Source organism: Arachis stenosperma, chromosome 2 (genome assembly GCF_014773155.1).
Source record: "Arachis stenosperma cultivar V10309 chromosome 2, arast.V10309.gnm1.PFL2, whole genome shotgun sequence".
NCBI classification, from domain to species: Eukaryota; Viridiplantae; Streptophyta; class Magnoliopsida; order Fabales; family Fabaceae; genus Arachis; species Arachis stenosperma.
Window position 1 is genome coordinate 118,976,938 of NC_080378.1, and position 72,089 is coordinate 119,049,026.

The 72,089-nt window shown below is 31.1% G+C and overlaps 5 protein-coding genes and 3 long non-coding RNA genes across 8 annotated transcripts in view; 4 read left to right on the top strand and 4 right to left on the bottom strand.

Annotated features, from left to right (window-relative positions):
- Positions 1-1,887: 1,887 nt before the first annotated feature.
- LOC130960656 (uncharacterized) lies at positions 1,888-2,247 on the bottom strand. The gene is made up of 3 exons (XR_009079188.1): positions 2,216-2,247; positions 2,046-2,140; positions 1,888-1,963 (listed from the first exon to the last, which is right to left on the bottom strand). It is a non-coding gene; the product is annotated as an uncharacterized LOC130960656 (long non-coding RNA).
- A 456-nt stretch (positions 2,248-2,703) lies between these two features.
- Positions 2,704-4,151, top strand: LOC130963609 (protein NRT1/ PTR FAMILY 8.3-like). The gene is made up of 3 exons (XM_057889711.1): positions 2,704-2,997; positions 3,118-3,623; positions 3,767-4,151. The coding sequence occupies exons 1-3, from the start codon at positions 2,704-2,706 to the stop codon at positions 4,149-4,151; spliced, it is 1,185 nt and encodes a 394-aa protein (XP_057745694.1).
- Positions 4,152-4,745: 594 nt separating this feature from the next.
- Positions 4,746-7,453, bottom strand: LOC130962242 (APETALA2-like protein 1). The gene is made up of 7 exons (XM_057888399.1): positions 7,023-7,453; positions 6,804-6,907; positions 6,598-6,719; positions 6,309-6,422; positions 5,681-5,842; positions 5,414-5,591; positions 4,746-5,137 (listed from the first exon to the last, which is right to left on the bottom strand). The coding sequence occupies exons 1-6, from the start codon at positions 7,151-7,153 to the stop codon at positions 5,547-5,549; spliced, it is 678 nt and encodes a 225-aa protein (XP_057744382.1). The 5' UTR covers positions 7,154-7,453; the 3' UTR covers positions 4,746-5,137; positions 5,414-5,546.
- A 14,546-nt stretch (positions 7,454-21,999) lies between these two features.
- On the bottom strand, positions 22,000-23,064 carry LOC130963610 (uncharacterized). The gene is made up of 2 exons (XM_057889712.1): positions 22,523-23,064; positions 22,000-22,432 (listed from the first exon to the last, which is right to left on the bottom strand). Exons 1-2 carry the CDS (start codon positions 23,062-23,064, stop codon positions 22,000-22,002), a joined length of 975 nt encoding a protein of 324 aa, XP_057745695.1.
- A 333-nt stretch (positions 23,065-23,397) lies between these two features.
- LOC130963611 (uncharacterized) lies at positions 23,398-23,847 on the bottom strand. The gene has a single exon (XM_057889713.1). The coding sequence runs from the start codon at positions 23,845-23,847 to the stop codon at positions 23,398-23,400; it is 450 nt and encodes a 149-aa protein (XP_057745696.1).
- A 20,019-nt stretch (positions 23,848-43,866) lies between these two features.
- On the top strand, positions 43,867-57,381 carry LOC130961098 (protein virilizer homolog). The gene is made up of 28 exons (XM_057886778.1): positions 43,867-44,156; positions 44,373-44,461; positions 44,902-45,025; positions 46,145-46,798; positions 46,932-47,300; positions 47,407-47,511; positions 47,678-47,860; positions 48,009-48,150; positions 48,273-48,454; positions 48,583-48,668; positions 48,750-48,798; positions 49,221-49,287; positions 49,405-49,883; positions 49,959-50,058; positions 50,318-50,451; positions 51,217-51,284; positions 51,364-51,580; positions 51,934-52,149; positions 52,279-52,434; positions 52,551-52,604; positions 52,742-52,953; positions 53,033-53,102; positions 53,280-53,602; positions 54,138-54,321; positions 54,416-55,783; positions 55,899-56,678; positions 56,821-56,892; positions 57,102-57,381. Exons 1-28 carry the CDS (start codon positions 44,082-44,084, stop codon positions 57,120-57,122), a joined length of 6,579 nt encoding a protein of 2,192 aa, XP_057742761.1. The 5' UTR covers positions 43,867-44,081; the 3' UTR covers positions 57,123-57,381.
- Positions 57,382-61,089: 3,708 nt separating this feature from the next.
- Positions 61,090-63,949, top strand: LOC130961101 (uncharacterized). Its single transcript, XR_009079357.1, has 4 exons — positions 61,090-61,467; positions 61,730-61,807; positions 62,860-62,941; positions 63,794-63,949. It is a non-coding gene; the product is annotated as an uncharacterized LOC130961101 (long non-coding RNA).
- A 1,819-nt stretch (positions 63,950-65,768) lies between these two features.
- The window catches only part of LOC130961100 (uncharacterized), a 6,804-nt gene continuing 483 nt past the window's right edge, over positions 65,769-72,089 (top strand). Inside the window, exons 1-2 of the long non-coding RNA XR_009079356.1 lie at positions 65,769-66,248; positions 69,123-72,053. This is a non-coding gene — a long non-coding RNA (uncharacterized LOC130961100). The remainder of the gene's footprint in view (positions 66,249-69,122; positions 72,054-72,089) is intronic.

Here is a 72,089-nt window from a genome sequence, read left to right on the forward strand (position 1 = left end):
TTCAGTCCTGCTCCTTAATTATTTTGATAAGAAATTTAAGCTCTTGATTACATTCTCTTGTTATTCTTGTTATATGATTACTTGAAGAAATATATGTAATAATTTATTATCTGATCTTAATTTTATCTTGGTAAATAATTTATTAGCATGATGTTTATTGAAGATCCTAAAAACGAGATACATTTTAATACCATTAAAATAATATTGATTTATTAAATGCGGCAAATTAATGTGCTAAATTAGTATGCTAGTAATGAAAATGAGTTGAAAGATTAACGCGAATAAACATTAAATTTAAGTTAATTAAAATTTTATGAGTCAATTTAAATTCGATCTTAAACTTAGGAATCTAAATTAAGTATTAATTTAGACAATTTATTTTTTATCGTATAAAATTCCACAAAAAGTATATTATATTTTAACTATTAAATAAGTGTTTAGATTTTATTTTAAAGGAAATCTATAAAGATAAATTCCATTTAATTCTTCCCATACCAATACAAAAGGATAAAAACTTGTGTCTAATGATAAAAGGGATACAAATTTTGTGTTAAAATAGCAGAAAAAGAAGAAGAAAAGAGACATTGATATAAGCTGAGTTGATGGTGATTGGTTGAAAATTAAGTGTGACATAAGTAAGGTTAAAATTAGTAATTTTAAATGTTTGAATTTATTTTTAAATTTTTGTTAATTTTGTTAACAAATTTTTTTACGAGTATGAAATCATTTTATTTTTTAGAATAAATTTCCAGTATTTTGAATCTTTATGGATAAACATGATGCTTCATTATTTGTGTCAAATTAATTTGATTGCTTTATAGATTCATAGATAAACCAAGGTAAAAAAATTTTTTTTAAATGAATAGGCAAGGTGTATGTGTGGATATTCTTTTTAGATTTATATAGATAAGGATCAAGGTAATTTTAACTTATTAGTTACTGTCAATAAAACCGTCTACCTATATGGTAGGCACATCAACGAAATAGATCATCCTACTTCAAATAGGTTTAAAATATAATATTTTTTAAATTGATTTTATTTAAAATGAATTAAAAATAAATTACTATATTTAAAATTAATAATATAAAATTTTACAAATTGATAGAATAATTTAGACAATTACAATTACATTAAAAATTTAAGATTTTCATATTCAAAGTTTGAAAAAAAAAAAATTTAACTTATTAGGTACTGCCCAATAAAGCGCCTACTTATATGGTAGGCACATCAACCAAATAGAATGCCCTACTTAAAAGAGGAGTATTAAGTGCTAGTAACTTTTGTAATAAGTAAGGGAGTCCAAATAGGGCAGACAGAGATGGAGTGGTTCAATTTTGCCAACCGCATCCATTGCTTTCTTAAGCCAATGCAAGCATGTACTGTCACGGTCTAAATGTTTCATTTTATACATTCAAATGTAAATAAAATCTTATGTTTCTTCTTTAATTTCATATTACAACTCACTTTAGTTTTAATATATGAAGACAAATAATACATACAAAAAAGAGTTAATTAGATGCTATCATAGTTAATTTGAACTGCCATATCATGATACATTGCAGTAAAATTTATCACAATTTTTGCATTCATGGCTAATACCTATTAGAACTTGGTATTGGTGGCAAAGACCATTGAACTATAATTCAAGAATCACAAGTTATAATTTTGATTAACAGACCTGGCATCATTGATGATGACCTTAAGTCTCGGATCATGGAATGCTTCCCTGTTTGCCACTACGTATGATTTGCAGAAGTCTACCACCTCCTGATCAGTAAATAAAAAGCTTTGAAGAAATGAATTTTGATAATATAGCTCCATGGGATGTATATTATCCAACTTAGGAGACATTAATTTACCTCATCTATATCACGCATTATAACTTTGTCAATGGTATTATGCCTGAGCAATTCCCTTGCAGTGGATCCCTCTCCTCCCCCCATAATAAAAACATTCTTTGGGCTGAATGAATAAAAGTTCTAGGTAAATCACATGGGATTGGGAATGAAATTAGATTCTTAAAGAGCATATAGGAGGGAGTTACTTAGGATGGTGAAGGAGTGGTGGATGAACAAGACATTCATGGTAGATGAATTCATCTGTCTCAGCACTTTGAAGCTTCCCATCAATTACCAATGCCTGTAACAGCCACATAAACTTAGTTTCCTCCTCATAAAGGTAGATTTAATTCTTTTGTATAAAGAAGATGCTTACCTTTCCAAAGGGCTTAGTGTCCAATAGTGCAATGTCAATGTATTGGCTAGTTCCTGTATGCAATATACTACAACCGATCCAAAGAAGAAAATGAAATTACTCTTACATTAGTGTGTCTTCATAATAAAAGCAAATAAGATAATTGAAATATAGCTACACTTTGCTATGTCTTATTTTCATTATGTACTGTTTGTATATGTATGTATGTCTGCCTTTTTCATAGCCATAGGCAAAGGGAGCTTATCATTTTTTAGGATCACTTTACTTTTCCTAGCATGAGAAGCTGCAATCACCAAAGATTGTTCCACTTGTTCTATTTTTGTCTCATTTGGACTCAAAGAAGTTCTTACTTCTCTCAAGTCTCACCATATTGTCTCTGGCTTTATTATTTTCGTGAATCTTCTAAAGTTAATAAGAAAAAGTTATAATAGTAAATCTTCTAGGTGATCATTTATGAAAACTTGTGTTGCTCTCACTGTTTTACATACATGGTGCTTTTTTATACTTATTTTTTCCATGTACCAACCACATTTATCTTTGTATATGGTTCTATAATTTATGCAGATACTTTCCTCTGCGAACGGTTGGCCTATTATGGAATTGCCAGTAATCTTGTCACCTATCTAGCAACTAGACTTCATGAAGGGCCTGTTTCTGCAGCAAGGAATGTTACCACCTTTCAGGGAACATGCTACCTTACACCTCTGCTAGGATCCTTCCTTGCTGATGCATACTGGGGAAAATATTGGACAATCGTTGTGTTCTATGGAATTCATCTCATTGTAAACTCAACTAAGCCTTATTATCATGGCCTAATATCATTGCCTATATGTGTCATTATATTATTTTTTTCTTTAGTTGGTTGATGATTGAGGTTTTTGTTTTTTTTTTTTTTTTTACAGGGAATCTGCACATTGACCCTTTCAGCAATCTTTTCAGCTCAAAGTGCTGTATTCTTCCTTGGAATCTATTTGCTTGCAGTAGGGACGGGTGGGATCAAGCCATGTATATGGCCCTTTGGAGCAGACCAGTTTGATGATACAGATCTTAAGGAAAGAGCAAGTAAAGCATTATTCTTCAATTGGAACTACTTCACTGGCAACATTGGTGCACTCATAGCAACTACCATATTGGTATGGACCGAAGAAAATATAGGATGGGGACTTGGATATGGGATTGCAGCGTCGTTTATTGGTATTGGAATGATAGTGTTCTTTCATGGTACACGTACCTACCGGTTTCTTAGGCCAGGGGGAAGTCCTATTACAAGAATCTGCCAAGTGGTTGTTGCTTCTTTACATAAGAGGAAATTGGAGGTACCTCAAGATACCTCTTTCCTCTATGAAACTGTGGCAGAAAATTCATCTGTTGAAGGAAGTCTTAAACTCGTGCAAACCAATGGATTGAGGCATGTCGAAGCTTCAAATATCCTTTATTTAACACTGAATTGAACTGTTCTTGTGTTCATCTGAATAATCATTGATAGTACTACTTATGCCTCTTTGAAATTGTGTTACATCCTACAGTGCTAAGCTTTGCTTTTGTCTTCAGGTGCCTTGACAAAGCTGCAGTGAAATCAGATATAGAAAAAGGGAGTGAGGAAATAACTAATCCTTGGAGGCTTTGCACCGTGACACAGGTGGAAGAGCTGAAGATTCTAATCCGCATGATTCCAATCTGGGCAACAGGAATCATCTTCAGTTCTGTCTATGCTCAAATGTCCTCGCTGTTCATTGAACAAGGGAAAATGATGGACAGGACTATTGGTTCTTTCACAATTCCCGCGGCATCTCTTTCAACTTTTAATATAGTTGGTGTCATCATTTGGGTTCTCATCTATGATAGAGTGATTGTTAAAGTTGCAAGACACTTCACTGGCAATGCAAGAGGCTTCACGGTGTTGCAGAGAATGGGAATTGGCTTTACACTGGCTTGATAGTATACAAGGTATTGTCCCCAAGAATGTCCTCGTCTTTACAAAATAAAGTTACAATACCATTATACTCATATTTCAAGTCTCATATTACTAGGATCCTTGTGTACTTAAGTTTATTATATTTAGTTCAAAGGCAGTGTATGCATTGATGTCCTCGTTGTTTATGCTAACTAAATAGTATGCACAAATGATTAAGATCAACCTCCTGAAAGATAACTGCGCGCGCAAGTTTAATTCATTAAGATTGATGCCATTTATGAATGCTATGATTTCTTCTCAAATTTTATACTATGAATTGCCACACGTGACTTGTGTGAAAGCTATAATAATAAATTTCTGCATTCCATTCTTCAATATTTCAGTTTAAAAAAGCTATATTAATAGTCGGAAGGGGAAAGAAGGAATTATGAAGTTGGAGGGAGATTGAAGGTCACATAACTCGATCATTAGGTAGAGATTGAAAAGGAAAAGAAAATATATATCTTCCACCTTCATTCAAATTATTATACCACCAGCAAACTAGATAATAAATTAAAAGCATATGTTTATGATGATTACCATACAATAATATACATAATAAAACATGTTCCACTCTTTCTACAGAAACTAATAACATTCTACATCACAATTATAGATCAATTAAGACAGAATAATGGACTGTAGTTACCATACCATGTACACAAGCCAACAATCAGAAAAGGACAGATACTTTCCACTATCTCAGGCTTCCAAAAGAGAGAAAACAAAGTACCGAGGACAAAATTATGATGGTGGTGGATACTACCATGGGTTGAATTCAACGGATTTATTATCAACCTCATCAGTGTCTGAGCTATCTATGAGTGTATTTACCATTGTATTCACAGATTTCCAAGTCACCCCAAGGAGTGGTTGCCACTTCTTCAGTTATATCAAACCACTTTGTTTTGAAGGTTTCCCCTTTGGCCTCCCTTATTTTCTTTTCAACACGCTGCCTCTCCTCCAACCTGTAAGGTAACAGACACAACCTTATTACACATGCAATGTAAGGTGAAACTCAAAACATGTTTTTATGGTCTTGTATAGCCTCAGTGGGGGACAGATCACAGATCACAGATCACAGATTACAGATTACGATAACATAAATTTTTGGTCTTGTCTTGGTACAATTACCTCATGCAAAACTATATATCAGTCAATATTGAGTATTGGTTGTAGGATGGTGATGGTTTACTATATTTCTGAAACAGAATGCAAGGGGAGTGAAAGAAATGGTAAGGGACCTGCTCTTTTCAGCACCAGATTTGGTTATGTTACCCATCTCAAGTGCACATCTATCTGGGCGTAAACAGGAGTCCGATGGCAAGAGTTTTCTTGGAGCTGTGTCGAAACTGTTTAATTTGTGCGCAAAATATGTTAATCAAATTTGTCATCCTTTGGAACATCAGCAACATGCCACACCTGTGCAGTCAGCATGCTTAGCTTGGAGAATTTGAGCTTTCACCATTTAGCTTATCAGCAAAATAAAAAGCATAATGTATGAAATCAACCGGAAAGATGGCGCTCGATGGAAATGTAGCTGAGATGGAGAATCCTGATGATGCTGCAACAGAGAAAGGAGGCACTAGGGTAGCAGTGATTTGGTTGTGCATTTGCCATGGCCAACCGGGGAGTCCTTTGGAATGATCTATGCTGATCCTATCAGCTCTCTCCTGCCATATATTTCAACATTCCTTTGAAGCCAGGATACAAAGATTTTTGCCACATATAATAAAGCATGCCATCATGGAATTGATTACACTAGAGAGTTCAATTTCAATGGATGCAGAGTGTTGCAACGTCTGAACCTTCTTGGATATTTTGCGAAAATATAATGTTGCTGAGCTCTTTATTATTCATCATTTTGTTTATGACTGAACACCAAATAATATTTTCAGGCACTTTTCCTTTAACAAAATTGAAATACGAAAATTAAATGATATAAACACACACAGATACAATTCCCTTTATATCCAACAAGATCCATTGGCCAAAATTTCACAAAATTCATTATTTATACCTGAACATAAAAATCAACTTCTAACTTTAGGTATCATTCAAACGCATTAATGTGAAGTACTTGAAGGAAATGTGCAATCAACTCCAATTCTAAAACGAGATATCAGATAGCAAATTTACCTGATTGGGAAAGAAACTAGGATTCACGCCATTCCATGGAGAAGGATGCTCTTCAGTTGCAACCAGCCTTTCTGAAGATGGATTACCAATTACCGAATTAACATTGGTTTCCACCTGCAAACGAAGAGAACCCGACATGTTATGATCACTAGGTAGGACAAAGACGTGAAGAATTAATAGAACTATACAACAAACCTTCAAAAAGAGAAAACCATATTTGAATGAAGGCTTGTGAAAGCATAATTTTGAATGAACCTTAAAAAAATGTAGATTTGATGTTCAACTATACCATTGTTCTTCCAGCATGCATGCTGTAAGGGACCCAGGGGAACTGGAGTTGCCCCCTGTTTTCTTTCAGACCATGTCCTGGAGTTGCTATGGCCAAATTAAGTTCAAGATTAGGAATGCCAGCTGTAGTAAACAAACACAAATTCAATTTTACAGTGACATTAGTCACTTGTACATTAAGAGGAGCAAAATAGATCATTGTTATACCTTCATTGATGGCTGAAGATTTCATCTCTCCTTCATATGTACTTGGCTCAAAGTTAGTCACTGCTTCCCTTCCATTGCATTTGATAGCAGCCTTGTCATAAGCCCTGAATTCCAGAAAATCAAAAGGGATACACGTGTTGGATTGGAGCCCTAGTGAGCTTGAAAATTCAGGGTAATAAATTCAGTGCAGGTAGAATGCAATTCACGTATCACTAGGACCTTGCAGCTTCTACTTCGCTGTCGAAAGCCCAAGATATATATACCTGCATCATGAAAAGCATCGCAATCTCCATAACCGAAACGCCTTTTACCAATCGTTTCTTTAACATGCATACTACAATCTCATACATGTTTCTCCAAAAACGTAAAAAACGTAAAGACCCATTGATTACTAGGCTGCAGAAGAAACCAACTCTCTTTGCAGCCAGCTACGTACTTGAATTCCCAACGTCTAATCCTACAAGCACTATTGATCACAACTTCAATTAATATGAAAAAATGAAAAATAACATGTCCTCACTTTTTGCCAAGGAATTGTCCCATTCGAGCAAATAAAAGAAAACAAGAGAAGATCTGAGCGATTACCATTTGATTTGGATTTGAACTAATATTAGGTGGCAGAATTGAGAGTGAGAGAGACGGTATTTGAGAGTCTCGATGAAGAACTTTTTATTTTTTTTTGTCAGATGCAATTTTTTTTGGTATGAACATGATCAGAGATTAGGGTTCATGATGGAGTAATAAAGTATTAATAAGATTGAAATAATTTTTGTTAGTGTTCATGAATAACTAAGTGTATTTTTGTTTTATTTGTTAAATTATTTAAAATTTTAAATTATAAGATTAAGAGCTTGTTTGGATGAGCTTTTAAGAAAAGATTTTTGTTGAGTTATCTTTTTTTAAAAGATTTTATAGAAAAGTAAAAGTAATTTTATATTTGGATATCTATGTAAAGATGTCTTTTTATCTATCAATTATGTTTGGGTATAACAATATAAAAGTATTTTTTTGTTTATTTATTACATGAAAAATATTTTTTTTTAAGAAAAAAAGATGTAAATTACATCTTCTCAAAAAAGATCTTTTTTTGATTTTATTAGTGTTTTTACTTTTACTACTAGAAATTTACCAAACACGTTAAAAAATAAAAAAAGATCTTTTTTTATTAAAAAAAATCTTTTTTTAACAAAATAATAGCGACTAAACATGCACTAAAGCTAGTTACATTTTAAATTTTGATTAATTTAAATGGATAATTTTTGTCTAATATAAAAAAAATATTTAGATCTTTTTATAAAATTAAATAAAAATATTTTTTTATTTTTACTAAATTATAAGGATATTTTAGTAAAAATATTGATATAATATATATTTTTTACAAAAAAATCAACTGCTGACGGAAATAATATAATCTATATGATATTTTGTTATTTGTCCACGTTTTTATTATATCGATATGTATAAATTTACCATCGTATCGAAGCAAACACCTATCTTAAATTAATAATATAAAATTTTACAAATTGATAGTATAATTTAATTTTATAATTTTATCTTTTATTTATTATATAATTTTTATAACTAATATCTTTATCTTTTTTATTAATCTTTTTATATTTAAAACTCGTTTTGACAGGTGAGCCACCTTGCTTAAATCATTAACCTAACGTTTGATCCATCATCTTCCAATGGGTTCGATGGATTTAGCTCTGGAATTGTTGGAATTAATTTTCCAAAGGGTATGTTTAGATGATGCCATGAATTGTCGTGCCACATGCCGTTCTTGGCGAAAGGCCGCTGACGCCATATTTTCATCTCAGCTTCCATTGATGCTCTCTCTTTCAACAACGTGCTGTGGAAGCTTTGGAAGCTTATCCGCCCCATGGAATAACCATGATTCCACCGTGCTCACTGAAAAATGGCCGCAAGAAATCGACCGCACCTATAATAGGGTTTACTCGGTGCAAGGTTGGTTGGTGTTCAATTTATTTCATTATGAGCCGGTTAAGGGCCAAACTTTCTCTAAGCTTTCATTCTACAACCCGTTTTCTCGAGCCAGATTCAAGCTTCCAAAACTGTTCTTGTTTTCTGGAGGGCCGTGTTATTATCAACTTCGTGTTGCATTCAATTCTGCACCACTGGGGTCTGAGGAGTTCGTTGTTGTTTTCTTGTTTGTGTTTAGCTATCAAGAAAAAGTGTACAACTCAATCGGACCAGAAGATACGAAGCAAAGGCTAGCTTTTATCAAATTCAAGCAAGGATCATGTATTGAATCCATTGAAAGCGATGAAATCTTTTATGATATTCAAGTTCATGATGATAACAAACTGTATGGTCTTACCTTCAAACATCAATCAAGCGTTGTGTTCGTATTTACCCTGGGAGATAATCATCGTGATGATCCTGTCGTTGAACGATTGGTTATGCTAAATACCATACAAGATATAGATGCTGTTGGCAGATTTATTTTTTATCATGCATCCTTCAAACGAAGTCATCAGATGGTAATGGACACTAGCACTGGGGAGCTGTTGCTAGTTCGTCATTTGCGAAGTAAATGTTGCGGGTCACCAGTTCGTACAGAAGGGTTTAGTGTTTTTAAGTTGGACAAAAGCAATCTTAAATGATGTGAGATTTTTGATATTAGTGATCGTTTCTTGTTCTGGGATTACACCAAGTTGAGTCTTGTGTGTGCTAAGGAACTCAGACTTGCAGAACGGTTTAAGAGGACCAACTGCATATTTTTCTGCCATGCAAATACTCCCTGCTTCAAGCCGCCTTATCCATTTAATAATGGATTTAAAGAACATGATATAGGAGTTTTCTTTTTGACTGATAGAACCATTAGCCATTTTTCAATTAGTTCTTCTTTACCGATTTCATGTTGGAACATGTGGTTGAGTCCTGCTCCTTAATTATTTTGATAAGAATTCTAGGTGATATTTATTTTATAATTCAATAGTCCATTATACACATTCTACACTTTAACCATTGACTGCCTAGCACTACCATTTTTGTTATTATATTACGTGAAGAAATATATGTCATAATTTGTTATCTCATCTTAATTTTAATTTGGTAAAAAATTTATTAGCATGACATTTAATTGATCTGGGAAATAGAAGATCAATGATTAAAATTAAAAAAAATATTTACTGTCTAAAAAAATATTTTGATAAACTTTTTTGATGTAAGACGCATTTTTTTTATTGAAAATCCTCATTTTTAATGCCATGAAAACAATGTCGGTTTATCAAATATGATAAATTAATGTGTTAAATTAGCATGCTGTGATAATAAAAATTCAAGTTGAATACATTAGGCTTGTTTGAGATGAAGTGGCGGGTAATAATGAAGTTTGATGTAATAAGAATTAGGGAGAGTGATACTGCGGGATGAGAATATGTTGAGTCGAAGGTGTTGGGAATAAGGAGTATGACCACAATTCAATCAATCATGTGTCAAATAATTTGTTATTGTTATTATATTAAAATGTTAATATAATAAGGTCCTTGATTAAATTTAGAGATTTATCATTGTGATAGTGATCATAATATTGAGAGATAAATCTTTTATAATTTAATCTAAATTGTTCTTGGTCATAGGATTATTAAAAAGGGCATTAATAATCCGGAAAGATCAATATATATATAATGGTCTTCATTGGATGAAGATTAATAGATCTCATTTATTAAATTATATATATAGATGGTGCATATAGGGATATGACCATTGAACTGACTCACTTTGAGAATTCCTAATGGTTACAATTACCGCATATTTGTCAATAGGATATTCTCAAGATGAACATAGTAATAGAGTTTCCTTTGACCTGCGACTGTCATAGTAATTAACAATGTATTTATTATACTTTGATTCCGGACACCTAATACCCTAGGGTGCTAGTTGAATGGATATTGGGTATGATTTAAATACTTGTAGAATTAATGATTAGTCAATAAGGAATCCGTCAACTCTCGGTAAAGAGTTTGAGCTCTATGATTATAATGACTGAGATGAATAAAACCTTGGCCAAGGGGATTGAATGAATGAAGAAATGAGTTTCTTAGGTCATTCACAGTTCATTATAATAATGGTAACAAGTTAGAGTTTGACAATTAAACCATACTCTAAGGGTTAACCAAGAGCTGGAAAGATGGAAGGAATTATACTTTGTTCTTCTGAGGTTCTTAGTAAAAATATATTACTTCATACTATCGGGTCGTTGAGGAGTGTTGCTAGACGCCAACCTTGATTAGTAAATTTAGTATGACTAATTTACTACCCGCTTAGTATTGAACCTATGGGGTCACACACTAACGAGTGTTCTAATATTTGCTATAGAATTATTTAATTATTATTTTGATTTGATCAAATAAATAATTATATTAATTCAAATGGAATATTATTATATTTTTTTGCTAGCACCAAAAATATAATAATAGTATGATAATTGAGAATATTAAATGAGATTTGAGAATAATTAGTTATTCTATTTCTAAATTTGAATTATAAAGTTGGACGAGATCCTAACTGATTCTGTTTCAAATTGAGTTATGATATGATTCATAAATTTGAAAGATTCAAATTAAAATAGTAAGATATGATTCAAATTTGAATTGAGATTCAAATTTGAATTGAGATTCAAATTTAAAATCAACAACAAATCTCATACTATATATAGGTATGCCAAGAGTAGAGGTAAACATGAGAAAGACAGAGAGAATAACAAGGGTTGTTATTCCTTTACCTCTACGCACATAAATGTATGTGAGCCTAATTCTTAGAGAAGAATTTTATGGTGTGCAAAGAGTTGCAAGAGGTTTCTCAATTTAGATCAGATGTCCATTGGTCAAGAGGTTGACAACAAATGTTGGTCTCGGTGTGGATACGCATAGCGCCTTCGTACCATCGAAGGAGAAAAGGATTTTTACTAGCGTACTCAGGTATTTAAATCTGATCTACTACTATATTATATGATAGGAATAAAGTTTACACACAAAATAGATCTTTAAGGATTACCTTCTTTTCTTCCGCTGCGTGTTATGAACACATGGTAATCCTTCAGAAGGGTGCGGAATGAGAATATGTTGAGTCGAAGGGTGCCTCAGCGAAGTTTTGGTTGTGGGTTGAAGGGGTCTTACTAAAAATAATTTCAATTTTGCTTTGTGTGGTGTATGGAGTTCAAGTTATGTCAGCCTTTATGGGAGACTTCAACAAGATTGTGCAGGTGAAGGGGAGAAAGGATGCTGTCATATTAACAGAGTTTTAGTAAGAATTGAATAAAAGAAGATATGCAATTAGTGGACTTTTGCTTAGAGATCTTGCAATTGGATTGACAGAGTTTTAGTAGGATTAGAGTGGTTGAAGATGTTTCTACGAGTACAAAATTAGGAGTACAAAATCAAGAGTACACTAAAAGAAGGAGGAGCACAAAAAATGATTGATGAGTTTTTTTTGCAATTTTTTTTAAACTTTTTTATTTGCTTTTTGTTGTTCTTGCTCCGCTTATTGTGTTGAGCTTTCTTGTTCAACAAAAAGACTAACGCGAATAACGATTATAAATGTAAACATCAATCTTAAGTTAATTAAAATTTTATGAGTCAATTTGAATTTCACTTTAAACTTGAGAATCTAAATTAAATATTAACTTAAAAATTTTATTTTTGCTCGGCACAAAGTATCATAAAACTATATTTTATTTTTACTATTCAAGTAATATTTGCTAAGACAAAGCCGGTTTAATTTTTTACATACAAATACAAAAGGATAAAAATTTGTGTCCATTGACAAAAAGGATACAAATTTATTGTTTTTATTTTTTTCATAAAATTCTAAAAATAAAGCATTCACAATGAAAACAAAAAATAAAAATACAACTAAATCCAAGACAACTCTTTATTCTTATTATTCTTGTTATCATGACAATTTATGGTTTGATCTTAATTTTGACATAGCATAATGTTTATTTATCTTGATTTATTCTTGCATCTATATAGGCAACTAATATGAACAGGTTAGCCATCAACCATACTATATGTAAATACACAAGTTAACTTTTTACCTAACTTTAAATTTTTGTTCATTTGACCATGTATATTTGATTAAATACACAAGTTGTTTACATTCCTCCAAAAATTCACCGTACAACCTTAGCTTCCATAGCTTATTTGATTAAATCTTGGAACATTTTTTACAAATGATCCTTCTTCAAACTTCTATCACTTATAAGAAGTCACAATTTGATCATCTTATGTCTAAATTAATTTTAATTTTTTTCACACTAGTATGATAGTTCACTTGTTACCATAAATTAAAGATAATACAATTTTCAATTTAGGTACTTCTTTCTAGCATATTTCAATCATTATTGTGGTAAGGACAATGTGATGTGCGAAACAAACTTGAAAAAGAAAAAATAGGACAGTGTCATTGTTCTTGTGTAAACAAGATGTTTGATTAATTGTGTCAAGTTAATTTGATTGTTTAATAGATTCATAGATAAACTAATGTGAAAGATAATTTTTAAATGAATAGGCAAGGTGTATGTGTGGATATTTTTTTTAGATTCAAATAGTTAAGTATGAAGGTAATTTTAAATGATAATATAATATAAAATCAATTTGGATTGGTTGATTGGTTCAACTCACTAGTCCACTTAAACAAATATTAGAGGTTCGAATTCTACCTGCTGCATGCAGCAATTCACCCACTCTTAAATGCAGTTCAGATCTGCATGCCCATTAATAGAGATAACTACTGTTTACTTATAAAAATGAACTAAATTTATGTGTTTTTCTATAACCTATCAAGTAAGAGTGTTCATCAAAACAACATAAGTGAACAAAAGGCTAGCTTTTATCAAATTCAAACAAAGGTTTATGATTGAATCCATTGAAACTATTGAAATCTTTTATGATATTGCAGTTCATGATGATAATAATAAAATGTATGATTTATCTTCAAACATAAAACAAGTGTTGTGTTTGTATCGATCAACGATTAGTTATAGTCAAATAAGACTGTTGTTGAAATATTTATTCTTAATGATTGTTGTTGAAATATTTATTCTTAATGATTCATCTTTCAAATAAGAACCATTAAAACGAGATGTATTTGAATACCATTAAAATAACATCATTTGATCAAATGTGATAAATTAGGGTGTCAAATTAAGTATGTTATTAATAAAGATGAATTTAAAAACTAATATGAATTATAATTATAACTTTAGAAATCAATTTTGAGTCAATTGAAATTTTATGAATAAAAATTTAAATTCAACATCAAATTTTAGAATCTAAATTAAGGATTAACTTGAATAAACTATTTTGCTCATACAAAATCTCACAAAGGTATGTTACATCTTGACCATTCAAATAGTATTTATGGTGTGTTTAAAAAAAAAACAGAAAAAGACAACTCATTTAATTATTCACAAACAAATACAAAAGGATAAAAACTTGTGTCCAATCTCCAATGAAATAAGGGATACAAATTTTGTGATAGAGGTGTTTGTTCATTGTGAGGAAGAAACAAGTTCAGAAGACTTTGTCAGTTTTTTTTCTATTCACACTCTTCAAATGTATTGAAAGTAGAGGTAATTATTGTATTTTACATATGTTCTTGCTGTTATTAATAATATCCAATTTCTGATTTTTCTGATTATTTGAAGATTTAATATCTAATAATTTTTTGGTTATCTCTGCTGTTCATAATGTTGTTATTTTTTGTTTCCTCCTGTATGGTATTTTCATTATGCAATTTTTATATTTTCAATTTATTACTCAAACTAATATAGGATAGTGGAAATTATTGTTATTTTTTTATAATAAATTTATTTTTTAATTAATTAGTTCCAGTTGGCTATACTTTTAATTAGTTTGCTAGCAAAACTTTACAAATAAATATAAGAAAACATAATAGTTCCCAATATTGTGTTTCTTGAGAAGCTACATATATGCTGGTTTTGTAGAAGTTTCCATAATACATGCATTAAAAAATTCTACAACCCTATAAATTTTTTGAAATAAGGATACTAAAGCAGTTACAATTAGACTAAAGTTTTAAAATTTTCATATTCAAAATTGGTGTTGCTTATGATGCCCAAAAGGTATTGTCTAATTACTAAAATAGATAAATAATTAATTTTAAATTCAAAAGTATAAAAGTTAAAAAAGTTTAAATATTTTAATGTCACTATAAAAAGTAATTTAGGCAAAAGTTAAACACCAAACAAAAAGCACCATAGAATTGCCCTTCAAAATTTGAGCAATTTTGTTTGGATTTGCCTCTTCTGAAGTTGTTCATTTACTTTGAAGAGAAAAGTAAATGAATAAATGGTTCTGCTCATCTTAAATAAATAAATTTATTAAAAAAATTAAAAGTAGCCTTTTGAATAGAATTCCTTAAAAATCGTGCGAGTAGCAGCTTCCAAGACATTTTTTCTTTTTATTTCATCTTCTTTCTATTTTATTTAGTTTTTTCTTTCTTTTTTTTCAACAAAAAAAATATTTTTTGTTCTATTTTTTCACAATATTTAATTCTCTCTTGTCTTTTTCATTATCATGTTCTTCCATGATATTGTTATTGTTTTGGTTATCTTCTTTTTTATTTTTGTCTTTTATAACTTACATTTAAAGTTTTGTCATGAAAGAGATTAATGGTGATCACTAGTAATTTTTCATCTTTTTTGAATTTTGAATAATTTTTTAAAAAATCTGATAAAAAAATAAAATTAATTAATTTAAATTGGATTAAGAAATGTTTTTTTTATTTTTTATTTTAATCTAAAAAAATACTTATGTAAATGTACTAAATCTTTTTTAGATAAATGTACTCAATTTTTTTGTTTATACTTGAAATAAGAATCTAATTGAGAACAAACTAAAGAGTGTTTTTTTTTTTTTTGATTAAAACTAAAGAGTGTTTAGAATAACTAATGATGTGATGTTGATTTAATAGATCTCTAATAAATTTATATTAATATACATTAAATTAATTTATTTATATTTTTATGTATTTTTATGTGTTTATGATACTTGTTTTATGTCTAATGTTGTAATTTAAATTTAAATGTACGACTGGTTAAAAAAAATATATTATCATCAAAATAGATAAATAATAAAAAATATAAACAAAACAATCATCTCAAATTTCTTAAAGTCATTCGTTATAAATTCAAAAAAAAATTACAAAGTTTAAATAAATAGCTTTTCATTCTATCATTTAGTTATCTAAATTTGGTATTGTAACTTCACTCCATTTGGTGCTATAAATGGATTCCATGATTGAAATGGCAAAATAGCTTGATTTTCAATATTTGAAGTGAAAATTTCAACCTGCAATATAAATACTATTATAAGAAAAATAATAATATCAGAAAAATTTCAATAAATTTTAAAAATGTTAAAAAAATGATAATAAGAAATGAAAAATATTACAACCTGAAAATTGTCAAACATCAAAACTCATCATTCCACCATAATTTTTCCAGAAGTCTTTAGCTTCTAGTACGGTGTCAAATTGCATGCCTAATTTTGGTATTTTTTTTGCTATAATTGGCTTGAACAAAATAAATAATAAAATTCTAAATATAATTGTTATAAACATACAAAAATAAGAGTACTAAAATAAGAGTACAAATATAATTGTTATAAATATACTGAAAAAAGTAATTAATGTAAAATTGTGTTGTGCAATTTGGATTTTTTCCATGTTTTGAGAAATTAATTGGCAATTTTTTAAAAATATAAAAAAATAATATATTGAGTAAAATATTATCAAATATATAAAAGATTAATTGGCGTCTTCAATGTTTGTACGGTCTTCCTCTTCATCATTTTTTATTCAATACAAATTTTATTGTTATAGGCATTCAGTTTTGCAGAAATTTAATTCTGCGCGTTATCTTTGTGAAGTGTTGCGTTTTTTTTTATTATTTTTTTAATAATTAATGTTTTGATTCTTTTAATGCATTTGTTTATTATTTATTTATTTAAGATGATTAGAACCATTTATACTATTAATGGCTTAGATTGTATTACTTTTTTTTTTTGAAGGAAATGAACAACTTTAGAGGAGACAAATTCATTCTTTTTAACTTACTATAAAATAGAACAGCTTATCCCTATATAGCAGGTATATCACCAGGATAGAATATCATTGACTAAAATATTTGAAGCAAGACAAAATTGAAAAATAAAATTGGGACTATATACAGGGTGAATTTGAAATAAATTTTTTTAAGAATTGATTTGATTTGATTTGAAATGAATTGAAAATAAATTATTATATGTTGGAATTAATGATATAAAATTTTACAGATTAATATAATAATTTAATTTTTTATTTACTACAGTTTTTCATTACTAATATTCTTATTTTTAATTAGTTACCCCCTAATTGGTTTGCTAACAAAACCTTACAAGTAAATATAAAAAATATAGTAGCTCCCAATATTACACTCTCAGCTAGACTACATATATGCTGATTTTGTACAAGCTTTTATAATATATGTATTGAAAAAGTTCTACAATCCTATAATTTTTTCGAAATAAGAATATTAAGGCAGTTACAATTGGATTGAAGTTTAATATTTTCATATTTAAAGTTTGAGCAATTTTTTTCTAACTTACCATAGAATAAAACGACATCTCCTTAAATAATAGGTATATCACTAGGATAGAATATTAATGAACAAAATATTTGAAGCAAGACAAAATTGAAAAATAAGATTAAGACTATATACAGGATGAATTTGAAATAATTTTTTTTTAGAATTGATTTGATTTGATTTGAAATGAATTGGAAATAAATTATTGTGTATTGAAATTAATGATATAAAATTTTACATGTTGATATAATAATTTAATTTTTTATATACTACCGTTTTTCATTACTAAAATTCTTATTTTTAATATTAATATCTGAAATATAAAAATAATTGTTTATATTTTAACACATCAAATCATTTTAATTCTAACAAAAATTTTATTTTAAAAAAATTAAATAATTTAAATTTACTTATAATCTTAATTAATGGGATTTACAAATCAAATTCAAATTTTATTTTAAAATAAAATCAATTTGAATTCAATTGTATTTCAAATAAATCTTTAATTGATTTAACATGATTAAAAATAAAAATTCTCTTACAATGGTGAAGTATATATATTTAAAATTCGTTTTGAGAGGTGAGCCGCCTTGGTTAAATCATTAACCTAACATTTGATCCATCATATTCCTATGGGTTGGATGGATTTGCTCCTGGAATTGTTGGAATTAATTTTTCAAAGACTATGTTTGGATGATGTCATGAATTGTCGTGCCACATGCCGCTCTTGGCGAAAGGCCACTGACGCCATATTTTCATCTCAGCTTCCATTGATGCTCTCTCTTTCAACAACGTGCTGTGGAAGCTTTGGAAGCTTATCCGCCCCATGGAGCAACCATGATTCCACTGTGCTCACTGAAAAATGGCCGCAAGAAATCGACCGTAGCTATAATAATAGGGTTCACTCGGTGCAAGGTTGGTTGGTGTTCAATATATTTTATTATGAGTGGTTCAAGGCCCAAACTTTCTCTGAGCTTTCATTCTTCAACCCGTTTTCTCGAGCCAGATTCAAGCTTCCAAAACTGTTCTTGTTTTCTGGAGGGCCGTGTTATTATCAACTTCGTGTTGCATTCAATTCTGCACTACCGGGGTCTGAGGAGTTCGTTGTTGCTTTCTTGTTTGTGTTTAGCAATCAAGAAAAAGAGTACTACTCAATGGGACCAGAAGATTCGAAGCAAAGGCTAGCCTTTATCAAATTCAAGCAAGGATCATGGATTGAATCCATTGAAAGCGATGAAATCTTTTATGATATTCAAGTTGATGACGATAATAAACTGTATGGTCTTACCTTCAAACATCAAACAAGCGTTGTGTTTGTGTTTACCCTCGGAGATAATCATCGTCATGTCGTTGAACGATTGGTTATGCTAAATACCATAGAAGATGTAGATGCCGCTGTTAGCAGATTTATTTTTTCTCGTGCATTCTTCAAACGAAGTCATCAGATGGTAATGGACACTAGCACTGGGGAGTTGTTGCTAGTTCGTCATTTGCGAAATAGATGTTTTTATGACTTATCAATTCATACAAAAGGGTTTAGTGTTTTTAAGTTGGACAGAAGCAATCTAAAATGGTGTGAAGTTTTTGATATTGGTGATCGTTTTTTGTTTTGGGATTTCACCAAAGTGAGTCTTGTGTCTGCTAAGGGACTCAGACTTGCAGAACGGTTTAAGAGAGGCAACTGCATATTTTTTTGCCATGCAAATACTTGCTGCCAGAAGCCGCCATATTATCGATTTAGTGATGGATTTAAAGATCATGATATGAGAGTCTTCTTCTTGGTTGATAGAACCATTAGCCATTTTCCAATTAATTCTTCTTTGTCGATTTCACGTCGGAACATGTGGTTCAGTCCTGCTCCTTAATTATTTTGATAAGAAATTTAAGTTCTTGATTACATCCTCTTGTTATTTTTGTTATTTTATTACGTGAAGAAATATATATGGTACAATTTGTTATCTAATCTTAATTTTAATTTGGTCAAAAATTTATTAGCATGATGTTTATTTGATATGGGAAATAGAAGATCAATGATTAAAATTAAAAAATATATATATTTACGGTCTAAAAAAATATTTTGATAAACTTTTTTGATGTAAAACGCATTTTTTTTAATTGAAAATCATAAAAATGAGATGCATTTTTAATACTCTGAAAATAATATCGATTTATCAAATATGATAAATTAATGTGCTAAATTGATAATGAAAATGAGTTGAAAGACTAATGCGAATAATGATTATAAATTTAAACGTCAATCTTAAGTTAATTAAAATTTATGAGTCAATTTGAGTTCTACTTTGAACTTGAGAATCTAAATTAAATATTAACTTGGAAAATTTATTTTTGCTGGAACAAAGTCTCACAAAAGTATATTATATTTTGACTATTCAAGTAGTATTTGCTAAGACAAAACCGGTTTATTTAATTCTTCACATAGAAATACAAAAGATAAAAATTTGTGTCCATTGATAAAAAGGATACAAATTTATTGTTTTTATTTTTTTTCATAAAATTCTGAAAATAAAGCATTCAAGATGAAAACAAAAAATAAAAATACAATTAAATCCAAGACAAAACTCCTTATTCTTATTATTCTTGTTATCATGATAATTTATAGTTTGATCTTAATTTTGACACAGCATAATATTTATTTATCTTGATTTATTCTTGAATCTATACAGGCAACTAATATGAATAGGTTAGCCACCAACTATACTATATGTAAATATACAAGTTTTAACTTTTTTACCTAACTTTAAATTTATTCATTTGACCATGTATATTTAGTTGTTTACATTCCTCCAAAATTTCACCATATAACCTTAGCTTCCATAGCTTATTTGATTAAATCTTGAACATTTTTGACAAATGATCCTTCTTCAAACTTCTATCATTTATGGGAAGTCACAATTTGATCATCTTGTGTCTAAATTAATTTTAATCTTTTTCACACTAGTATGATAATTCACTTGTTACCATAAATTAAGGATAATACAATTTTCAATTTAGGTACTTCATTCTAACATATTCCAACCATTGTTGTGGCAAGGACAATGTGATGTGCGAAACAAACTTGAAAAAGAAAAAATAGGACAGTGTCATTGTTCTTGTGTAAACAAGATGTTTGATTAATTGTGTCAAGTTAATTTGATTGCTTAATAGATAAACCAAGATGAAAAAGAATTTTTAAATGAATAGGCAAGGTGTATGTGTGGATATTTTTTTTAGATTCAAATGGTTAAGTATCAAGGTAATTTTAAATGATAATATAATATAAAATCAATTTGGATTGGTCGAGTGGTTCAACTCACTAGTCCGCTTAAACGAATATTAGAGGTTTCTGCTGCATGCAGCAACTCACCCACCCTTAAATGCAGTTCAGATCTGCATGCCATTAATAGAGATAACTACTGTTTACTTGTAAAAATGAACTAAATTTGTGTGTTTTGCTATAACCTATCAAGAAAGAGTGTTCATCAAAACAACATAAGTGAACAAAAGGCTAGCTAGCTTTTATCAAATTCAAACAAAGGTTTATGATTGAATCCATTGAAACTATTGAAATCTTTTATGATATTACAGTTCATGATGATAATTAAAATGTATGATTTATCTTCAAACATAAAACAAGTGTTGTGTTTGTATCGATCAACGATTAGTTATAGTCAATACCATGAAACATATTGTTCATGAAGGAACAATTTATCAAAGATACTGTTGTTGAAATATTTATTCTTAATGATTCATCCTTTAAATAGGAACCATTAAAACGAGATGTATTTGAATACCATTAAAATAACATCATTTGATCAAATGTGGCAAATTAGGGTGTCAAATTAAGTATGTTGTTAATAAAGATGAATTTAAAGACTAATATGAATTATAATTATAACTTTAGAAATCAATTTTGAGTCAATTGAAATTTTATGAATTAAAATTTAAATTCAACATCAAATTTTAGAATCTAAATTAAGGATTAACTTGAATAAACTATTTTGCTCATACAAAATCTCACAAAGGTATGTTACATCTTGACCATTCAAATAGTATTTATGGTGTGTTTAGTTTGTGTTTAAAAAAAAAAACAGAAAAAGACAAAACTCATTTAATTCTTCACAAACAAATACAAAATGATAAAAACTTGTGTCCAATCTCCAATGAAATAAAGGATATTTGTTCATTGTGAGGGAGAGACAAGGTTCAGAAGACTTTGTCAGCCTTTTCTCTATTCACACTCTTTAAATGTATTGAAAGTAGAGGTAATTATTACATTTTGCATATGTTCTTGCTGTTATTAATAATATCCAATTTCTGATTTTTCCGATTGTTTGAAGATTTAATATCCAATAATCTTTTGGCTATCTCTGCTGCCCATAATGTTGTTATCTCTTGTTTCCTCCTGCATCCTATTTTCATTATGCAATTATTGTATTTTCAATTTATTACTCAAGCTAATCTAGGATAGTGGAAATTATTATTATTTTTTTATAATAAATTTATTTTTTAATTAATTAGTTCCAGTTCGCTATACTTTTAATTAGTTTGCTAGTAAAACTTTTTTTTTGGAATTAAAAGTGCTCAACATAGCACAGTGGAGCAATTATAGACATGACATAAGGAAAGACAAGTAGAAAACAATAATAACAACCCCAAGAGTTGACCCATCCCCTTGTCATCTTCGACTATGCTATCAACACTCCAGGAGGCGCTTCCAAGCCACTCGTCAGAGTACATGAAGGACTTGTTTATTATTTCCATAACTCTTGATCCATGATTATTGAAGACTCGATTATTTCTTTCTAACCAGATTGCCCAAATGACAGCAAAGAATCCAACTAACCACCTCTTTTTCTCTAGCTTTCTCTGTGTCGCATTCTGCCAACTCTCAAAGTGTTGCTTCAGTGTACCTGGTATGGTCCATGACCTTCCAAAGGCGAATAGCCACGCACTCCACACCCGCCATGTGATCTCGCACCCAACAAACAGATGAAAAGCGGACTCCTCAGCCTTACTGCATAACGCACACAGATTATCACGCTGACCAATAACACCTAGTCTGAATAGTCATTCTTTAGTATTCACCCTCTCAATCAGCACAAACCAAGTAAACAGTTCGACCCTGGGCGGGACGAAGCCTCTCCATATACCACTAGTAAAGCTATAGCTCGTGATCTCCTCTGGGAGGGCCGCTTCTTGCATCACCAGGATAAATGATTTGGTCGAGAAAATACCAGTTCTATCAAATTTCCAGACGACCCTATCCTCTCTCTCAGATGTTAGCTTTAGTATCAGTAATATCTCATGGAGCTGGTTCAAGAGCTCCAATTTCCATTGAAACAGCTGTCTCCTCCACTGGAAGCTCCATATTCTCTCCAATCCATCCCAAAACCCACAGTCTCCAATAACAGATTCTTTTAGGCTTGAGACCGAGAACAGCCTTGGGAACATCTCCTTCAAGACCCCACCTGGTAGCCATACATCTTCCCAAAATCGGGTTGTTCTGCCATTCCCAACGTCCATCGGCAATCCTCTGATCATCCGTTCCCTTAACTGTGGTTCCCTTATTCGAAGCTGACAGATATCCTTCCAGGGTCCCCCTCTTTGAGGCACAAGCTGCCCATGCAGCGTCTCAACAGGACTCATGCCATTACAAGAACACACTACTTTCTTCCATAAGGGGCAGTCCTCCTTTAAAAATCGCCACTACCATTTAAACAGAAGGGCCGCATTCCGAATTACTGCATCTCCCACTCCTAATCCACCCGCCTTTTTCGGAGCCATCACTATCTCCTATCTCACAAGTGGCATCCTGTTCCTCCCGTCCTCTTTACTCCACAAGAATCGTCTTTGTAAGGCTATCAACTTCTCCGCTACAGCCTTAGGCAACTTGTACAAGCTCAGATAGTATATAGGCAAGCTGTTAAGCAAATTCTTTATGAGAACCAGCTTACCTGCTTTATTGAGTGTCTTGGCTTTTCACAGACTAAGCTTTTCATCCACCTTGTCAATCACTGGTTTCCAGGTCTTCACTAGCCTCGGATTCGCTCCCAAGGAGATGCCAAGATATCGAACAGGGAGGGAGGCCTCCTTACATCCCAACAGGCGACACATCTTCTGTACCCAACTCTGTTCGCAGTTAACCGGAATGAAGCTGGACTTCTCAAAATTAATGCTCAACCCAGACATCAGTTCAAAACAGCGAAGGAGGCGCTTATAGTTCCGTATGGTCTCTTCTTCTGGAGGGCAAAAGAGTATTGTATCGTCCGCAAACTGTAGATGCGATAATTCTATGTGATCTCGGCCAACCAAGAGCGGACAAATGCGCCCATTCCTCACCGCCTCTCTAATCATCCTATGAAGAACATCAACAGCTAGGACAGATAGAAAGGGAGACAGAGGATCTCCTTGACGTAATCCCCTCTCCATTTTGAACGGTTTAGTAGGAGTGCCATTAACAATAACCGACACAGACGCAGAACATACACATTCGTTGATTCATCCCCTCCACCTATTGCTGAGTTCCTTTTTCTGGACTTCAACCACTGTACCGTTTCGCAAGCTATCAAAGCCCCATCATGGATCTTTCTTCCCTGTACAAAAGCACTTTGAGTCTCGCCCACTAGTCCTAGCATCACATGCCTCATCCTTCGAACCAGCACTTTAGATATGACCTTGTATACGCAGCCCACCATACTAATCGGCCGCAGATCCTTAATTTCAGTTGCTCCAACAAATTTTGGTGCCAACGCCACCCATGTAACATTCGAGCCCCTTGGTAGCACAAAACAAGAATCTCAAATTTCTTAAAGTTATAAATTCAAAGAAAAAATTACAAAGTTTAAATAAATAGCTTTTCATTTTATCATTTAGTTATCTAATTTTGGTATTGTAACTTCACTCTATTTGGTGCTATAAATGGATTCCATGATTGAAGTGGCAAAATAGCTTGATTTTCAATATTTGAAGTGAAAATTTCAACCTGCAATATAAAAACTATTATAAGAAAAATAATAATATCAGAAGAACTTCAATAAATTTTAAAATTGTTAAAAAAATGATAATAAGAAATGAAAAATATTACAGCTTGACAATTGTCAAACATCAAAACCCATCATTCCACCATAATTTTTTCAGAAATCTTTAGCTTTTAGTACGGTGTCAAATTTCATGCCTAATTTTGGTATTTTTATTTTGCTATAATTGGCCTGAACAAAATAAATAATAAAATTCTAAATATAATTGTTATAAACATACAAAAATAAAAGTACTAAAATAAGAGTACAAATATAATTGTTATAAATATATCTGGAAAAAGTAATTAATGTAGAATTGTGTTGTGCAATTTGAATTTTTTTTTCATATTTTGAGAAATTAATTGTCAATCTTCTGCAAATATAAAAAAATAATATATTGAGTAAAATATTATCAAATATATTGTGGTGAAATTTAAAATTATTCAATAAAAAATTACCTTTCCATGGTGGTATCATTGTGATTATCAACTCATTTGTTTCTTCCGATAAATCTACTGTTTTAGTTTCAGGAAGTAACAACTCTATGTTTGACTTGCTTGTCTCCATTGGGGGTACCATCATCGTAGTGTCCATAGATGGAACCAGCATGCTCGCCATTTTTTTGTTTAGTATCTACTGGTGTCTTTAATGTTTGTACGGTCCTCCTCTTCATCATTTTTTATTCAATACAAATTTTATTGTTATAGGCATTCAGTTTTGCAGAAATTTAATTCTGCGTGCTATCTTTGTAAAGTGGTGCGTTTTTTTCTTTTTAGTTTTTTAATAGTTAACGTTTTGATTCTTTTAATACATTAGTTTATTATTTTTTTATTTAACATGATTAGAACTATTTATACTATTAATGGCTTAGATTGCGTTGCTTTTCTCTCTAAAATAAATGAAGAACTTCAGAAAGAGCCAAATTCATCTTTTTTTAATTTACTATAAAATAGAACACCCTATCTCTATATAGCAGGTATATCACTAGATAGAATATCATTGACCAAAATATTTAAAGCAAGACAAAATTGAAAAATAAGATTGGAAATATATACAGGGTAAATTTGAAATAAATTTTTTTAAGAATTGATTTGATTTGATTTGAAATGAATTGGAAATAAATTATTGTATAGTAAAATTAATGATATAAAATTTTACAGATTAATATAATAATTTAATTTTTTATTTACTACAGTTTTTCATTACTAATATTCTTAATTAATTAGCTCCAGTTGGCTATACTTGTAATTAGTTTGCTAGCAAAACTTTTCAAATAAATATAAGAAAACATAGTAGCTCCTAATATTACGCTCCTTGAGAAGCTATATATATATATATATATATATATATATATATATATATATATATATATATACTAGTTTTGTAGAAACTTCTATAATACATGCATTGAAAAAATTCTACAATCCTATAAATTTTTCGAAATAAGAATACCAAGGCAGTTACAATTAGATTAAAGCTTTAAAATTTTCATATTCAAAATTTGAGCAATTTTTTTCTAACTTACTATAGAATAGAACAACAGCCTATACCTATGTGGAAGGTATATTACCAGGATAGAATATCATTAACCAAAATATTTAAAGCAAGACAAAATTGAAAAATAAGATTGAAACTATATACGGAATGAATTTGAAATAATTTTTTTTAAGAATTAATTTGATTTGATTTGAAATGAATTGAAAATAAATTATTGTGTGTTGGAATTAATGATATAAAATTTTACAGATTGATAAAATAATTTAATTTTTTATTTACTACAGTTTTTCATTATTAATATTCTTATTTTTAATTAGTTACACCTCTAATTGGTTTGCTAACAAAACCTTACAAGTAAATATAAAAAAACATATTAGCTCCCAATATTGCACTCCCAGCTAAACTACATATATGCTGATTTTGTACAAGCTTTTATAATATATGCATTGAAAAAGTTCTACAATCCTATCATTTTTTCGAAATAAGAATATTAAGGCAGTTACAGTTGGATTAAAGCTTTAAGATTTTCATATTCAAAATTTGGGCAATTTTTTTCTAACTTACTATAGAATAAAACGACCTCTTCCTATATAATAGGTATATCACCAGAATAGAATATTAATGACCAAAATATTTGAAGTAAGACAAAATTGAAAAATAAGATTGAGACTATATATATACAGGGTGAATTTGAAATAAAATTCTTTTAGAATTGATTTGATTTGATTTAAAATGAATTGGAAATAAATTATTGTGTGTTAGAATTAATTAATGATATAAAATTTTACAGGTTGATATAATAATTTAATTTTTTATTTACTACCGTTTTTCATTACTAATATTTTTATTTTTAATATTAATATCTAAAATATAAAAATAATTATTTACATTTTAACACATCAAATAATTTTAATTCTAACTAAATTTTATTTTAAGAAAATTAAGTAATTTAAATTTAATTATAATCTTAATTAATGGGATTTACAGATCAATTCAATTTTTATTTTAAAATTAAATCAATTTGAATTCAATTGTATTTCAAATAGATCTTTAAATGATTTAATATGATTAAAAATAAAATTTCTGTTACAATGGTGAGGTATATATTTAACCTAACATTTGATAGGTGAGCCACCTTGGTTAAGTCATTAACCTAACATTTGATCCATCATCTTCCAATGGGTAGGATCAGGATGGATTTGCCTCTGGAATTGTTGGAATTAATTTTCCAAAGGCTACGTTTGGATGATGTCATGAATTGTCGTGCCACATGCCGCTCTTGGCGAAAGGCCGCTGACGTCATACTTTCATCTCAGCTTCCGTTGATGCTCTCTCTTTCAACAACGCGCTGTGGAAGCTTTGGAACCTTATCCGCCCCATGGAGCAACTATGATTCCACTGTGTTCACTGAAAAATGGCCGCGAGAAATCGGCAGTAGCTATAATAGGGTTTGCTCGGTGCAAGGTTGGTTGGTGTTCAATTCATTTCATTATGAGTCGGTCAAGGGTCAAACTTTCTCTGAGCTTTTATTCTTCAACCCGTTTTCTCGAACCAGATTCAAGCTTCCAAAACTGTTCTTGTTTTCTGGAGGGCCGTATTATTATTATCAACTTCGTGTTGCATTCAATTCGGCACCACCGGGGTCTGAGGAGTTCGTTGTTGCTTTATTGTGTGTGGTTAGCTATCAAGAAAATAAGAAGCAAAGGCTAGCTTTTATCAAATTCAAGCAAGGATCATGGATTGAATCCATTGAAAGCGATGAAATCTTTTATGATATTCAAGTTGATGACGATAATAAACTGTATGGTATTACCTTCAAACATGAAACAAGCGTTGTGTTCGTGTTTACCCTGGGAGATAATCATCGTGATAATCATGTCGTTGAACGATTGGTTATGCTAAATACCATACAAGATATAGATCCTGTTGGCAGATTTATTTTTTCTCATGCATCCTTCAAACAAAGTCATCAGATGGTAATGGACACTAGCACTGGGGAGCTGTTGCTAGTTCGTCGTTGGGGAGGTTACGGCACTGAAGGGTTTAGTGTTTTTAAGTTGGACAGAAGCAATCTTAAACTGTGTGAGGTTTTTGATATTGGTGATCGTTTCTTGTTCTGGGATTTCACTAAGGTGAGTTTTGTGTCTGCTAAAAGACTCAGACTTGCAGAACGGTTTAAGAGAGGCAACTGCATATTTTTCTGCCATACAAATCATAGCTACCAGCTGTCGCCATTTCGATTTAGTGATAGATTTAGGGTACATGATATGGGAGTCTTCTTCTTGGCTGATAGAACCATTAGCCATTTTTCAATTAATTCTTTACCGTTTTCACATCACCACATGTGGTTCAGTCCTGCTCCTTAATTATTTTGATAAGAAATTTAAGTTTTTGATTGCATTCTCTTATTATTCTTGTTATTTTTTTACGGGAAGAAATATATGTTACAATTTGTTATCTTAATTTTAATTTGGTAAACAATTTATTAGCATGGCGTTTATTTGATCTTGATTTATTTTTGGAAAATAAAAGATTAATAATTAAAATTAAGAATAAAATTTATTTATTGTCTAAAAAAATATTGATAAAATTATTTGTTGTAAAACACATTTTTTTTAACTAAAGATCATAAAAACAAGATGCATTTTAATACTAGTACGATCATCTTGTGTCTAGATTAATTTTTTTTTCATACTAATATGATAGTTCACTTGTTACCATAAATTAAGGATAATACAATTTACAATTTAGATACTTCGTCTTTCTAACAAACTTGAAAAAAAAAAAAATAAGACAGTGTCATTGTTCTTGTGTAAACAAGATATTTGATCATTTGTGTCAAGTTAATTTGATTGCTTTATAGATTCATAAATAAACTAGGATGAAAAAATGATTTTTAAATGAATAGGTAACGTGTATGAGGGGATATATATATATTTTTGATTCATATAGAGAAGGATCAAGGTAATTTTAAATGATAATATAATATATAAAAAACTAATTTAAATTGGTTCAATTCACTTGTTTGTTTAAATAAATGTTAGAGTGCAGTAACTAATTCATTGGCCAACTAGTGAACTCCATCCACAAATCCATTAATAAAGATAACTATTATTCACTTGTAAAAATGAACAATTTTGTGTGTTTTGCTATCAAGAAAGAATGTTCAACAAAACAAAATAGGTGAAGAAAATGCTAGCTTTTATCAAATTCAAACAAAGGTTTATGAATTGAATCCATTCAAACTACTAAAATCTTTTATGATATTGCAGTTCATGATGATAATAATAAAATGTATGATTTATCTTCAAACATAAAACAAGTATTGTGTATGTTCGTGTTGGTCAACAATTAGTTATAATAAATACCATAAACTATATTGTTCATCATGAAGGAACAGTTTACCATAAAAGATACTATTGTTAAAATATTTATTCTTAGTAATTCATCCTTCAAACAGGAATCATTAGTCTGCTAAGTGCCTTACACTTACATACTATATAAATTTAATAAAGGCAATTATATCTTTTTTTGCCATGCAAATATTAATTGGCTATTTCTATAAGGATTTAAAAAATATGATAATTCTTTTTTTTTTAACTTACAGAATTATTAGCTATTTTAAAATCAATTTTTCTTTGCCGTTCTCACTTCAGAATATGTGATTTACTCCTGCTCCTTAATTACTTTGATAAGAAATATATGTCACAATTTGTTATCGGATTTTAATTTTGATATATAATTTATTAGCATAATGTTTAATCGATCTTTATTTATTCTTACCAAATAGAGGAATCAATAATTAAAATTAAGAAAATCTTTTACTCATAGCTCATAGTAAAACGAAATGTATTTTAATATCATTTAAATAATATTGTTTGATTAAATGTGATAAATTAACGTGTCAAATCAGTACGTTGTTAATAAAAATGAATTTATAGACAAATATAAAATATAATTATAAATTTAGAAATCAAATTTGAGTCAATTGAAATTTTATAAATTAATTTAAATTCAATATCAAATTTTAGCTAGGATCTAAATTAAGGATTAACTTGAACAAACTATTTTACTCATACAAAGTCTTACAAAAGGTTTGTTACACCTTGACTATTCAAATAGTATTTATGGTGTGTTTAGTTTTAAAAAAAAAAACAAAGAAAGACAAAACTCATTTAATTCTTCACAGACAAATACAAAAGGATAAAAATTTGTGTCCAATCTTCAATGATAGAAGGGATACAAATTTTGTGATAGAGGTGTTTGTTGATTGTGAGGGAGAGACAAGGTTCAGAAGACTTTGTCAGCCTTTTCTCTATTCAAACTCTTCAAATGTGTTGGAAGTAGAGGTAACTATTGCATTTTGCATATGTTCTTGCTGTTATTAACAGCATCCGGTTTCTGATTCTTTTTACTGTTTGAAGATTTAATATTCAATGATCTTCTGGCTATCACTGTTGCACATAATGTTGTTATCTTTTGTTTCCTCCTTTATTTTATTTGCTATTTTTACTATGCAATTCTTGTATTTTCAATTTATCACTCAAGCTAATCTAGGATAGTGGTAATTATTATTACATTTTTTTTATAATGAATGCGTTTTTTAATTAGTTAGCTCCAGTTGGTTAAACTTTTAGTTGGTTTGCTAGTAAAAGTGTAAAACGGCAAAATTTTACAAATAAAATTTTTTCAATGCATTATTATAGAAGCTTCTACAATTGAATTAAAGCTTTAAGATTTTCATATTCAAAGTTTGACCAATTTTTTCTAACTTACTATAGAATAGAACAGCCTCTCTATATGGCAAGAATATCACCAGGATAGGATATCATTTTTGAAGTAAGACAAAATTGAAAAATAAGATTGGGACTATACAGGATGAATTTGAAAATTTTTTTTTAGAATTGATTTGATTTATTTGATTTAAAATGAATTGGAAATAAATTATTGTGTGCTAGAATTAATGATATAAAATTTTACAAGTTGATATAATAATTTAATTTTTTATTTACTACCGTTTTTCATTACTAATATTCTTATTTTTAATATTAATATCTAAAATATAAAGATAATTATTTACATTTTAACACACCAAATTATTTTAATTCTAACTAAATTTTATTTTTTTAAAAAAAATTAAATTTAATTATAATCTTAATTAATGAGATTTACAAATCAATTCAATTTTTATTTTAAAATTAAATCAATTTGAATTCAATTGTATTTCAATTTTCAAATAGATCTTTAAATGATTTAACATGATTAAAAATAAAAATTCTCTTACAATGGTGAATTATATATTTAAATTTAATGTGTTGGATCAATTTGGTAAACTTTAAAACAAAAATAGTTTGATTATTTATATTTAAAAAAATTATTAAAATGTTCTATTTTGATTTAATTATTAAAAATCTCATGTCATTCAAAATTTAAAGAATATTATTTTCAAATTATTTTTTTTGTAAAATTATTTATTTCTTGTTATATTTCTAACAAACTTTTAAAATAATTTTATTTATAAATTTTATTTTAATATATGTTAAAAAATTTTTTGTTAGCCTAATTTTTTTTTTAAACTCTGCTATTGTGAGTTTCCACTTTTTGATTATTGATTATTCAATATTTTTTTTATAAATCCTAATTATCTATCGTGCTACGCATTGCTATACTCTCCTACGGTCCTACCTCTACATTGATACACTTTTTTTTTTGGGTAATTTCTACATTGGAAAAATACACTATCTGCTGAGGAGTTGAGGAGTTCTATCACCCCGTTTTCGTTAGGTTTCGTTGACGAAATTTTTGGACGTTAGGCCCGTTTGAATGAAAAGAGATACTCTCTCTACATTCTATTTATTTTTTTTCCGTTTTTCTTGGGTCAAAATTCTTATATTGAGAGGTGAGTCATCTTGATTAAATCATTAACCTAACATTTGATCCATCATCTTCTGATGGATCGGATGGATTTGCTTCTGGAATTGTGGGAATTAATTTTTTATTTTTCAAAGGCTATGTTTGAATGATATCATGAATTTTCGTGCCACATGTCGCTCTTGGCAAAAGGCCGCTGACGCCATATTTTCATCTCAGCTCCCATTCATGCTCTCTCTTTCATTTGGGTCTCCCAACAACTTTGGAAGCTTATCCGTCCCATGGAGCAACCATAACTCCACTGTGCTCACTGAAAAATGGCCGCGAGAAATCGACAGTAGTAGCTATAATAAGGTTTTCTTGGTGTAAGGTTGGTTGGTGTTCAATTTATTTCATTATGAGTGGGTCAAGGGCCAAACTTTCTCTGAGCTTTTATTCTTCAACCCGTTTTCTCGAGCCAGATTCAAGCTTCCAAAACTGTTCTTGTTTTCTGGAGGGTGGTGTCATTATCAAGTTCGTGTTGCATTCAATTCTGCACCACCGGGGTCTGAGGAGTTCGTTGTTGCTTTCTTGATTGTGGTTTGCAAAGTGTACAACTTAATCGGACCAGAACATATGAAGCAAAGGCTAGCTTTTATCAGATTCAAGCAAGGATCATGGATTGAATCCATTGAAACCGATGAATTATTTTATGATATTGAAGTTCATGACAATAATAAACTGTATGGTCTTACCTTCAAACATGGAATAAGCGTTGTGTTCGTGTTTACCCTCGGAGATAATCATTGTGATGATCATGTCGTTGAACGGTTGGTTATGCTAAATACCATAGAACACATTGATTTTAGCAAACTTCTTCTTAGTGATGAATTCTTCAAACGATCTCATCAGATGGTAATGGACACTAGCACTGGAGAGCTGTTGCTAGTTCGTCATTTGCGAAGTAGATGTTACGACACAGAAGGATTTAGTGTTTTTAAGTTGGACAGAAAAAATCTTAAATGGTGTGAGGTTTTTGATATTGGTGATCGTTTCTTGTTCTGGGATTACACTAAGGTGACTCTTGTGTCTGCTAAGGGGCTCAGACTTGCAGAACGGTTTAAAAGGGGCAACTGCATATTTTTTTGCCATGCAAATACTCCTCTCTGCCCCTATCAGCCGCAATATCGATTTAATGGATTTAAAGAATATGATATAGGAGTCTTCTTCTTGGCTGATAGAACCATTAGCCATTTTTTAATTAGTTATTCTTTGCCAATTTCACGTTGGAACATGTGGTTCAGTCCTGCTCCTTAATTATTCTGATAAGAAATTTAAGTTGTTGATTGCATCTTATTATTCTTGTTATTTTATTACGTGAAGAAATATATGTTACAATTTGTTATCTTAATTTTAATTTAGTAAACAATTTATTATCATGATATTTATTTGATTTTGATTTATTCTTGAAAAATAGAAGATTAATAATTAAAATTAAGAAAAGAATTTATTTATTGTCTAAAAAAATATTGATAAAACTTTTTGTTGTAAAACACATCTTTTTTTTTTACTAAAGATCATAAAAATAAGATGCATTTTAATACTAGTATGATTATCTTGTGTCTAGATTAATTTTATTTTTTTTTTCATACTAGTATGATAGTTCACTTGTTACCATAAATTAAGGATAATACAATTTACAATTTAAGTACTTCTTTCTAACATATTTTTACCATTGTTGTGGCAAGGACAATGTGATGTGGGAAACAAATTTGAAACAAAACAAAAAATAGGACAGTGTCATTGTTCTTGTGTAAACAAGATGTTTGATCATTTGTGTCAAGTTAATTTGATTGCTTTATAAATTTATAGATAAACCAAGGTGAAAAAGGGTTTTTAAATGAATAGGCAAGGTGTATGTGTAGATATTTTTTTTAGATTTATATGGATAATAAGGATCAAGGTAATTTTAAATGATAATATAATGTATAAAATTCAATTTAGATTGGCTCAGTGGTTCAATTCACTCGTTTAAATAAATGGTGGAGATTGAATTTTGCAATGTACATGCAGTAACCCACCCATTGGCCAACGAACGGAGCCACCCACAAGTCCATTAATAGAGATAACTACTATTTACTTATAAAAATAAACCAATTTTGTGTGTTTACTATCAAGAAAAAGTGTTCATCAAAACAAAATAAGTGAAAGAAAAGGCTAGCTTTTATCAAATTCAAACAAAAGTTTATGGATTGAATCCATTAAAACTACTGAAATCTTTTATGATATTGTAGTTCATGATGATAATAATAAAATGTATGATTTAATTTTATCTTCAAACATAAAATAAGTGTTGTGTTCATGTCCGTCAACGATTAATTATAGTCAATACCATGAAACATATGGTTCATGAAGGAACAATTTACCATAAAAGATACTGTTATTGAAATATTTATTCTTAGTGATTCATTCTTCAAATAGGAACTATTAGTCTGCTAAGTGCCTCAGACTTACATACTATATAAATTTAATAAAGGCAATTGCATTTTTTTCTGCCATGCAAATATTCATTGGCTATTTCTACAAGGATTTCAATAACAATTCTGCTAAGGAACCAAGAGGGGGTTCAGCCAACTCTTATCAGCTTTTTAATGGGTTAGACTTTGAAACTCATCTTAATAAAAATAAGTTAATATATATGGATGTTTATTCTGCTAAGTGTCGGAATATTTTTTTTTTATACCGAATGGATATTCTTTTATATATTTTTCGAATTTTTTTGTATTACAAATGTGAATATCTCTATTTCTTTAAGAATTTCATAATTTTTTAAAAATTTTATAGATATCTAATTTTTTTTGTCAAAATATAATTAAATATTTCTTTTATTAAGTATTAGGATATTTTTTTTCCTATTAAATGAATATTTTTTTTATATTTCTGTAATTTGTTCAGAAGCAATATTTTTGGTTTCTTTGTAACTACTAGGCATCATTGCAGCTGGCGATTGTGATACAGGCCAAGAGGGAACTGCTGAAGTGATATTTTGTAAAACACGGGGTTTGGACTCTGAAACTTGTGTGGGTGCTTGGAGGCTACCAGCCCATTTAAATGCCTGCTTTGAACCCTGTTTGAGTTCAACGGGGGAATCCGGAATTCCTGCTGTATGTGTATTTTGTAGAAAAAGACCAAAGTCAGACAGCATGGTCAATAGTATGTTAGATTAACTATTAATCCAATACCTAGAGGGAAAAAAAAGATAAACAATTAATCCCAATTCACTTTTCATTTTAGTTGCAGGGAAAGTAATTGAAGGTGTTCCCGCATCTGATTTTTGAGAAGCAGATTCTGTCATCATAGAAGTTTGAACCTTTTCTTTCTTCAATGAAGAGAATGATCCATTCAATTTTGGTTTATGCATAGAGAGAGAGGTCTGTATGTATGGTTGTTGGAGAAGAGTAAGTTAATGTGAGAGAGAAGAGGAAAGTTTTTATACGTTTTAATTAGGTTTACTTGTTTTAATTAGATTTATTTAATCAATTTTAAATTTTTTAAATTTTAAATTTAAAAAATTTTAAATTAATTATTAATATAATTATAATTAATTAAGTTGTTTCATTTTTGACTGATTAGGAGTTGGCTGGTTCATATACTTTTCCTTTCAAAAATATGATAATTCTTTTTTTTAGTTGACAGAATTATTAGCCATTTTAAAATCAATTCTTCTTTGTCGTTCTCACTTCAGAACATGTCGGTTTACTCCTACTCCTTAATTACTTTGATAAGAAATATATGTCACAATTTGTCGAATAAGTTGAAAAAATATGTCACGTACAATTTGTTATCTGATTTTAATTTTGATATACAATTTATTAGCATAATGTTTATTTGATCTTGATTTTTTCTTGCCAAATAGAGGGATCAATAATTAAAATTAAAAAAATTTTTACTCATAGTTCACCGTAAAACGAAATGTATTTTAATATCATTAAAATAATATTGTTTAATCAAATATGATAAATTAACATATCAAATCAGTATATTATTAATAAAGATGAATTTAGAGGCTAATGTGAATTATAATTATAAATTTAGAAATCAAATTTGAGTTAATTGAAATTTTATGAATTAATTTAAATTCAACATCAAATTTTAGGATCTAAATTTAGGATTAATTTGAACAAACTATTCTACTCATACAAAGTCTCACAAAAGGTATGTTACACCTTGACTATTCATCAAATAGTATTTATGGTGTGTTTAGTGTGTGATTAAAAAAAAAACAAAGAAAGACAAAACTCATTTAATTCTTCACAGACAAATATAAAAGGATAAAAATTTGTGTCCAATCTTCAATGATAGAAGGGATAAAAATTTTGTGATAGAGGTGTTTGTTCATTGTGAGGGAGAGACAAGGTTCAGAAGACTTTGTCAGCCTTTTTTCTATTCACACTTTTCAAATGTGTTGGAAGTAGAGGTAACTATTGCATTTTGCATATGTTCTTGCAGTCTTGCTGTTATTAACAGCATCTAGTTTCTGATTCTTTCCACTGTTTGAAGATTTAATATCCAATGATCTTCTGGCTATCACTGTTGTACATAATGCTGTTATCTTTTGTTTTCTCCTTTATTTTATATGTTATTTTTACCATGCAATTCTTGTATTTTCAATTTATTATTCAAGCTAATCTAGGATAGTGGTAATTATTATTAATTTTTTTTAGAGTAAAGTATCGTTTTTGTCCTTAACGTTTGGGGTAAATCCTATTTGTGTCCCTAACGTTTAAATCGTCTTATTTGTATCCCTGACGTTTATAAAAGTGATTCAATGTTATCCTGCCATCAATTACACATCATGAACGCTTTAGTTTGAGTTTTAAAAATCTCTTCTTGAAATTAGAATACAAATGTCTGGTATAGAATCGATGATACATTCCAAAAAATAGCTCATCAAAAGTTGAAACTAATTCCTACAATATTTACATAATTCACTTTTATAAATCTCAGGGATACAAATAGGACGATTTAAACGTTAGGAACACAAATAAAACTTATCCAAACGTTGGAGACAAAAATAATACTTTACTCTTTTTTTTATAATGAATGTGTTTTTTAATTAGTTAGCTCCAGTTGGTTTAACTTTTTGTTGGTTTGCTAGTAAAACGGCAAAATTTTACAAATAAAATTTTTTTAATGCATTGTTATAGAAGCTTCTACAAAACCGGCATTTATTTTTTATGTTAAAATTTTTTTTTGTTAGCCTAATTTTTTTTTATAATCTGATATTGTGAGTTTCCACTTTTTGATTATTGATTATTCAATATTTTTTTTATAAATCCTAATTATCTATCGTGCTACGTATTGCTATACTTTCCTACGGTCCTACCTCTACATTGATACACATTTTTTTTTTGGTAATTTCTACATCAATACACTATCTGCTGAGCTTAGTAGTAGTACCGTGATGACTGATGAATAATGCTAGAGGAGTTGAGGAGTTCTATCACCCCGTTTTCGTTAGGTTTCGTTGACGAAATCTTTGGACGTTAGGCCCGTTTGAATGAAAAGATATACTCTCTCTACATTCTTTTTTTTTTTTTTCGTTTTTCTTGGGTCAAAATTCTTATATTAAGAGGTGAGTCACCTTGATTAAATCATTAACCTAACATTTGATCCATCATCTTCCGATGGGTTGGATGGATTTGCTTCTGGAATTGTTGGAATTAATTTTCCAAAGACTATCTTTGGACGATGTCATGAATTGTCGTGCCACATGCCGCTCTTGGCGAAAGGTCGCTGACGCCATATTTTCCTCTCAGCTTCCATTGATGCTCTCTCTTTCAATTGGGTATCCCACCAAATACTTGGGAAGCTTATCCGTCCCATGGAGCAACCATGATTCCACTGTCCTCACTGAAAAATGGCCGCAAGAAATCAACCAGAGCTATAATAGGTTTTTCTCGGTGCAAGGTTGGTTGGTGTTCAATATATTTCATTATGAGTGGGTAAAGAGCCAAGTTTTCTCTGAGCTTTTATTCTTCAACCCGTTTTCTCGAGCCAGATTCAAGCTTCCAAAACTGTTCTTGTTTTCTTGGAGTCCGTGTTTTTATCAACTTCGTGTTGCATTCAATTCTGCACCACCGGGGTCTGAGGAGTGTGTTGTTGCTTTCTTGGTTGTGTTTTCCTATCAAGGAAAAGTGTACAACTTAATCGGACCAGAAGATACGAAGCAAAGGCTAGTTTTTATCAGATTGAAGCAAGGATCATGGATTGAATCCATTGAAACAGATGAATTATTTTATGATATTGAAGTTCATGGCAATAATAAACTGTATGGTCTTACCTTCAAACATGGAACAAGCGTTGTGTTCGTGTTTACCCTCGGAGATAATCATCGTGATGATCATATCGTTGAACGGTTGGTTATTCTAAATACCATAGAAGGTATTGTTTTTAGCAAATTTCGTGTTAGTGATGAATTCTTCAAACGACGTCATCAGATGGTAATGGACACTAGGACTGGGGAGTTGTTGCTAGTTTGTCATGAGGGAAATAGACGTGACTCATCAGTTCGTACAGAAGGGTTTAGTGTTTTTAAGTTGGACAGAAACAATCTTAAATGGTGTGAGATTTTTGATATTGGGGATCGTTTTCTGTTTTGGAATTTCAACCAGGTGAGTCTTGTGTCTGCTAAGGGACTCAGAGTTACAGAACGGTTTAAGAGGGGCAATTGCATCTTTTTCTGCCATGCAAATATTTGGCCATGTTGGTTTAATGAATTTAAAAATCATGATGTAGGAGTCTTCTTTTTGGCTGATAGAACCATTAGCCATTTTTCAATTTGTTCTTTGCCGAATCCATATTGGAACATGTGGTTCAGTCCCGTTCCTTAATTATTTTGATAAGAAATTAAAGTTTTTGATTGCATTCTCTTATTATTTTTGTTATTTTATTACGTGAAGAAAATTATGTTACTATTTGTTATCTGATTTTAATTTTAATTTGATAAACAATTTATTATTATGATGTTCATTTGATCTTGATTTAATCTTGAGAAATAGAAGATCAATAATTAAAATTAAGAGAAAAAATTACTTATTGTCTGAAAAAATATTGATAAAACTTTTTGTTGTAAATCACATCTTTTTTTTACTGAAGATCATAAAAACAAGATACATTTTAATACCATTCAAATAACATTGATTTATCAAATGTGACAAATTAATGTGCTAAATTAGTATGTTAGTATTATATCTCATCGAATTCAATCTACCTATCGAAAATGCCTATAATTTTCAGAAACAATCAATCATTGCATCTTTTATTGTGTAAAATAAAAAAAAAAATTGGTCAAAAATAAGCTTATCAACCCTAAGTTTAAAGGGCACATAGTTGCCATTTTCGCCTGTAAAAAGCCAAAATGAAAGGAGAATGTGAGATATTATTCACTTCAAAATTTTGAAACTCCTCAGAAACCACCAATTTGAAAGATCCAACTATAAGAATGATGCTAATAAGTTAAGCATACTCTTGATAGTATTAAAGAGAAAGAACAATATGGACATGTTATAGTGATTTCATGAGTGACTTCAAATTTTCATCACTACTGTCACAGTTAACAATTTTTTTTTCTCCTTTAATTCAACATTACTCACACTAACTATATGATTTCATAACTACGATACTATTCTCTCTATAAGAAGTCATACTTAACAAACAAACCTAACAAAACCAACCACATAACATGCACACACAAAAAATCATGAATTCATATCAGAAACACAAAAAAAACATTGCATCAAAACAAGAATTCACACCTTTCCCAGGAATATAAACAAGATCACTCCCTTTTCAATTTATTACTCAAGCTAATCTAGGATAGTGGTAATTATTATTATTTTTTTTTTTATAATGAATCTGTTTTTCAATTAGTTATCTCCAGGATGACATGGGAATTAAGTTCTTTTGTTTGTTGTCCTGTCTTTCTTGCTCTACGTAAGTGTTGAACTTTTTTCGTTCAAAAAAAAATTAGTTATCTCCAGTTGGTTACACCTTTAGTTAGTTTGCTAACAAAACTTTATAAATAGATATAAAAAAACATAGTAGCTCCCAATATTGCACTCTCAACTATATATACGCTGGTTTTGTAGAAACTTCTATAATAGATTCCTTAAAAAAGTTCTACAACCCTATAAATTTTTCGAAATAAGGATATGAAGGCAATTACAATTGAATTAAAGCTTTAAGATTTTCATATTTAAAGTTTGAGCAATTTTTTTCTAATTACAATAGAATGACCTCCTTATATGACAGGTATATCACCAAGATAGGATATCATTGACCAAAATATTTGAAGCAAGACAAAATTAAAAAATAAGATTGAAACTATTTTACAAGTTGATTTGAAATTAGATTTTTTAGAATTGATTTGATTTGAAATGAATTGGAAATAAGTTATTGTGCATTAGAATTAATGATATAAAATTTTACAAGTTGATATAATAATTTAATTTTTTATTTACTATCGTTTTTTATTACTAATATTCTTATTTTTAATATCGATATCTAAAATATAAAAATAATTGTTTACAATTTTAACACATCAAATTATTTTAATTCCAACAAAATTTTATTTAAAAAAAAAGTCTAGGGGCCAGCAACTTTTGTATTTTTTGGCCAGCACTTAACCATCAAAATAAAAGTGATAGATCTCCCACTATTAGATACTATTAGATGTAATCTCACACAATTAAAAATAGTAAATACTATTGATGGCCAATTGATGGTTACAAAACACCAAAATTGCTGGTTCCCTAGCATTCCTCTTAAAAAAATCTAAATAATTTAAATTTAATTATAATCTTAATTAACGGGATTTTCAAATCAAATCAATTTTTATTTTAAAATTAAATCAATTTGAATTCAATTGTTTAACATGATTAAAAATAAAAATTCTCTGGTGAAGTATACATTTAAAACTTGTTTTAAGAGGTGAGTCACCTTCGTTAAATCATTAACCTAACATTTGATCCATTATATTCCGATGGGTTGGATGGATTTGTCTCTGGAATTGTTGGAATTAATTTTCCAAAAGATATTTTTGGATGATGCCATGAATTGCCGTGCCACATGTCGCTCTTGGCGAAAGGCCGCTGATGCCATATTTTCATTTCAGCTTTCATTGATGCTCTCTCTTTCAACAACGTGCTGTGGAAGCTTTGGAAGCTTATCCGCCCCATGGAGCAACCATGATTTCACTGTGTTCACTGAAAAATAGCCGCAAGAAATCGACCGAACCTATAATAGGGTTTACTCGGTGCAAGGTTGGTTGGTGTTCAATTTATTTCACTATGAGTCGGTCAAGGGCCAAACTTTCTCTGAGCTTTTATTTTTCAACCCGTTTTCTCAAGCCACGTTCAAGCTTCCAAAACTGTTCTTGTTTTCTGGAGGGCCGTATTATTATCAAGTTCGTGTTGCATTCAATTCTGCACCACCGGAGTCTGAGGAGTTCGTTGTTGCTTTCTTGGTTGTGTTTTGCTATCAACAAAAAGTGTACAAGTTAATCGGACCAGAACATACGAAGCAAAGGCTAGCTTTTATCAGATTGAAGCAAGGATCATGGATTGAATCCATTGAAACAGATGAATTATTTTATGATATTGAAGTTCATGACAATAATAAACTGTATGGTCTTACCTTCAAACATGGAACAAGCGTTGTGTTCGTGTTTACCCTCGGAGATAATCACCGTGATGGTCATGTCGTTGAACGGTTGGTTATGCTAAATACCATAGAAGGCATTGTTTTTATCAAACTTCTTGTTAGTTATGAAATCTTCAAACGACCTCATCAGATGGTAATGGACACTTGCACTGGAGAGTTGTTGTTAGTTCGTCACGAGCGAAGTAGATGTTACGACACATCAATAGTTCGTACAGAAGGGTTTAGTGTTTTTAAGTTGGACAAAAACAATCTTAAATGGTGTGAGGTTTTTGACATTGGTGATCGTTTTTTGTTTTGGGATTTCACCGAAGTGAGTCTTGTGTCTGCTAAGAGATTCAGAGTTGCATAACGGTTTAAAAGGGACAATTGCATCTTTTTCTGCCATGCAAATGCTTACCCCTGGGAGCGGCCATATCGATTTAATAAATTTAAAAAACATGATATAGGAGTCTTCTTTTTGGCTGATAGAACCATTAGCTATTTTTCAATTAGTTCTTTGTCGATTCCACATTGTAACATGTGGTTCAGTCCTACTCCTTAATTATTTTGATCAGAAATTAAGGTTCTTGATTGCATTCTCTTATTATTTTTGTTATTTTATTAGGTGATGAAGAAATATATGTTATTATTTGTTATCTGAACTTAATTTTAATTTGATAAACAATTTATTATTATGATGTTCATTTGATCATGATTTAATTTTGGGAAATAGAAGATCAATAATTCAAATTAAGAGAAAAAAATTACTTATTGTCTAAACAAATATTGATAAAACTTATTGTTGTAAATCACATCTTTTTTTAATACTGAAGATCAGATCATAAAAAAAGATATATTTTAATACCATTAAAATAACATTGATTTATCAAATCTGGCAAATTAATATGCTAAATTAGTATGTTAGTATTACATCCCGTCAATTACATCTCGTTTTTTCAACTTATCTGTCAGAAATGTCTACAATTTTTAGAAATAATCAATCATTGCTTTTTTCATTGTATAAAATTAAAGAAAATTTGGTCAAAAATAGACTTACTAGCTATTAGAAGGGACACCAAAGACCTCTGATTTTTATGTTGACTGGAACTTGATTTTTATGACCTTCATTTTGCGTACCCAACCTAATAGCTCTTTTCAGAGAATGATGATAGTGATTTTGAGCTGATCCTTATAGAAGGCTAAGAACAGGTTCAACTTTGATAATGTATCAACCAGTGTGGAAGAGATAATGACGTCAACTTTGAAGCTGCACAAAGAGTTTCAACAAATTTTCACTTCCTAATTGATGAGCAATTTACCTTTTATTTCTCTTATTAGAATATTATATGATGTTAGTATGTTACCTCTATAGTAGAATGTTGAGAGTTTTTCATTTCTTTTATTATCCCATGAATGAAATTACCTGACTTTGAAAAAAAAATAAAAATAAGTTGAAAGATTACCGCGAATAAACGTCAAATTTAAGTTAAAATTTTATGTGTTAATTTGAGTTCGACTTTAACCTTAGGAATCTAAATTAAGTATTAATTTAGACAATTTATTTTTAATCGTATAAAATCCCACAAAAATATATTATATATTGATTATTAAAGTATTGTTTAGTTTTTATTTTAAGAAAAATCTATAAAGACAGAATCCATTTAATTCTTCATATACAAATACAAAAGGATAAAAATTTGTGTCCAATGATAAAAGGATACAAATTTTGTATTAAAATAGTAGAAGAAGAAGAACAAAAGAGACATTGATATAAGGGGGTTGATGGTAATGGCTTGGAAATTAAGCGTGAAATAAGCAAAGTTAAAATTAGTAATTTTGAATTTTTGAATTTTTTTTAGAGTATAAAGTTATTTTTTTAATAAATTTTCAGTGTTTTAAATCTTTATGATAAACATGATAATTTATTTTTAATAAAAATAAATACTTAATAAAATATTTTGAATTAATATATTTTTAATCTTTTAATATTTCACAATTTTTTTATTAGAATAATTTAAAATAACAATATAAAAAAAATAAATGTTCATTGAATTAAAAAAAGAGAGAATAATAAAATGTTTAAATTGCTATAATTTGTTTTGACTTCATTAGAATGATAATAATAGTTTATTAGAATTCAATTTTATAATTAAATTATTTACTTTTAATTAAGAGGATAATTTTTAGCATTTTATACATGTATTTGTATCTTTTCTATTGTAATTAAATGTAACACAGAAATGTTTTTTAAATTATATCCACTAAAACAATATACAAATACAATACAAGAAAACAAAAAAAATATTTGTTTTATATGATATGATTTCAACTGAGAGGGAGGTAAAAAGCAGAGTTGAAATGCCATAAAAGTCCCTTTCCCTCTCCAAAGCTTAACAAGTAACATCCCTGTTCAATCAGAGGTCGGTGACGCGCCTCTGAAACAATTAAAACGAATCTCCATTCTGCGTTTCAAGTGAGAAGAGAAAGAGTTAGAAGAAGAGGCTCCATAACCATAAACCCTAGAAATTGAAAAATTTCTCAAATTCAAGGCGCATGATCCCACTCTCGAACCCTAATCCCCAACGCTGAAGCTGCCAAATGGGTCGACCCGAACCATGCGTCCTCTTCGCTCAGACCTTCGTTCACCCTCAGCTCGATGAGTACGTCGACGAGGTAAAATGCCCACATTCTGCTCAGTCCATATTGTTTGTTTTCAATTGCAGTGTTAAGGTGAAATTTTTTAATGAAAAATTTGGTAAAGCTTGGAGCTTAGTTTGGTGGTAGTTACTTACTGCTCTTCAATTTCAAGCTGTAGCTACAATGAACTTCGAGATGAGTGTTTACTAGGTAAAATTTTTTATGGGTTTCAATAAAAATTGTTCCTTGCAGGTGATTTTCTCAGAGCCCATTGTCATCACTGCTTGTGAGTTCCTAGAACAGAGTGCTTCATCAGTTGCTCAATCAGTAGCACTTGTTGGGTATGTGTTTCCCCTCTTTTTTGGTGCATTTGCTTTCGTTAAGTTGCTTAAAGTGATTTGAAGACTACTATATATACGTGCTTGATGATACTCAGATCATTATTTAACACGTGAAAAGTTTTTGAATAGTATCTTTTAGGCACTAAAATGGTTGTTTAACGATATGTGAACTTCTTGTAACCTCCACTACATTAGACATGTCAGATAATGATTTGCATTCTTATAACATGTTAAGCATAGTAACAATTAATCTGAAGATGAAAATTTAACATTGATTGTGGATGCCTGTTCATGCCTTGCACTTCTCTAATGTAGTGAAAGTGTTTGTTTATTTGGTTAGTCCCAAGGATTAGTTGTATTTATGATTTTTTATGACGTAGATTAATAGATTTTGAAATCAATTACTAAGTGCTGGCAATATCATATCTTTCTTGTACCAGAGCCACTTTACCTCCATCGTTTGCGATAGAGGTGTTTGTTCACTGTGAGGGAGAGACAAGGTTCAGAAGACTTTGTCAGCCTTTTCTCTATTCACACTCTTCATCAAATGTGTTGGAAGTAGAGGTAATTATTGCATTTTACATATGTTCTTGCTGTTATTAACAATATCCAGTTTCTGATTCCTCCGACTGTTTGAAGATTTAATATTCAATAAGCTTCTGGCTATCTCTGTTGCACATAATGCTGTTATCTCTTGTTTCCTCTCTCCTTTATTTTATATGCTATTTTCACTATGCAATTCTTATATTTTCGATTTACTATTTACAAGTAGATATTAAAAAACATAGTAGCTCCCAATATTGCACTCCGAGATAAACTTCTAGCTCAAAATTATTTTCTATGGACTAAAGAGAGCTAAAAAATCTAAGAAAATATTTGGAGAATCATGGGTTTAACCTATGGACCTGCATTAGTTTCCAGCTTTGCACTCACTGGGTAAATTAGTGGTTTTGGCTTGCATAAGGAATCTAATAATTCTATGCCAGTCCTTCGTTTTGTTGTGGTGCTTTGGTATATTTGGTTGGAAGTAATTCTAGGGTTTTTAATTGTCTTTTCTACTACTGATTTTGTATAGGATAGGTTACTGTTTCCATTTGATGCTCAACACATGTTTCATTTAATGGTATTCCTTTATTGACGTTCATATGTAATAGGGATTGACATTCATTTTTATACAGTTTATACTTTAGGTTTTAACTATGTCTTATGTATCTATTTAATGATGACTGATCCTCGTTTCCACATTATCCTCTCTTTATATATATATTTTAGAAAAAGGAAGATGAACAATACAAAAAAAAAATATATATATATATATATATTTATTTATTTTAGAGAAAGAAGAAGAAGAAAACAAAGTAAAAAAAAAAGAACTAGGAAAAGAAGACATAAAGAAAGAAAGCTAACAAAATATTCAACACATAAGTTTTACTGATTAATATTAATGTACAAATTTGATTATTGATTTAAGATTTGGTAATCATAGCTAACTTGTTTTCTTTTGATATATGTATATGCATAATCAGTGGTTTTCTTTAACTTTTGAATATTTTATACTGATGAATTGGTCTCCTGATACATGTTAGTGATTTGCCCAAGCTTGCAATCTTGCACCATAATTGTTTTTCTATTGAAAACATTTATGCTGAAATTACTGCTTCATTACTGTTTTCTTTTGCTCAGGCTGTTGTTACTAGTCATCTAGTTGTTAGGGGTAGCTACCGCAGTTTGAGCTTGGTTATATATGGTAACACAGCTGAGGACCTGGGCCAGTTTAACATTGAGTTTGGTGACAATGCATTGACTGATCTGGCTGATTCTGAGGAGGGAAAGCTTGAAGACCTTCCAGTTGCATTACATCCTACTAATTTTACTATTGAAGATTCAAGTTCTTTGAATGTATTGTCCATCCCAGTTCCCGCAGCAGATATTTCTGTTGAAGTCAAACTGTTTCTACAGTTGATGTTAAAGATTTTAGAGTTTTCTGAGCTTGGGGATGCTGGACATAAGGTTGTAAGTACTGTAGTATCAGCAATCGCTTCTTACATTTCTAGTGACATATGTGAATCAATCAGTGGGAGATATCAGACACGAAATAGACCTGATAAGTTTGAAGAGTTGCACGGTGTTGTCAATGAGGCAAGAAAAGAACTTCTTGAGGTTTATAAGGTTCTTCAGCAAAAAATAGGGAGTGAATCTTCCGAATATTCAGCAGAGGGCAATGACCTTGAAATGAGAACTGAAATTTCGGATTCCAAAGTGTTGGTAGATATGTTTAATCATTACTTTCAGTTTAAAAGGCAATCTTTGCTTACGGGAGATCACTTTGTATCTCGGGTGACGTACCATTTTCTTCTCACATTCTAAGACAAAAAGAAATCCTTTTCACTCATGTTATTTTCTTCCGCTCTCCTTGCATACCTTCTTTATTTATTCCTGGAATCTTATTTTTCCATATACTTTACTGCAGAGTGAGCATACCCTGTTAGGATTGAGCATGGCTCATTTGCTATGCTCTGGTAGGGAGAGCTGCTTTCATTTTGTTAATAGTGGGGGAATGGAGCAGCTTGCAAAATTTTTCTCTAAGGATGGGCAAACCTCTACTACTATCATGCTCCTGCTTCTTGGTGTTGTGGAGCGGGCCACTAGGTTTTCAGTTGGATGTGAAGGTTTCTTAGGTTGGTGGCCTCGGGAAGATGAAAATATTCCGTCTGGAACCAGTGAAGGTTATAGCCAATTGTTGAAGTTGATACTTTCGAAACCTCGTCATGATGTTGCTTCTCTTGCGACCTATTTGCTTCATCGCTTACGCTTTTATGAAGTTACTTCAAGATATGAGGTATTGCTTTCTCTGTATGTGCTTGGTCTGGAAACTTTTAGTTTTTGTCTTTTGTTTTGCGTTTCAGAACTTCATTATTATCATGTGGTAATTTGATCTTCGCCAGTCTGCAGTTCTGTCTGTGCTGGAAAACATCAGTACGGCTGGTAGGGTTACAGATGTTACATTGAATATGCTCACCTCTGCTGAAATTTTCCTCAGAAAGCTCCTGGTCAGTTTAATTCAATTGATTGTTCATTTGTAGCATTCTAAATGAATAGTGCACAGGATTTTGTTTTACTTCTTCCTTGCAACTTAGACAGCTTTATTCTTTGAGCAATAATCTGCATCTTGAAATAAAATTCCTTGTTAATATTTATTGACAAGTACCAATACAGAAATTGATAAATTCACGTGGTCCAATTGAAGATCCTTCTCCACTGGCCTGTGCAAGCAGATCAATGATTTCTGGTCAAACAGATGGATTACTATCATATAAAACAACTTCTGCCTTGATCAACTCTTCAAGTTGTTGCTTTGCAGATTGGGATATTGACTCGCATTTATTGGGACTTTTGAAGGTATTCCACTTAACTTTGACGAGAAGCTGCCGAAAGTTTTATGTACTCATGTTTTGGATAGAGTTTTTTTAATTATTTTTTTTAACATCGCTCAATTAGTTGTACTCGTGCTCATAATATCTGTATTTACATGTTTTCCTGGATGCAGGAGCGGGGTTTTGTTTCTTTATCAACTGCACTGTTGTCATCATCTGTATTGCGCACAGAAAAGGGACATGTCATGGAAATATTCATGGATGTTACCTCTTCAGTTGAGGCTGTGATACTTTCATTACTTTTTTGCCGTTCAGGTTGGCTATAATTAGTATCAATTTAAAATTCTCATGCATGTATAAGACACACATTGTTGGATCCATTATCACAATGGAAACAAAATATCAAGTAACTTGACTAACTTTCTGCTCCATTGTAGGCTTGATATATCTATTACAGGATCCTGAACTTTCTAGTACTTTAATCCATGCCCTCAGGGGTGGTCATCGTGGCAACAAGGAAGATTGCGTTCCTCTTCGATATGCTTCCGTTTTGATTTCAAAGGGTTTCTTTTGTAGTCCACTGGAGATAGGAATGATAGTGGGGATGCATTTAAAAGTGGTCAGTTGTTCTCTCTCAAACAACTCCGTCTATGTTTTACCTTCTCCCTCCTCATTCTGCTGCTCCCATTCCCCCATCGATGTTTTGGTTACTGATTTGTATCTGTGACAATTTTTATAATTGGTCAGGTTAAAGCCATTGATTCTTTGCTTTCTTCAAATCCTCAGTCAGAAGAGTTCTTATGGGTTGTGTGGGAACTCTCTGCTCTGTCAAGGTTGACATTGCCCTTTCCTTGTCTGAATTGAATCTTAAGTATTTTAAACAAGGTCTGATTGAAATATGCGGATGGTTGTAGGTCTGATTGTGGACGGCAGGCTTTGTTGGCTTTGGCAAATTTCCCTGAGGTATGGTTTACTTATCCTCTAACAATCCACAAAATACAGTATCAGGAAGTGTATTGTTTTTTGCACCTTTCTCTGACATGAGAATAGTATACAAAGGAAAAGGTTTAGAAATGCACATGTTTGGCTCCACTCCCTGTCATCTAAAGGAAGTATTTTTTGTAATTGTACTTCTACCCAAAGGTTTCTGAAGTTTTTCATAGGTTTCAGTTTTATCTATGATATACCGAATATGTTTATTTGTCCATTAGATCAATGCTAGATTGTAGTTATTGACGTTAGTTGTTAATACTGTTAGTGGCAAGTTCTGTTATATAGGTACCTAGAGTTTTATTGTTTGTGATATTTAGATGTTGTAGCATATGAAATCTTGCTTGTTTTCAGGCACTTTTTTATAGGATGACTGTTTCTTTGGGGTTTTGTAGGCTATTTCTTTGTTGATTGAAGCACTGAGTTCTGTAAAGGAAACTGAATCTGTTGTGAAAAACAGTGGTAAATATCCAATTCACTCAATTGTAGTCTCATTCTTCCTTATGCACATTATTTGCTGATTTTTCCCCTCACCTTTTTAGTGATCTGACCTGCTTGTTCTCACTCTGTTGAATTCAGGATCATCGCCAGTAAATCTGACATTAATTCACTCAGCTGCGGAGATTATTGAAGTCATTGTTACAGATTCTACAGCATCATCTTTAGGTTCTTGGATTGGACATGCCATGGAGCTTCATAGGGCTTTGCATTCCTCCTCTCCAGGGTCCAACAGAAAAGATGCTCCCTCACGGCTAGTGGAATGGATAGATGCTGGTGTAGTATACCATAAACATGGGGGTATTGGTCTCCTACGCTATGCTGCTGTATTGGCTTCTGGAGGGGATGCCCAGTTAACTTCAACTAGCATCCTAGTATCAGATCTAACTGATGTTGAAAATGTTGTTGGAGAGTCTTCCATTGGCTCTGAGATTAATGTTATGGAGAATCTGGGGAAGTTTATATCTGAAAAGTCTTTTGACGGTGTTACTCTTCGAGATTCTTCGTTGGCGCAATTGACAACGGCACTCAGGATTTTATCTTCCATTTCTGAGAACCCTGTATGTTACAGTCTATTTTGAATTGTTTCACTGATAATAGTTAATGCTTTCCTAAAGTAGTTTTGACTTGTGCAGACTGTTGCTGCAACTCTCTATGATGAAGGTGCTGTAATAGTTATCTTTGCTATTTTAGTGAACTGCAGATTCATGCTGGAGAGATCCTCAAACAGTTATGGTAAAGTCAATTACAATGCTCAATATTTGAAGTTTCTTATATGATTATGTTAGCATACTTGAGAGACAACCCTCTAAAAGAATTGTGTGCCTTGCTCTTGCTCCATACCCTACTACATTTTCAGTTATTTTTGTTTCTTGTTTCGTTTAATATCTACCTCTTCCTCTTAGTTCTTGCATTCATAAAAAAATGATATCTGTATCTTTTCTTTCTACTCTTTCCAAAGTTGCTCCATGTAATTTTCCTTTCTTCTGAACAGATTACCTTGTAGATGAGGGTACAGAATGCAATGCTACATCTGATTTACTATTGGAACGTAATCGTGAGCTTAGCATAGTTGATCTTTTGGTTCCTTCTCTGATGCTACTGATCGAACTCCTACAGAAATTACAGGTGTGACTTTTAGATGTCCCATCTCTTCTCTCTATACTAGTTTTTATGTAGTCACTATTCTGTCAGAAACTTGGAGTTATTTATGTTTAAAATGTGAGCATGTTATGTATCCAACTGTTACTGACCAAGAAATTGCCTTAAGAACTTTAATTATTTTCAAGGTTTTACATTGGTTATTGCGTGTTGAACTGTTGATTGGGGATTGCATCTTGAGCATACATGCAGCTTTAGCTTAGTGGGGTCTCTGAGTTTCTTGCTAGGAATATGTACTAAGTACTATGCTCAATTTGTGGGAAGGTATTGAATTGTTTGAGTGAGTTTTTGTTTTATTACTTGCCTTTATGTGTAATTTTCTTTGCCTTGGCTGGGATTATCAAAGGATAAGAATAGGTTGTGGACAATGGTACCTGCAGTTATTGCTGGATATTGAATATTACCTTCCATTATGCTTCTGGAATTATATGTATCATTTACAACCTTTTGAATTTTGATTTTCAAATGGATGAGACCAAACTTTGATGTTTATTACAATGCTGATGTAATATATATCAAAATTAGAATGTTGTCTTATATGTGGTGCTTGTCTTTGTATCACATTTGTTTTATTCCTTGATTATTTTTTATGACATTGTGTTTTACCCTCTTAGGTATGATACTTTGATCAAACATTGTTTCGTCATTGTTTTGTCTGATGGAGTAGCAGTGCCTTGTGTATTGTTAGTTATTAGTCAGTATTCTTGATGGATTTTGTTTGCAATTTTATAGGAAGCAAAGGAGCAGCACCGTAATACAAAACTAATGAATGCTCTTTTACGATTACACAGAGAAATCAGGTATTGTCAGCTTCCTTTCTATTTGCATCTGTTGTGGGGTCATGCTATCTTTAAGTTGATCAAATTCTTCTGGTTGCAGCCCCAAGCTAGCTGCTTGTGCAGCAGACTTGTCATCTCCATATCCTAATTATGCTATTGGTTATGGAGCTGTCTGTCATCTTATTGTGTCTACCCTTGCCTTTTGGCCGGTATATGGATGGAGTCCAGGTCTTTTTCACACCCTTCTCACGAGCGTCCAAGCTAGTTCAGTGTTGACTCTTGGTCCAAAGGAAACATGTAGTTTGCTCTATCTTTTGGTATGTTCATTCCATTCAAAGTGTTTCTTTTCTTTACATGTTCCGTGTAACACTTCTCATTTCAATGCCCATAAATATTTTATTTTGTTTTATTGTTTTTTTTTTAATTAATAACAAAGGAAATAGTTTCATTAAGATATTGAGAGAACAATATAAAAGAGTGGAGGAAAAGAATTCCTCCCAGAACTACAGAAATACAAAAAATACAAGCTTGAATGAACTGCTGCTTTCCAACCGGCTCATCATGTCTGAGAGGGAACTTCAGTGCTCATAGTTAATTATTTGAACTGCAAACAATAACATCATTGAATGTAAACTTTATTTATCTCTTCTTATATGTTTCCTATTGCAAGAGTGATTTATTCCCTGAGGAGAATATGTGGCTTTGGACTAGTGGAATGCCTTTGTTGAGTGCACGAAGAATGTTGTCTGTTGGAACCCTATTTGGGTCCCAGAAGGAGAGACATGTCAACTGGTATCTGGAACCTGCACACCTTGAGAAGCTGGTTTGCCAATTTGGACATCACATTGATGAAATTGCTGAGATTATACAGCATTATGCTGTTTCTGTATGTAGTTTCTGCCGATATGGCAATGTTATGAATTTTAATTTTCTTCCATCTTCTATCTGGCAGTGAGATATGATGGTGAGTTTATGTAAGTGCTCGTTTTCTTGTGTCGTTCTGTTTCCTTGACAGGCATTAGTGGTCATTCAAGATCTATTGCGCGTCTTTGTAACTCGCATTGCATGCCAAAATCCAGATTATGCGTCTCGGCTCATACGCCCAGTATTGTCATCAATTAATCACCATATTTCCGAATCATCCTCTCCATCTGATACCGATGCATTTAAGGTAAGGATTCCTTGATGTTTGCCCCCCAGTTTGGTTCATAGTTCATCTAGTTTTTTTATACGATTAGTATGTTTTCTATTTTGATGTTATACTGTCTATTTCTACACTATTTTCAGGTTTTGAGGCTCCTTGATTTTCTTGTCAGTCTATTGGAGCATCCATTTGGCAAGGTCAGTGATTTATTTTACTATATTTTTCTTTGTTTTTCCTTCTTATTTTCATCAGGATCATTGTTTTGGTATTGCTAACTATTGGTGATTCAGTAATTTTACATAATATGCATCTGATATCCATTTTTTCTATTTAGGGCCTATTATTGAGGGAGGGCACCCTTCAGATTATAACCAAAGTATTGGAGAGATGTTTTGTTAGTGTTGATGCTGATATAAGGCAGACTCTGGATAGTAGTTCTGCAAAGTGCAATTTTAATTCGTTTAGTTGTTGTTTCCCAGTATTCAAGTTTATTATGCTTCTTTTTCATTCTGAAGCTCCTCGTCATCACCCCCGAAGGCATGACATGTGAGTATTGTATTTTCTTGTTTTTTTAAATTCTACTCGTTGTTGCTGTTAAGTAACAAAGTTTCTGGTTGTTTGGCAGTAAAAGTTGTGGAAAATTGAGCGATGTTGATTGTGCCTTGATATTACGTTACCTTTTGAAGGGCTGTGAGGTGAGACTTTGATCCTTTTGATATATACTTGTAAATATGTTATAATTTCTGTATTGATGATGAGATCCTTGTTCTCTTCATATAAAGAAGTGCTTGACCTTCTGCAGAATTATATAGCTTAAAATGTTGTTTGCTTTTGTTGCTTCGTTGATGCTAAGTTCATTCTGTTGTTTGAAGGTCCTGCCTGTTGGAAAAGAGTTACTGGCTTGTCTTACAGCTTTCAAAGAATTAGCTTCTTGTACTCAAGGTCAAATGGCAATTGGAGCTTCTCTTTCTGGCATCCACTCTCAAGCTCATGAACTTGAATCGCGCAATGATGATGATGTTGTGAATTGTAATGATCATAGTGTTGCAGAATGGAAAAAACGCCCCCCATTACTAAGCTGTTGGATGAAGTTGTTGAGATCAATCAACACAAAGGATGATTTGTCAACTGGTGCTGTTGATGCTGTTTATATGCTATCTCTTGGGTCTCTGCAGTTTTGCATTGAAGGAGACAGGTAAGATTTTTTCCCCCCGTTTCTGATTGCTGGTTCTGATTACTTATACGTTTGTTATCATTTGCAATTAATTTTGTAAAATACTTCTATGCTTGTATCAATCGAATTCTAAGTTAATGTAACTCAAGAATGTAGCAGTTGAAAATTGAAATAATTAAAACCTCGTTATTTGACCATTGGTTTTCGCTTTTTTTGTGTGTAAAGAATGTGTCACTGATGGTTTGCAGGAGATGGTGTTTGGTTTGATTGACTAAAGGTTAAATTTGGGTTGCAATTGAAATTTTTTGATCAGTTGTGCGTATATGTTGATATCCAAAAGTTTGAATTATTGAAAACATAAATATGTTAAAGGACATTGGGAATCGGCCTATTCTCATATTTGCGGTCTCCCTGGTGTTTAGCAAATGATGTAGAGGTGTTTATTTATGAGATATTCATATCTTGGATGCTTGTTATTTACATTGCTCAAGCCAGAGTCACTGTTTTTGTATGGGATAATATAGAAGAATAAACTTATAGTTACTTTGTTGCTTAGTTTGAATGCGGAGAGAGTTGCCGTGTTGAAGTACCTCTATGGGCTTTCTGATGATATGACAAGATCAGCCGATTTTCCTGAAGAAAATATTAATTACATTCTTGAATTTGGTACTTTGTTAAGTTCGAAGGTTGCTATGGATGATGGTTTAGTTACGCCTCACTTGCAAATTCCACTCTATCAGGTATCAATCTACTATCTATTCACGTAGACCTTCCCATCTCAGTTTTTAACCTGGATCATTTTTTTAATGGTTGCTGTTCATCTGTGATGTTAAGGTTTCCGAGCTGGTTAAGTCATTGTCATCAGTATTGCAAAGATCAGCAAGTTCCATGGTGGTGGATGAACTTGTTTTGCCCCAAAATGATGCTTTAAGTTTTGCAGAGACACGTCAAATGCTAGAGAACAGTGTTGAAATGATTGATGATCATCTATACAATGGAGGACTTGGGGACAAATTCCTCTGGGAATGTCCGGAAACATTACCTGATAGATTAACGCAGACAAACCTTGCAACTAAAAGGAAACTCCCATCCATGGATGGGCCAGTCAGGCGTGCCAGAGGAGAAAGTTTCCAGGCTGATAACTCTTCTCAAAGTACATTTTCACGTGGTGTATCACAGTCTAATGTTCCTTCAGGTCCTACACGTAGGGATGCCTTCCGACAGCGCAAGCCGAATACCAGTAGACCCCCATCTATGCATGTGGATGACTACGTGGCCAGAGAGAGGAATGTTGATGGGGTTACTAATGTAATAGCGGTGCCACGAGCAGGATCAACTGGCGGAAGGCCTCCATCAATTCATGTAGATGAATTCATGGCAAGGCAAAGGGAACGCCAAAACCCTTCTGCAGCAGTAGTGGGAGAGGCTGTGGGACATCTGAAAAATGCATCTCCTGTTAAACCTGCAGATGGGGAAAAGTTAAACAAATCCAAGCAATTAAAGACTGATCTTAACGATGATCTTCAAGAGCTTGATATAGTTTTTGAGGTGGAGGAATCCGAGCATGACGACAAATTGCCATTCCCTCAACCTGATGACGACTTACCACAGGCTGCCCCTGTTATTGTTGAGCAGAGTTCTCCTCACTCGATCGTTGAAGAGACAGAAAGGGACGCTGTTGATAGTAGTCAATTTTCTCGTATGGGTACCCCGTTAGGATCTAATGTGGATGAAAATGGCCAAAGTGAATTTTCTTCAAAGATGTCTGTTTCTCGTCCTGATATTTTAGCTCGTGAATCTAGTGTTTCTTCAGACAGGAAGTATGTTGAGCAGGCCGACGACCTAAAGAATGTTGTTCCAGCCAAGACATCTGGCGGATATGATTCTTCAATGGCACACAGTTCTGGTTTTCCGGGGTCACTTTATAATAATCCATCCATATCACCTCTGCAATTACCAGCCGATTCAAGGATGGCTTCCCAGAATTTCTTCATGAAGAACAGCCCACAACATGGCGGTAATGCTTCAGTTTCTCAAGGACTGTATGATCAGAGGTTTTTGCCTAACCAACCACCTCTACCACCCATGCCACCGCCACCAACAATCTCGCCCGTTATATCACATGCTCCAGATTCTGTTCCTGGACAGTCGTCCCCATTTGTTAATTCTCCAGCAGGCACACAGCGTCCAGTGGCATTCCAAGTGAGGAACTTTGCATCCCTTATTTTTGTCTATTTCTGGCATCTGCTTTGGTGTTTTGAATTTCGCTTTCTTTTACCCTTCATGTTTATCATATCATTGTTGTGATTCTTTTTAGGTTCAGACGGATTATTCATCTCCATTCAACAATGGTTCAACTTCAACATCAACAGGACCTTCTGTTCCGATACCAGATATGAAGTATTCCAGGACTTCTGTTTCTTCTCCTGGAGGACCTAATCGACTCGCTCCCCCACTTCCGCCCACACCCCCTCCTTTTGCATCTAGCCCATATAATTTACCATCCGTTAAAACCTCCTCCGCATATGGTCAGACAAGTATTGGTACCGCGGAACTTCCCCAGGCCTCCAATGCACCTTTGGGTGCCAGATCGTCGCCCTATCCACCAAACCCTATGATGCTGCCTTTGGGATTCAATAGGCCAGCTTCTATGCCATTAAACCCTTATGGTAACAGCCCAAGTCATCAACAGAGTGAGAACCAGCCAAGCATCTTGCAAAGCGTCTCTGTTCCTGCAGCTTCCTTTTCATCAATGCATGCTGTTACTCAATTGCAGCCGTTGCAGCCTCCTCAGCTTCCACGGCCTCCACAACCACCTCAGCAACTCCTTAGGCCACCTGTTCAAGCTTTACAGCAGTTGGAGCAAGGGATGCCAATGCCAACCAATGTTCAAATGCATCAATTACAGATGCTGCAGCAGTCTCAGGTTTCGTCGATACAGACTTATTATCAAACCCAGCACCAAGAGTTTCCACATGCACCACAGCAGCAGCATCAGCCAGCCGAATTTACTCAACAACGCGATGCTCAAGCACAGCAGCAGTCAGATCCTGGAATGTCATTACACGAGTATTTCAAATCGCCGGAAGCAATTCAGGTATTTGCTATGCATGGTGTTCTTTCTTACTATTGTTCTTGTTTTCGAGCACACGTCACACACTACTTTCTATTGATGATGCTGATATATAAACTTGATTTATCTTTTTTATTCTTACCATCTTACTCTTTTGACTTGGCAGTCTTTGTTGAGTGACCGCGACAAACTTTGCCAACTTTTGGAGCAGCATCCGAAGTTAATGCAGATGCTACAGGTAACAAGATTTAGTCCTTTTTTGGGTATTACCATATTAGAACTATAAGATCCCTAAACCACGAGTATGTGTTTGCGACACGAGTTGCACTTTTTTTAAAGGTTTGGGGAGAGGGTGTTGAATTGCACATGCCTTATAATGATGGGGACAGAATGCAATTAAACCAAAATTATTTATCAACATTCAAATTGGTTTCTTTTCTTCTGCAGGAAAGACTGGGCCAGCTGTAGCAGCATGATGGCAAAGTAGAACTAAAGAAGCATGATTTCTTGCACTATTCTTATCTGTAAATGTTCTTCATTATTGATTACTAATGAGCTTGTGCTGATGTTTGTGCCTCAGCCATTGAAATTTTGTGTTAATATGTACTTTATTAACGTGCCTTTAACTTCTTAGTCAATGCCCCAATGGTCCTTATGTTGATTTGTGGCGCAATCATGGTGCTGTTGTACTTCTATTGTACAGTTGCATTATTAGTTCTTGATATCATTTCCTTACAATGTGTATAGTTATTTCCTTCTCCTTTTACTAAATTATATTCAAGTTTAAGTGCTAATTTTATTGGGGAAATTCGTTAGTTAGATTGGTCATTCTTAATTGAGCTCCAAGTTTTCTATGCTAATCTTCATTAGTATATTATATTTGAAGATCATTAGTATATTAACTCACTAAAGAGTAGTTGATATCTTTTTATGTAGGGGTGTTTATAGATCGGATCGTGTGTGTGTATATATATATATATATATATATATATATATATGCGGATATATATGTTAGTAACGTTACTTTAGCAACCCTAAATCCTTATTTTCACATTTCTTCCTTTGAGTTTTGGCAACCTTGAGGCATTCATTCTCCGCCACGCTTAGACACCAATCGGCCACTTCTTTTCTGATTGCCACTAACTGCTCACCGGCTATTACTCCCTTCTTGTTGCGTTCTTCTCTCGGAGTATTGTCGCTGTTCCTTTCGTTGTCGCATTCATCCCTCTTCGTTGCGTTTTTGCCGCTCCTTCAATGACTGTGGTTCTCATCTCATGTTCTCACCGTCAGTCGCGTTGGTACATGGTCCTCTGTTTTCCGTGTTCACCGCCTTACTGTGCTCAATTCCTCCTGCATCGCTGTCTTCCACTCTTGCCGGTTAGCTATCTTATGGTCTTGCAAGTTTGTCATCCTGTTATTGTTTGTAATGAATTATGCTGCTGTTTTCGTTTATTTGTTTATAATTAGATATATGAATTATGTTGACGTTATTTTTTATATGAGGTGTAACTGTTTTAGACTTTAGTATATTTTAGGGTTGTTAATTTAGGAATAAATAAGTTTAAAAATGTAAAAAATAGAATATTGGATTTTTTATATAAAATATATTTTTGAAATAAGTTTTTATTATGTGGATATATTCGTTATTCGATCTGACACTTAAAAATGCAAATATTATATTCAATCTAATGAGAATTGTGTGGATTGGATCAAAATTTTGACCATATTCGTTCCGCATATACCCTTACTTTTAGGGAATTTCTATGGTGCTGATAGCAAAAATAAGTATGTGATGATGTCCTTGTGTGTTACTCTAAAAATGTAACACGTGGCTATTGATTTTATTCATTGTTATGGTCTTACAAAATACGGAATAGCTAGTAGGTTATGTTCGTTCCTTGTTTAAAAGATAGTCTCCCATTTTTTATAGGTTAATTATGTGATTAACTAAATGAGATATTTAGACCATATTAAAAATTTAGTAAAAAGTTGTAGTGGTAACAAAAAAATTAATATAAAAGTCATGTATTGTACCAAAAATATATTACAGAAATTTGCTTTATTATTTGTTGACGTATATAGTAGAATATAATTATGGAAATTTTCGAATCTTATTATTAGCTATATATCTATATGTAAGATAGAATTGGTTGGTAATATTTATTTAATTAACTAAATAATAATAAAGGATTCTTTTTGGTTTAACAATGCTCGAACTGCATGGTATATAATATATAAATAAATTACACACATGAATATGAATATAATCATAAGTAGGAAAAATTTTGCAGTGTTAGAAAAATGTTATTTATATATTAGAATAATATAATAAACAATTATAATAAAAAAGTTAAATTTATTTAAAAAAAATCTCTGTTCAAGAATAAAATTAGAATATTATATTTAATTTATTTAGATCTGAATTTAAATATATGTCTTTTTATTTATGTAAATTATTTAATATTAGCTATTTTTAAATGTGTTTGTTATTCAGTTGTAATTATTTTTTTATATAATAATAAAAAATAAATTTTTAAATAGTTAATATTAATTATTTTATTATAAAATTATTTTTTAACTCTTATTTTTTATACTTATAATTTAAGATTTACAATTTAAAATTTAAAATAAAATATATTTTTTGTCTATGAAATTTGTCAAAAATTTTAAAAATACCTCTAAATTTTATTTTATTTTAATATACATCAAATATACTTTTTACAACTAAATTTTTAAAAATTTTAGGACTAATCCATCAATTATATAATAACTATGTCTGATTTATTTATGTTAAAAGTTCTTCTTATAAAATTGTTGCTGAATTGGTCTTTTAAGTTTTTTGACAAATTAATTATCAGTGATATATTTGATGTAAATCGAAAAATTCTGAAACAAAATAAAATAGTATATTTTTAAAAGGTTTAACAAATTTTAAGGACAAAAAATATATTTTACTCTAAAATTAAAATTTAAAATTTAATATTTAAAATAAAAAAATTATTTTTGACTAAAAAATGGATTCCCTAATTTAACTCAATAATAACTGAGTTAATATTAACGAATTATAACTCAAATAACATAATCTCTCCATATTAAGATAGAAGTTGTGGATTTAAATTTCACTTTTTAGTTCTAACTTTTTTTTTTTAAAAAAAACTTAGTTAATTGACGTAATTAGTATTTAATAAATATTATCAATCAATTTTGTCTTATATACTCTATATGTATCTAATGGAATTCAAATTTTTCCACAATTATATTCCAATGTATGCTAGCGTCATTTATCAAATAATAAAGTAAGCTTTTGTAACTTTTTTAGTACACTACGTGAATTTTATATTCATTTTCTTCTTTAACTAATAGCTCAAATACCTCATTTAATTAAACATATAATTATACTTAATAACTAGCTGCAAAAAATGAGACTTTCTTTTAAACAACGGGAAGTTAGTTCATTAGTTACTCCGTAACAATCAATGAGATCAATAGCCAGGCGTTGTATATTTATAATGACACACAAAGATATCATTACATGCTTATTTTTGCTATCAGCACCATAAAAATTCCCTACTTTTATGGTTGATTTTTCTTTCCTTTCAAATCCCAGTCGCTTAAATATATTGAAGATTTGGAAAGCTAATCATTCCGTGGAGTGTGTAATTAATGTGATTTATTTGTTAATTCTTTAATTATATATTTCACTCAATCTCTTCAAATATCTTTGGGAGGAATTTTATAATGCACAAACAATCAGCCCATAAGTCAACAAGACGTGATAGCAACTTATCATCCTTATTCCTTCGTTTTCTTTTTTGCATTTACTCTCTGAAATATTTACCTGGTTATGATATTGTTTTTTCACCATGCTACATTATTTTTTGACAACAATGAAGCAATAATGATGGTTCTTTTGCTTCACTCCTCTAAACAAGTACTTTGGTTTAGGCAAAGTATTGGTCTGTGTCTCTTGTTCAAGAAAGAAAGGCTCATGGGATTATTATAAGGGAATTAAATAAGCATTTTTTTGAAGAAAGAATGTCTCTCCAAACGATCACTATAAAGTATAAACTTTGCATTGACTCTTATTTCTTGGATCATGGCCTTCCCGGATCATGTAACTAAGATTTTCATCAATATTTCTAATTGGTAATGTCAATATAATATAATTACATTGTCAACTGAAAAAGTAAAATGTAAACATTCAAACCTCGATGGGTAAAATAGACATTGTAGCTGCCAAAATAGTAACTCTGAAAAAAGTGTGTTTGACAAAAGAAAAAAAAAAAGTTACCGAGACAGACAGACTGAGAGAGTAATAGAAATTTCAAACTTCAAACTTCAGATTGAGGAGGAGATTTTGTTGGCTATGAGCGGGTTCTTTCTCTTTTTGGGTTGGAATTCAAATTTCAAACAAACAATTTGAATGAGCATTCCAAATCAATAGTGAATAAATTTAAACTTTCTCTTCTATCCTTCATTTTCTGTCTCTCTCTTCGCTTCTTTCTTTCTACTTGGGCGCTGTCTCTCTCGCTAAAAGAAAAAAGAATGGGCGTGCTCAGTACTGCGGGTTAGGAGAGCGTCTGTCGAAGAAAAAAAGAAGACGACGACAGAGGCTCCGAATCTGTTTCCGGCGAGTAGCAAAGATGAAGAATAATAAATTAGAGGTGGCCGTGGCTGTTGGTGCAGCTGCAAGGAAAAAGAATAGTGGCACGGTGAGTGGTGTTACTACCGAAGGAGCAGCTGGCAACAAGTTGACCACTTCGGTCAAAAGAATGGAGAGCTCCGAGATCCTGTCATCGGTGGTGTGGCAGAAGTATTTTTTCTTCTTTACAAGCAGAAATTTATTTATTTTTTATTTTTTTCTTTTTAAAAAAAAAGTTACAGAAAATGTCGTTAGGGTTCGGGATGCAAGCAGAGGAAACGCCGGAGCTCCGGTGCAATATTTCGGTTTACTCTGTCCTCTGTTAGCAAAATCTTCTAACCAATAAATATGATGGAACATATTTTTCTTCCTTTTTTAAACATTTTTATTAGAATTTTTACATTAGTAATTTGAAAACTTGATTTTTTTTTAGGAACAACTTCCCTGGCAAAGCTCAAGGTGTGAAATTTGCTGGCAAGTTGCTCCGGCTGGAGCTGCGCCTGCTAAAGCGGTATGAATGATGCATCTGCCTGCGTTAATTGCTATTTTTTTCACCTTTTTTTATTCATATTATATCATTTTTGTCTCTTCTTTAATTTGTTCAGTTTAATTTTTGGATGGCATACATTAATATTTAACTAAGTTTATATGTATTTAACTATTTTTGTTCTTCCTTTTCCTTCCATAACTTTTGTATATTTGGTTTTGAGTTTCCTTCCATATATAAATATTGAAACCTCAAGGGCAATGCAAATGGTTAAAGTCATGTATTACATGCAGTATTTTGTGAATATGCAACAATAACACTAATAATAGTTCATAAATTATCTGCTTTAATTTACTTTTTCTTCTACTATACATGCATAATGAATGTTGATTTCCAATTTTTAGTTGCATTGCAATTTCTATGAACTCAGTATATACCACTGCTGCAGTTCTATGTTATGGTTTGTTGGCAGTTTTTTAGTCACTGAATCATGCTCTTGAGTCTTGACTATTTTCTATAACTATGACAACTTGAAAATTATATAGATTTCCTTTTCCCCCCTTTTGAGAAGCAAACATTTTTTAGTTAACTAATTGAAATTTGAAAAACTGGTCACTATGTAAAACAAACATTTTTTAGTTAACCAATTGATTGTTAGCATTATATTACAGAAGAGATCATGAACTTGAATTTTATAGTGATTCTATTAGCCTATGTACTAGAGTTCAATCGCATCTTTTTTGTGTGCCCTTGATATGGTGTAGTTGCTTGATTGTGGTTTAGAAGTGCAGAGAAGAAGGCAGAGATAATAAGAGATGTATTCATCCTAATTTTGTGTTATTGCTGAAAGTTTTCAATTGCTCTCTCTTACCTTTTGTGTTTTTTCTCCCCCTCTGATTTGAACTTTTATGTGTATTCATTTTTTATGATTTTATTTTCAGCTTAGATGATATTGCTTAAACTGTTCACCGTTCAATTTGCACCATTATATTGATCCTTGGAGATGATGTAGTTGTTGTGCTACTAATAATCTTATTTTTAATTATTTTATTATTTTTGCTATGCTATTGTTTCAGAAATTGCATAAGAGGTTAGTCAGAAAAAGCAAGAAGCCTCGAGTGAGGCCAATCAAGTGGCACCCGCAGTTGAATTGGTTAGGTAAACATCTTTTGGATAAAATATTGAACATGATGTATTTTGTTTTCATTATCAAATGTCAGATGTGTTATTCTCTATTCTCTATGACTTGGTGTTTCAGTCTGATAACCACTTAGTACACAATTATTATCATAATGATATATATGCAGTGGAGGGGAGAAGAGAATAGATATAGATTACACACTAAGAATCACTGTTTTGGGGTATATATAGATGGACGATCATATCAGTTAAATAGATTCTGAAATCACATCCTATGTTCTCTGTGATGTTGATTTGTGTAATGGAATCCTCAAGAATATATTTGTTTTTAAGCTTTCTTCTTTGCATGTTAGATTCTTGATTAAATGCCAATAAACTCTTTGAATTTTGCTTCATTTGTTCTAATTTTAGACTGGAAGATTAAGAAGAAAATGCTTAGTTTTATAAAAGAAAAAAAAAGAATTAGATGGTAGTTAAGAAAATGCTTAGTTTGATAAAAAGAATTGCTCATGAAATAATTTAAGGTGACTTCTTTAGGGATTTAAATGAGACGTTACTTTATTTAGTTTCAACGTGTGTGTATGTTTGAATTCCTTAACATGCTTTGCGGAATAAAAGGATGTCTATTTAATATTTTAAGGACTTTAAATTCTTCTATTATAAGCTTTAAACATCATATGTGAATTAGGTAGTTTTGATGATTTTAAAGTTCAATTCTAAAAGGATGTTTATTTAATATTTTAAGGACTTTAAATTCTTCTATTATAAGCTTTAAACATCATATTTGAATTAGGTAGTTTTGATGATTTTAAAGTTCAATTCTGGACTATTATTAAGGCGTGAGCTTTAGAGTTTTGCATATTAACATAGGCAAATGCAAAATGGCCAAAATTTTGGAGTGGTTGAAGGTGGCAAATTGAGCTGAGATGAATGGCACACAATGAGGCACAACTGCAAAGGGAGGTTGAGAGAATGATTGCTAAGACAAATATGGAGAAACTTAGAGCTGATTTACTCTCTGTTGAGTATGAGACCAAGGTTAGTGGCTTCATTTACTTCAAAAATGAATTAGTTATATTTTAATGGAATCTCTTTCTATCTGATTTAGAAAGCTAGAGAGAATCATAATTTTAGCCTATGGTTGAAATTGTTCTTTATTATCAGAACTAGCAAGTCTATGTTTTTATTGTAAGTAAAAATATACAGTAAGGACCTTGTTGACAGATGAAGAATTTGCTTTTCTGTGAAACTAATGGTTTAATCATGTATGTGAATAGTTTGGTAACAATGACATATTCAAGATTTAATTTAATAAATTATGACATTATTTCTATAAAGAAAAAAGATAAGGTATTGTATTGCTTGGTGTACTCCCAAAACAAAATCATTTTTGCTTTATGTATGTTGTTGTTAACACAGTAAGATTTGAGCAATGCTTCTTTTTTGTCTATTTGTCTATGACATTTTCTAGGATTTTTTTTTCCTTTGTAAGATTGTTTGGGGAAAATGTCATGGTATTTAATAGTTTGAATCTTTTTGGGTTGCAACTGCTAACAAAGAAATTGTAGTTGCCTGTAAATATTGTATTTTCTAAAAATTTGAGATGCACTACTAAACATCCTTATTTCTTAATTGTTTCAAGATTTAGGTTTGTTTAGTGTTACAAGAAAATACTTTTTTTTTTGCATTGAATACATTTTGAATAGAAATATAAAAATATAAAATCGTTAGAATAATGAAACAACTTTGTATTTTTTTTTCTTGCATATTAGTTTTTACTTTAATTTTAACCATTTTAGCATGTAAAATGTTATATTTGTGCATCCTATTATAATTATATGAAAGGTTTATTATAATAGGGAATCAATTGTTCTAAGTATAATGCCTATTTGATCCTTAGATCTAAAACATTTTTATTTAATTAACTTTTTGGGACAAACAAATATCGAATGAACATAGGTATTTAAATTTATACTAGGTTTTTGAACAAAGTTTTGCCATCTTTCAATAAAAAATAAATTTTTTGCATAATAACATAAGATTCTAATTTCCTTCAATTGGGTAGAATTATGGTTTGATTTTGGTCTCCCTCTTGAGTTCTTTCTTTTCTTAATTTCATTAAATTTTTTCAATAATTTAATTTTATAAAAAGGATAGATTTTAATATCAAATTGTCCAACTGAATAATCCTTCTAAAGTATTTATAAATTTGATATATATGTTCTTTTAAAATCTTAAAATATGTTTAAGTATATAATTTATATATTTGTTAAATTATATTATTCTGTTAATATATAATGAATAAAAATTTAAGCATGCGTGTGGGTTCACTTAAGAGAATTATTTGTAAATTTGTAGAATTGTATTACGTTATTATAAATTATCAAAGAAAATAATTTTATGATAATGATTTTATTTTTGAAAAATAATAGGCTTTTTATTTTAACGTTTAAGTATAAACTGAATTGAAATTTAGTTCTTCAGAAATATCCTTTTTTTTTTTTATTCTTTTCGTGTTGGTATTTGTATTTTTTTAACTGTATGATGCTCTAATTGTTATGCAAAGAGATCAGTAATCTTGTGTAAAATTATAAACGTGTAACAATTCAATTCATATGGAGGATACTATTTAGCATAGTTATTAAACCTGACTTGACCGGCTGTGGCTGATTTGAGCCACTCGTTAGACCGATCATGCATTAAATCTGTTGAAAACCGGGTTAACCCGGACGGTTTTCAGCCAAACCAGTGATCCCATCGTTTATTTGACCCGGTCCGAGTCACGATTTTATTCTTTTAATGAACGGCGTCGTTCCAACACCCCCCTTCCCCCTTTTCTCTTTTCTCTCTTCTTTTTCCCCTTTTCTTCTCTGAAGCCCTAATTGCTGAAGATCAAACCCCCAGCCCACAACGCTATCTCCTCTCTCAACTCTCTTTCTCAGTTTCTCGTCACTCTCTCCCACGAGCTCAAGCTCTCGTCAGCTTGTCTCATCTCCAGTCTCTCACTTCTTGTCTCCAGTCTGTCAAGCTCTCGTCAGCTGAAGCTCTCCCTTCCCTGCCCTCTTTTCGCCGGCGGCAGAAGCAGACGGAACCGCATCTGGTCCCTCGGGTCGTGGTGGTGGTCGTCTTCTTGCTTCTCACAGTCTCTGTCTCGCACCTGGTCTCGATCTCTCCCTTCCCTGCGCTCTTCGTCGCCGGTAGCAGAGGCAACAGATCCCGGTGGGCTTGTCTTCGTTGTCGTCTTCTTGCTTCGAGCCTTGCTGTCAGCTTCTCCTCGCCATCAACTTCTCCTTCGCCGTCGGCTTCCTTCGCGTAACTCGATTTGGTGAGTTCTCCCTGATCTTTCTGTTTCAACTTTGATTTTGATGCTTAAATAATTTGTTGCTGAAAGTTGAATGTGTTATTGATTATCATGTACCTTGAATTTGTTGTTGACTTGCCAAAATAATCACTTAGCTTTAAGTTTGTTGGTTGCCGAAAATCATTACTAAGTTTATTGAACCTTGAATATGGTGCTGTTTTGCTGAATAATCACTTAGTTAAATTTTTTTGTTGTAAATCTGTAAATCACGTTGAATTTGTTATTTATTATCATCGCTGAAGATTGAATCTATTGTTGTCTTGCTGAAATAATCACTTATCTAAATTTTTTTGTTATAAATCTGTAAATCATCTCTTGAGATAAATATTTTGTTGCTAAAAATTATTATAGTTGAATTTGTTGTTGAAAATGAGGTTCATGCTCTTTGCAATTGTTCAATTAAATTGTTGTCCTATACTTTCTGTTTGTATTATTATGAATTATTTTTGGTATTGATTTGTGAAAGATACAAATGTGGATATAGATGCAAATCAAAATAAAGGAAATGTTGGTCAAGCTTCAAATTTGTTTTATGAAGATATAGATGCGGACTTTCACCTGTTGAACCAGTGATTCTGTGACCAGTCGTATGACACAATGGATGTTGGTATAAATGTGATTTTACAAAATTAATTATGATTAAAAATTAGATTGATGTCATATAACTTATGTTGGGATATTTTTTCTAGACATTAAGACAATGAATGTTTCTAAATAATATTAGATAAAATCACGTTGAAGTGTAACTTATTAATAGGATATAATTTATATATTTTTTATATTACTTTTTCAATTTAGTTTTTACAATAATAGTGTCTAATTCATTTAAAAAAATCAATAAAATGGATTTTAGCGCACACATTATTTTTTTGTAAATGGATGTTAATATGGGTTATAATACATTGGATAATAGATTTTTATACTCGAAGATTTTTTCAACTTAAAAGTAGCAACTATTAATATCAATGAGTATGTACCAACAAATTTTTATAATGAACAAATATTTGGTCTAGGCATAGTGCGGATTTTATTTTTTAAAAATAATAAAAAAGCTGCTGAATAGGCAGGATAGTGCCAGTTGAGACGCTAGTTCTCATTAATCACATTCTCAATAAATTAACATTAAAGCCTTCTCTCAACACTCATCATTGCCATAACTCCCTCTCAACTTGTAACTCCCTCTCAACACGTCACAATTCCTCCCTACAACCCGTCGCAGCGCCTCCGTCCAATCCTATCTCATCGTCACTCATTCCTCGCGCTGCCATCTGCGTCTCTGAACTAGTTGCGCCGCCGTCTCATTCTCCATCACCCGTCCCGCCTCTGTTCCCTCTCTCGACCCTCCTCCTTGCCGTCCTCACCATTAAACTGTGGTACTTCGTCCTATGCTCACTATATCTGTAACTGTTTTGCTTTTTCTTTAATTTTTGTTAAGCATTCACGATTAGGGTTTTGATTTTGTTTAAGTTTTATTGATTGATATTTATGGTTTGATTAAATTTTCAGAGCAGTTTTTGGATTTTAATTGGTTTAATGTTCTGTTCTGCTATGCAAATGTGAAATGGGAGATGTTCTGTTTTTGGGTTTTTTTTTTTATGTTCTGCTTTTGGGTTTTAATGAGGCATTTGATGTTTTTTGTTAGTTCTTCTTTATTATAGTGTTGTGTTTAGTCTCCATTTTTTGGGTTTTATTTAGTTTGATGTTTGTTTTTATGAAAATGGGGAAAAGGTTGAGGATCATACTGTTATAGGAAGTCAAAGTCATACCGACCAATTTAGGTGTGTCTAGGGTTTGAGCATTATCTGTAATGATCATTCATCATTGAATTTCCTCACAATATTGCTTATGGATGTTGGAATATTTAGTTCTTTGACGACATTGAATTCTAACTTCTAAGTCTATCCTGTCTACTTGTCTTGTGTGCCTTGTTACAATAGCAAGGTTGTCGAACTTCTGTTTTTCTTTTTGAGATCATATGCATGTGAGCCACATTGGTGGGGAAATAATTAGAATATGGAATGAAGAGAAAAGAAAGATTAGCGGGTGTTGTACTAGTTATTTAATCCAAGGTTATGAAAACTAAACCAAATATCAAACCTGCCAAGCTACTTTTTAAGGTTATGAACTTTTGTTAAGTGTATACTTAGTTGGCTATAAATAGCTAACTCTTTTTCCTTCTATAGTTGACTCAAGTCTCATTTCTCTTCACACTCAATTCAATGGGTTTTTAATATGCAAACTCTTCTCTCTAAGGTTTTGAGCAGGCTATAGATCAGAGAACTTTTTTATTTCTCTGCATCTTCTTAGTTCTTTTGATGTGGTGCTGTAAATTGTTATTTCTTACTTAAGAAACTAGCTTAGGAATTCTATAAAAGGGAGAACTGTGAAAATTTAAACAAAAACAATTGCATGAATACAATTTTTTGAATGAACCTAGAAATCTTTTCATACCGTTCCTGATTTCTAAATGATTTTTATAGTTATTGAACATCCAATAGGGGATTGAGAGTCATTTGTTTGTAGATAATTTACTTAGAGCTGTTAATTAAAATTAGAGATCGAGTGTTAGGTACTTTTTAGTTAATTTGTGTGTAGTCATCACTTTGTAGTACTCAACCGACTCATATACGTCAATACGTGGATATTGCTTTATATATGTCTTGCTGGACTTAATTTGTTTGAGTGGTTTCATGTATGTTTCTTGTTACTTAAAAAGGAAAACTATCACCCTTGTTTTTCAGCCGTTCATTATTCAGATTCTTCTTGTTTGTTGGTGATGGGATACTAATTTTCATTTTGTGGAATCGATTTGAAACTGTTTTGAGTCTTTGTTAATAGGGTGTGTATTTTTTTACTTATTTGGATGTTTGAGAATTGAGATTCTGATTTAGTTGTTTAGATATTGAATTAGCTATAGTTTATTTGACTTATTTAATTATGTTGGTTGATTTTGACCGTTGTTTACTCTTCCTTTGACTTGTATTATAGTAGTTATTTTTCTTGTGGTTTTGTTTGTAGATTGTGATAGATACATTAAAGTGTGTTGTATTAAATAAAAATTTATATACTAAAATAGAATTGGAGCATGAACCTAATAGTTACAGTGCATATAACTTAATTGTCGAGTTAGAATTTGGTTATATTTTACAAAAAAAATAAATTCGAAATGATTCTTCTATATATCCACATGAATCATATCGATTTTCTTTCCTAGACAATATTTAGTTAAGCGGAAAGTTTTCTTTACACTGGAGAATCGAATTGCTTTATTTATAAAGATTTCAGAAACTTAATATTAGAATTATTTTTTAGATGAAAATCAATTGGGATCTTATATATTAAGATGTATGGTCGCTGTCCAGGATATACTATTTAAAGGTGTATATTAAAAAATTTAGGTGGGAAAATTTTGTTTTATGTAATGATTATTTATTGGGTGTTTTTGGAAAGTTAATAAATGCTACAAGAGGAATGAGAGAGAAAATGATGTGTGATTTTGTGTTGGGCTGTTGAAACCATTGAAAATTTTATTAATCCACATCTTTAAATGTTGGCATCTTTCCCTGCTTTCATTGGAATCGTTCTTGAAAATTTGTTTGGTATGGTTAACATTTATTTATTTTTATGTTATACTTGTTTTTACAGAAATATACCGTGGTACCATTCATGTTTTTTATCATACCGATAATTTTCAATTTTTTATACCTATTTTTATTTACTTTGAGAGTTTAGTATCATTCGTTAGAGAGGATAAAAAAAGGCGATTGAAACTAATTTTTTCTCCTGATTAATTTAGACAATTAAAGTTAAAAGAACCATGCTTAATGCAATCTTAACATATAATCGTGATGATAACACATTTAAAATATGACAATAAAAATCTTATTAAATTTTTGGTATTTGCACGGAATTGTTGGCGTTATATACTTGAAATATTGTTATTTTTCTCTTAAATTTGTTATGTTTTATATAAAATCTAACAATTATTTTGTTATTTTTGATAGCATAGGAGTAAAAATGTGACTAATATATTGGATAGTTTTTGTCCAAATTTTATGTATATTGTACATGAAGTTTTATTTTGAAAATTGTATTTTTGTCTATTTCAAGCATATTTTATTAGAAATTAAAAAATTTGTGATATTACAATATTAATTGTACGATTTTTAATAATTTTAGTTTATTGATTTTGTTTTAGACAATATTGGTGGCGGAGATTTTACATGAGAAATGTTATAAGACAAGAAAGATGCTGTTATTAGTGATGTTTTGAATATCAAGGTTTATTCAAAACATCCCTGATATCTACATGTTTTTGTCTTGTATCCTTTTTCATGTGAATCTTTGTTGCCGATCTTGTCTAAAATAAAATTAATAATTCAAAATTATTAAAAATAGTACCATTAATACTGTCATATCACAAAATTTTCAATTCTTAATAAAATATATCTGGGATGGATAAAAATACAGTTTTTAAATAAGGCTTCATGCACAGTATACATGAAATTTGGACAAAGGTTTTACATAAAATATGACAAATATAGGAGAAAAATAATTGTTACCAGTTCATATATATTACATAAGATTTTTGTTATTATATTTTATATGTATCCATGTTATCATCATTATCTCATCAAGTATGTCCAAATTAATTTGGAGGGAAGATTAACTTTAATCATTTTTTTTATTCTCTAAAAAATGGTGCAGAACTTTCTAAAACAGCAAAAGTAGGTGCAAAAGATTGAAAATTTTTCATATATAGATGATACCATGTATTCTTGTAATAAACAACAGTTATAAAATAAAAATAAATAAAGATTGAACATACCAAAAGCTTTGCTTTCTAGTGAAAGATGTCAAAGGAAATGGATTCATTAGTTTTCAATGGCTTTAGCAGTCAACACAAAATCACATATAATATACACAAAATCACATATAATATTTTTTCCTCATTTCTCTGTAGTATCTCCAACATTCGGTGATTTCTCAAAATCACCCAATAAATGATTGCAACTATTACATAAAACAAAATTTTTCTACCTTAATTTTTCTACATACATTTTTAAATCATATATGTCCTTGGCAATAATCATATAGTCTAATATATACTATTCTAATTGCTTTTCATATAAACAAATAAATTCTAATCTTGAGTATTTAAAATTTTTATAAATAAAACAACTCAATTTTCTAGTGTAAAGAAAATCTTTCCTTTTAACTAAATAATTAATTTTTGAAAAAAAAAATCAATATGATTCAACCTCATGTGGATATATAAGAGAATCATTTTGAATTTCTTTTGGTTTTAACATACGGGCATGACCAAATTCTAACTTGACAATTAAGTTATATACACTGTAACTATCATTTTCATCTTGTAATTTTACTTCAATGTATAATTTTTTCTTGATACAACATGCTTTAATGTATCTATCACAATCTACAAATAAAATCACAAAAAAATTAACTATCATAATATAAGTCGAAATAAAAGTAAAAATCTGTCAAACAAACTATAACTAATTCAATGTCCAAACAATTAAATTAAAATTTCAAATATCCAAATGAGTGTCAAAAATACAAATCCAAATGCTGCAGCAGTCTCAAGTTTCATCGATGTAGACTTATTATCGAAACCAGCAAGAGTTTCCACATGCACCGCAGCATCAGTCAGCCGAATTTACTCAACATCGCGATGCTCAAGCACAGCAGCAGTCAGATGCTGGAATGTCATTACACGAGTATTTCAAATCGCCGGAAGCAATTCAGGTATTTGTTATGCATGGTGTTCTTTCTCACTATTGT

Bases quoted from the DNA above. Each gene is read 5' to 3' on its own strand.
- LOC130961098 (XM_057886778.1), top strand. From the start codon at position 44,082: ATGGGTCGACCCGAACCATGCGTCCTCTTCGCTCAGACCTTCGTTCAC. The intron at 49,288-49,404 runs GTAAATATCCAA...TGTTGAATTCAG, and splicing joins ATCTGTTGTGAAAAACAGTG to GATCATCGCCAGTAAATCTG. The intron at 50,452-51,216 runs GTGTGACTTTTA...GCAATTTTATAG, and splicing joins AACTCCTACAGAAATTACAG to GAAGCAAAGGAGCAGCACCG.
- LOC130963609 (XM_057889711.1), top strand. From the start codon at position 2,704: ATGGTGCTTTTTTATACTTATTTTTTCCATGTACCAACCACATTTATC. The intron at 2,998-3,117 runs GTAAACTCAACT...TTTTTTTTACAG, and splicing joins TCTATGGAATTCATCTCATT to GGAATCTGCACATTGACCCT. The intron at 3,624-3,766 runs GCATGTCGAAGC...TTTTGTCTTCAG, and splicing joins GTGCAAACCAATGGATTGAG to GTGCCTTGACAAAGCTGCAG.
- LOC130963611 (XM_057889713.1), bottom strand. From the start codon at position 23,847: ATGGAGAGGGGATTACGTCAAGGAGATCCTCTGTCTCCCTTTCTATCT.
- LOC130962242 (XM_057888399.1), bottom strand. From the start codon at position 7,153: ATGTATGAGATTGTAGTATGCATGTTAAAGAAACGATTGGTAAAAGGC. The intron at 6,423-6,597 runs GTATAGTTGAAC...CTTCGTTTGCAG, and splicing joins TGCATGCTGGAAGAACAATG to GTGGAAACCAATGTTAATTC. The intron at 5,592-5,680 runs GTTGATTTCATA...CTGACTGCACAG, and splicing joins CATCGAGCGCCATCTTTCCG to GTGTGGCATGTTGCTGATGT.
- LOC130963610 (XM_057889712.1), bottom strand. From the start codon at position 23,064: ATGAGTCCTGTTGAGACGCTGCATGGGCAGCTTGTGCCTCAAAGAGGG. The intron at 22,433-22,522 runs GTTTGTGCTGAT...TGCGTTATGCAG, and splicing joins AGGGTCGAACTGTTTACTTG to TAAGGCTGAGGAGTCCGCTT.